The sequence below is a fragment of the Zonotrichia leucophrys genome, chromosome 3 (assembly GCF_028769735.1).
Source record: "Zonotrichia leucophrys gambelii isolate GWCS_2022_RI chromosome 3, RI_Zleu_2.0, whole genome shotgun sequence".
NCBI classification, from domain to species: Eukaryota; Metazoa; Chordata; class Aves; order Passeriformes; family Passerellidae; genus Zonotrichia; species Zonotrichia leucophrys.
In genome coordinates this window covers 64,140,914-64,212,246 of record NC_088172.1, presented here as the reverse complement: position 1 = coordinate 64,212,246, position 71,333 = coordinate 64,140,914, and the positions used below count along the sequence as shown (strand labels likewise).

General features: G+C 44.0%; 2 protein-coding genes across 2 annotated transcripts; one reads left to right on the top strand and one right to left on the bottom strand.

Annotated features, from left to right (window-relative positions):
- The first annotated feature begins 17,331 nt into the window (after positions 1–17,331).
- CCSAP (centriole, cilia and spindle associated protein) lies at positions 17,332–31,065 on the top strand. The gene is made up of 3 exons (XM_064708536.1): positions 17,332–17,682; positions 24,955–25,244; positions 26,995–31,065. Exons 1-3 carry the CDS (start codon positions 17,376–17,378, stop codon positions 27,166–27,168), a joined length of 771 nt encoding a protein of 256 aa, XP_064564606.1. The 5' UTR covers positions 17,332–17,375; the 3' UTR covers positions 27,169–31,065.
- A 762-nt stretch (positions 31,066–31,827) lies between these two features.
- RAB4A (RAB4A, member RAS oncogene family) lies at positions 31,828–49,785 on the bottom strand. Its single transcript, XM_064708538.1, has 8 exons — positions 49,631–49,785; positions 41,874–41,954; positions 40,580–40,694; positions 39,362–39,424; positions 37,981–38,135; positions 36,994–37,089; positions 35,265–35,425; positions 31,828–33,976 (listed from the first exon to the last, which is right to left on the bottom strand). The coding sequence occupies exons 1-7, from the start codon at positions 49,659–49,661 to the stop codon at positions 35,310–35,312; spliced, it is 657 nt and encodes a 218-aa protein (XP_064564608.1). The 5' UTR covers positions 49,662–49,785; the 3' UTR covers positions 31,828–33,976; positions 35,265–35,309.
- Positions 49,786–71,333: the final 21,548 nt, after the last annotated feature.

The following is a 71,333-nucleotide window of genomic DNA, read 5'->3' as shown; positions in this document are numbered from 1 at the left end:
AAGAATTTTACCAAAGGGACAAAATAGAGGCCACTTGAAAATTAGCATCACTTTTCACAGGAAACTCCTAAAGTGAGGCATTAAATGAAGACCTTCAAAAATTCAAACAATTTTATTTTATAGGAAAATTTTGTGCTGTTTCTATTTCATTAATCCACGGGGAAAAATAATTGAATTGAACATTTCTTGTTAGGGTTTACTTGTTTATTTATTTATTTTGAACGAAATAGGCATTTTTTCTTAAAAAAAAAAAGAAAGAGCTATGCAATTGTATGGATTTTCCTGGCTGATCTCCTGGGGCTGGAAAATGGAGTGCACAAGGGTGACTGTAACCTATTGATCAGGCAGTGGATAACTGCAGGCAGCGCTGGTGTGCAGGGCTCCCACGTGGGGCAGATGCCACTCAGTGTGAGCTGCTTTGGCAACAGGACCATTGGAAAGGTCCTCTAGCCTTGAGCGCTTCCCTGGGAATTGCTGGTGGCTTTGGGGATCCTCTTCAGACCCTCATGGCCAGAACATATTTTGGAGGGACCAAAATGTTCTGGCTGCAGGCTTGGGGAAGTATCTGTATTTGCAGCTTGCTAGGACTGTTTTTCATTTGTCCAGGATCTGAAAATTAGGCAGCTGCTGATTGCTCTGTGGCAGGGAGAGCTGGAGCATCGCTGGCTCCCACTCAGGCTGTGGGCTGTGTGTGATGGGGATGAGCAGATGTTGGGGAAATCTTTCATTTCCCCCTCCAGGGCACCCTGTCAGCCCTAAACTACCCTGCCCAGTGTAGATGTGGGGCCAGCAGTGATCAAACCCCCTTGCTGGCTGTGGTGGCTCTGGCAGCTCACCCTGTGTGCTTGCAGGGCCCACAGCCAAGCCCCGTCGTGTCTCGGCTGCTCAAGGCCACGCTCTGAAAATAAAGCTGCAGCTTGAAGGCAGCTCTGGCTGTTGATGTTCAGGGAGTGCCACAGGCAGCCCGGGAATGAGCCTCTCTGTAACCCCACCGCAGGGAGCTGCGTATATATAGATCCCTGGAAGCAGCTTTCTTCCTTGGCACATCACTCCCCCCCATAGCTCGCTCCAAACAAACACTCCCCTGTGCCCTCACTGCTTGGCTTCCAGCAGCTTCTCTCTCCTCCAGGGTAAACAAGGCCTTAAAGCTGAGAAATCTGCTGCTGGAGGGAGGAGGGCGAAGGGGGAAGATGGCCTTGCAGGAAGACTCTCGGGTGCTGAGCAGCCCAGAGGCAGCAGCAGCAGGCACCAATCAGCCCTGGAGCCCGGCTCACAGGCACGGGGAGCTGGGCTTTGCTTGCAGGGAACTCAGGCCCTGTCACCCTCCTGCTGGGCTGTCCCCTCCCCAAAGCAGCCGTAAGGCTTCAGGTGTGTGGGGAGATCCCGGTGTGGGTGTAGCCCTGCTCTTTTCCCAGGGGAAGAGCTGCCCAGGAGCAGGCTGGCAGGGACCGCCAGGGTGTTCCCTTGGGCAGAGAGGTGCTGGTCACAGGAGAGTCACCCTTCCCCTCACACCACTGCCTCTCAAACCCCGGACACAGGCACTATCTCATCTATTTGAGTGCAGAATAAAGGCAGTTTGCTGCCTAAAGGGAGTACTGAATAAAGGGAGTACTGCTGCTTGGGGTGGCCAGCGCTGAGTTGCTGGTGCTGCGTTGGGGAGGGCAGAGCTGGGGAGGGGAAGGGCAATGCAAGAACCACAGCACTGCCAGCCGTGCTGAGAGGGACAGACAGACAGACAGACAATGGCAGAACAGCCCTGCTCTTCCCAAACCTCCCTGTGCCTGCCTGCAGAGGGAAGGAAGGAGATCTGAAGCAGATGTGCTGCAGTGACATTACACAAAAGAAGCCCTCAACTGTACCTGCTTCTGTAAGACTTTTAAATTCCCTTTAGCAGGAATAATCACAACAAAGAGTTACAATAACAGAGGCATAAGAGTCTAAAAGGGTTTGAGTTTGCTGGCATTGAACAATGCTGTCACTGTGCCTGCAGAGCAACACCAAAGGGCACCGTGGGGAGCTCTGCCTGCCCTGCACTACATTCTGTGCTGAAAATTGGGAGGTACAGGTGCTAAAGCTGCCCACTTTCTCACCACAAGTTTTTCAGAGTGGTCTGGAGGGACTGAGGCACTTTTCCAAAGGCAGGGAATTTCCTCTACAGGGATTTCTTGTCCTGGAAGCCCTTATCCTCAACACTAAAAAAATTTTAAAACAACAACAAAAAAAAATCTACTAAGAGCTACCAGAAATTCCTTATCCCAATCATTTTGAAGTAGTGATGGTATTATTCCTACTTAATCCCAGCAGCACTGCAGCAGGTGGCAGGCCATGTTTCTGTGACTGCAGGAACCAAGCAGTTCACACTGGAAAGCCAATTTTCTCCTTCCTTTCTCCTTTCCCATACCAAGCCTCCATCACAGTTTTCCTCTGTGACCATGAGCAAGTCAACATTCACAGCCCTGTTTGTTGCCAGCAAAGTGACTTTCCTATTTTCCATCTCAAAGGAAGATAAAGAAGAATAGCTAATGCCCATAAAGGGATTTGAGATGTTGTCATAGAAGGTGTTTGGGGAACGTGAAATACTTGTGATCCTAAATTTAGCTCTGAAAGTCATACAGACCAGTTTCCTGGCACAAATACCAGAGAAAGTTTTGAAATCTGAACGTTTTCCAATTGCAGCCACAAGCTGGAGGCTGCAGTAGCCACAGGTGGCTCTGATACCTCAGGCTGTGCCTCCTGCAGGTCCCTTGCCTTGCTGAGAGCCCAGACCTCCCTCCCAAGCTGTTCCCATCAGCAACCCAGAATTCCAGCAGTTTCTGTCCTTGTTCTGGGTTTGGTGCCTCTATATTGGGCCTCCAAGAGCCCTTTGTGATAAGATTATTTTTCAAATCTAATAGAAGTGACAAATTTAGGAGAATTACGGTGTTCAAACCAGTCTGCTCGGGGACTATATGCAAAATCTTTCTTGGGATAAATCTTTTAGGAGAAACATGGCGATTGATTTTAGATCTTCTGCTTTGAGATACATTCCTTCTTTCCTTAATTTTTGTTAGGCCACTGAAGACAGCCCATCCTGGCCAAGACTGCATGGCCGAGGTGTTATGATTCCTCTGTTCACATTTGATGGGTTAAATGCCAGACAAGTTAATAAAGAAGATTGGTTCTGCTTAGACAGCAAAATATGGTATTAAGGCGAACTTAGATCTAAATTCCAAAGTCAATTTTAAAAGGGTGTAATTTAATCCTTGAGCTACTTATCTTCTGCTGACATATTGCTTTATCTTTTTTAGTGCCTGCTGCACAAGTGCCTGAGTGGAGAAGCAATTGTTTGACGGAAAGTTGATGCAACCCCTGTCACAAAACCTTGATCAGAATCCAGAAACCAGGTGTGGCTCTGCCCAAACTGGAGGTGCTTGGTTTCTTCCCCAGTTGCAGCTTCCCATGGCAAAGGCTGCAGCAGGGCATGGGCAGCCCGGGGAGTGCACCTGCTGAATGTGCATCACCGTTTAAAAATAAAAAGGGGAGAGAAAAGAATAACATGGAAAATATTGCAAGGTCAGCAGATGGCAGGGGCAGGGCTCATGCCTGGGCAGGGGAGTTTGGGCAAGGACAGGACAATCCTGGGATGGAGGCATAGCCACGTAAAGGGGAGGTGTCTGGGATGTTCTGCAGCACAGAAGTAATGGAGAAGGCTCTGGGTGCTGCAGTGGCATTACACTCAGTATTCATTTCTGTTTGTGTGTCTTGGGTTGGCTCCATTTCAGCATGGCAGCAAAGCTTCAGCCCGTGTACCCAGTCTCAGATACCCTCTGCTGCCATGCAAACTTGCTGGAGTGGATTCAGCCCCACTGAAGCTGAGGGGGACCTGCAGATTTGAGTAATTTTTAAGTGCTTGAATGATCAGGTCCCAGATCAAGTAAAAAAGCCATAGCAATAAAAGCAATCACAAGAGGAAGCAGAAAGGAGAAAGAAGGAATAATTAATTTTGCTGCTGTAGGTCCAGAACCTGACATGGCTTGAGGCATGGAATATATAAGATGTATGCATTGAATCACTTGCCTGTTCTGTAGAGATTTTATTGCTCATTTCATAATTCCCATCTATTTTTCTCCATTTTCTGTGGAAGAATCTGTCTGAATTAAGGATCAGTTGAGCAAATGAGGGTATAGAAGAAAACTGAAGAGCAGCAAGACCCAAGTCAGGACCACCAGGTGTTCTGTAGCAGTTGTAGTTTTGACAAATAAGATACATGGGTGGGGAAAAAAAAGCATTAAGAGAGAGAATGTTTTATGACATAATCGTTGTGCCATTGACTTTGTGCTGGGAAAGATGCTGAGCTGCAGTGCTGGAAGCAATGGCAGGCTCAGACTCCAAGGAGGGGTTTTCCTTTCTGACCCTGGTTTATCTCTGACCAGCACAATGGTGAGTGGCTTTGGAATAGCTTTGGAGAAAGCCACATGAATACACTGAGTGCACATGGGAAGGGGGTTTTTATATGGGAGGTGTAACTGTAAGGAGGGTTTGGTATTGCTAAATGAATATTTAAAGCAAGTGTCTGATAAGTTCTTCACTGGGAGTTTGACTTGTGAGTCATGTTGCACAGTCCCCAGCCATGCCCCTCTCTATTTATAAAGCCATGCCTTGCTATATCTGACTCTCTAAATAAGCCTTCAAGTTGTGGGGGAGATTCTAGTGGCACAGTGTGGGAACCAGGGAACAATTTGGAGGGGTAAGGTAAATTAAGTTGGAAAGGACACCACGAGTCACTGCAAGCTGACTGCCGTCTGAAGGCCAGATCAAATGGGCTGCTGGGCTTTTTCACCATGAAAAAGTCCAGGGGGCAGGGGTGGGTGGCTTCAGTCTGCTGGGCACAAGGGGGAGGAAGAAGAGCAGGGTGAAGGTTTGTCTGAGCCGAGCCCCTGCAGGTGTTGCAGGATGGGTGGAGGTCACTCCAGGGAAGCATGCCAACCATCCCAGCAGGCAGTGCTTCTCTCCCTGTGCACCGCGCCTGGAGGGAGGCTGGGGAGCTGCTGGAGCTGCTCCCTTCCCAGCCATGGAGTGGATGCAGCCTCAGGGGGTCCCTGCTGGCATCTGCCCTGGCCCTGCACACACAGGGAGCCCTTTCCAGGTCACTGCCCCCAGCTGGCTGCCGCTGTGGGGAGCCTCGGTGCTGACAGGGCTGAGATGTGCAGCACAGGAGGGACACATCCCCAGAGCTGCATCCTCCTCCCCAGCTGGCTGGAGTGCAATAAAGCCTGTTTCCAAATGCCGACAACTTAGTGGTTATCAGGTGGGTGGAGGACAGGGGAGATGAGGCAAAAGCACATGAGGAATGCATGGAAATTGTACTGGGAAGCACAGCAGGGGTGCCAATAAAGGTAGAAGGAAGAGTCCTGGTGTGCTTTGTCTATCTCTTCATAGACAACAGGCAAGGAGGGACAAACACATGCAAATTGCTTTTAAAAAGTGGTTTGGATGAATGCATGATCCTATTTTTTCCCTGACAGTCCTCTTTCCATAGTGATCATCTGCAAATGACTGGTAAATGAGAGAAGAGGGCTGAATGTGGGAGACATGTACATCCTGAGCCTGCCTTTGCAGAAGTGGGACCCCATCACATGTAAATGTTACCTGGGGAGACAAACACCATCACTCCAAATGTCCCTCCCTTCCTCCTTCTTCCTCCCACTTTCTATACTGACATGATGCCATATGGTCTGGAATATCCCTTTGGTCAGCTGGGCTCACCTGTCCCAGCTGTGTCCCCTCCCAGACTCCCACTCTCCCCCAGCTTCCTCACCAGTGTGGCAATAGAAACATTAGAAAAGGCCTTGTCTCTGTGTAAGCTTTGCTCAGCAATAACAAAAACATCTCCACATTATCAACCCAGTGTTCTGTACACATCCAAAACACAGCCCCATACCGGCCACTGTGAAGAAAATGACCTCCACCTCAGCCAAAGCAGCACCTTGGGAAGCAGATCAGTGGGGTTACAGCATCCTCTGTTTCTGAGACTTCAGTGGCTGAAGGAACTGCTTTTATTCCTACTCCCACCTTTCTGTGTGCAGGAGTTAACTCCTTTCTGCTGGATGTGGTTTGGCTCTGCAGGACTTCACAGGAAGCCAGTTTCTTTCTGTCCAGCTCAGCAGGGCAGCACTGCCATGGTGTTCATTCTCCTATCCTGAGTGCCCTCCTCCAAAGAGGTTTTGGAGCAGACCATGGGGCTGAGCACCACGGGGACGGCATTTGGAAGCAGTCCCACAGGGCTCTACACCTACAAATGAATGTGTGTTTCATCCATTTGAGCCAGAGGAATGTTTCTCTGGCCTTTCAGGGCATGGGGAGCAGGATTGTGGGGTTGACAAGGGTGCCCACACAGCTGTGGGGGTGCCAGGAGAGCCCCAAACTCCCTTTCTCCTCTCTCAGGGGTAAAGCCAGCCACCTCAGCAGCCACTGCTGGAAAAATGCCCTGCTCAGTAACTTCTCCTATGAGCCTGGCTCAGTGAAGCTTTTCTAGTTCTGTATCCCCCAAGCTTCTCACAGTGTCCATTGTCTCTGACCCAGGGCAGGTGGGGCAGCAGGTGAGTGTTGGTGCTGGGCAGGTTGTGACTGGCTCCACAACCAGCTCCTTTTCTACACTGCCCTTGTCCCCCTTCAGTGGCAAAATCAGCACAGAACTTTCCAGAGGGAGCCTGGCTGGTGCTTACAGTGATGCTCCTGGACGTGGATGGCTCACTTGGTGTGGGGTGGGGGGACAAGGGGCTCAGGGCTCCAGGGTGGATTTTTGCAGGGAGGAGTCTGGATCACAGGAGGCTCAGGCTGGATTCCCACCAGCAGGCTGGGGAGATGAAAGCCAGCCTAACACTGCTCTCCAGATCCAGCAGGTTCCCCGTGCTGAGTGGATAATTCATTATAAACAACACATGCAGATGTCAGCACTCTCTGGAGGAGCAGCTCACAAGTGGTGCACAGGTTCTCCTCAAGAGCATCCATTTGTCAAAACCATTCTCAAGATAATTTCTGGTGCCTCAGAGGGATGCTGGGTTTTAAGTGGGGCTTTTTCCACCGGGCACAGGTTTTGCTTGCTCCCCGTCCTCTGAGAACTGAAATCTAAGTGCCAAGCCATGTGACAGCAGAACTGAGGTACCCTTCTTGCAGGGATCCACAGCTGCTTTTTGATTGCAGCTGGCCTTTTTGGTGACTGCCCTTTTGAGGAGGCTGCTCTGCTGGAGAATGGAGAGCACTAGAGGGGACAAACAGGTGCCTGGAGACAAATGTATTAAAACTCTAATCTGGGGAAATGGCTAGAGTGTTTGCTTTTCTGTAGTTCAATACTGGGTTTGCTGAACAGCTGGATTACCTCCCAGGAAATGATGAGGAAACCCTTAGGACACGATGGGCGATTTTACAGAATGTTGTGCGATGTGAGGGGCTGCAGACACACACACACCCTGCTGCCCACCAAGGGAGGCTTTATCTACACAGCTGGAGGAGGCCTGGGCTGGCGGGTGTCAGGGATGCAGGACAATGCCACACAGGCCAGGATGGCTGGCACGCAGCTCTGGTGGCCTCACAGGAGTGCTGACAGGGCCGAGCCCCCACCGCAGGGCAGACACCGGCGGGTCCCCGGCGTGCTCCTCACCATCCCCGGGTGTCCTGCTGCTCCTGGCCTTGCAGCAGCGTTTCCTGCAGCCGAGGTTATCCAGCCAGGCCCAGAAGGTTCTTTTCCAAAAGGAAAACTGCAAAGCTGGTGAGCAGTCGGCAGTGCTTAGCGGGTATGTGTGTGCTCGGGCTGCTGGCCGGGGCTGCTGCCGAGGCAAAGGAAGGGGCACGATAAGACTTTAATCTCCCTCCTCACTGCGGGATAAACCAACCCTGGCTGCACGGCACTTCCCAGCCCGCTAGCCAAAGGGCTGATCCCTACAGCTCTCGGGGGGTTTGCACATCTGCAGGCTCCAAGGGGTTAAAAATAGATCCCACCCCGCCGATGGCACATTTCATGTCCATTTAAAGGTGTGCCATGCATTTCCATCCTCCCTGAGACCTGAGCAGATGCCTTCATGGTGCTGGCATTTTGTTCAAGGCTCTTTCTCGTTGCTAAACCCGCGGCTGCCCGGGCTGGCTCCCCGCTCTGAGTGCTATTTCGGGGGGCTCCTGTGCCCCCGGCTGCCCTGCTCTGAACAGCAGCTGCACTGTGACCCTGGCATGGCTGTGGTGCTGCTGCCCTGACACACAGCCCTCAGATCATGGGCTTGTGTTTCTGAGAGTCAGGGAGCTGCTCTCTAAAGGAGTAAAATGTTTTAAATTTTTTTTTATAAGCCAGAGAATAGCAGTTAGAAAAGCACCATCATTTCTGCTACTCGTTGGTGCTGGCTGCGTTGGGATGGTTGTGCTGCCTTTCGGGGTGCACACCCCAGCAGCGTTCCTCTGGCAAACGTGGTGCTCCAGGCATCCTCCAGGTGTGCTGTAGGAAACATCTGGGGCTGCACCTCTGTTCTCCAGGCACCACAGCTCCAGTGAGCCCAGCCCTGCCCGGCCCCTTTGGAGCCACAGGGGTGGGTTCTTGCAGTGCCCCCTCCCCACGGGTGGCAGGGTCTGGCCCCAGGTGTGCCGGGCTGCAGGTCAGGGAATTCCCCACACACGGCTCGTGGGGCCAGGGAGGCTGCTGAGAGTGTGGATGGGGTGATTACAGCACACAGCCGGGCACCTGAGCACATTTGGAAGAAGCAAAAGCAAAGAGGAGCTGCTGGCGGTTCTGCTGTGGAGAAGAGCAGTGAGTGGGGCTGGCACTGATGTGGTGGCTCTGGTCTGCACCCTCTGAGGCATGTGCTGCTGCTGCCTTGGCAGGGAGAGGGGAGCAGGGAGCAAGGCAGGGGGTACCAGCAGGTTTCCTTCCCAGAGTGATGCTGGCAGGAGCCGTGTGCTGCTTGAAAAGGGGATTTCTCTGCTGGCATCCGCCAGCTCATGCACAGACCAGGCCACCACCTCATGCCATGTGAAACCCAAGAAAGCTTGGATAATCTCCAAAGGGTGGATGAAATTCCCATATCAAGCAAGCTTCACTGTAGCTCTGCTGAAGTCCAGGGAGGTTTGCCTTTGTGGGAGGACCTGGGTACTTTTATAAGGGGCTCCATTCCTCCCCCAGGAGCCCCCAGCCAGTCAGCGTGGCTGAGACCATATTAGGGAGGCCTCTTCCCAGCCTGAACTCCTTGTTTCCACCAGGTTCCCCCCAGGAAGGCTCCCTGCAAGGTTCCCCCTGCACAGTCCTAAAGAGGCAATGAGGGCAGCATCTTTGGGGTGAGGCAGGGACAAATGGACCCCACTGCTCGTCCTCCAAGCCAGCACTTGTCCCAAATGGGTATAAGTGAGGACAAACCAAGGTGCCAGCAGGGAGAGAAGGGGGAGCTGTCAGCCCAGCCTACTGCTTGTGATTTTCCAGCTCGCCTTTGCCTTCCTCACCCCCATTTCCCGTTTTTTTCTGCTGCCCCTGTGCAATTTTGGAAGCAATTAAGGAACTCAGCTCAGCAGCTGAGCCTTACCCCTGTTCAGAGCTGAACCCTCGATGTGACTGGCTTTATTTGGGATGAAGTTTTGTACCAAGAGGCTGGGACTCCTGCTCACCTGCAGGATGCTGCCGAGGGCAGCTAAACCCCTCTCAGGAGTTCCCTGCACAGTTTTCCTCTTGTCCCCATTGTGGCACCCTCCTCCACCCCATGTGCTCATCAGGAGCTGGGGCATCCTTTGGGATTGCTTCTCTAGGTGATCTGGGAAAGAACTTCAAAAACATTAGTTTTTCTGAACTGGTGCTGGAGGTGCTTCAGCAAAAGTGATGTAGCTGCGGCAATCTTCAGTGACCAATCTCAAAGCTCATGGTCATGGCACTGAGATCCATTAAAGGAGTTTATATCCAAATGAAGGTTTTTTGTGTTGAAGACCCACTTGTTTCCAGGGGGAGGATCAATGAGATTAGGTTGCAGAGATTTCATAAATTACAGTGAAATCAGCCCAGAGCCAGCACTGAGCTGCCCATAATTTCTGGTGTTTGAAAGTAGATTTGGTAATGTGAACTTGAGACAGCCTGGTTCCCAAGCCTTCTCATTGCAAATTCTGTGAAGCTTTTTCAAGCATTTAATTAATCTCTACAGATCATTTGTTATTACCCATCAATTTACTGCTTGGGAAACTGATCCATCACTAACAGCAGGCTGCTGTTGGCTGCAGGACTGGCACTGGGCCACCATATGGGGAATTGTGAGGCATGGGTTCCCATGCTGGAAGAAACATCCCAAAGCCATGGGAACAGCTTCTGTCTCCATCACCCAGAGGCTGCCTCTAGCCCAGCAGAGATGGTCTGAAGGGCTGATCTTTCAGAAATCATCATTTCAGCAGCACTCCCTTGCTGCTGTGAGACTGGGAGCAGGTTGCAGCACAGGTGTCTCTGTTTTGCCCCCAAAATTTATGTTCTCTCAGTGACAGATGGGCTCTCAGACACAGCCTTTAAATGGTGGAGATTTTGAATCCCTTGCTTGTGGCAAATGCTGTACCAGCCTCTTGGGTGTCATCCCGAAAGAAGGAGAGGAAGATGTGCTGGGTTTGAAAAAGGAATATGAGCAGAAACAACAACTAGAGTAATCCTGTCCAATGGCCAGATGGCTGCCCCAGAGCTCCAGAGGGAAGGGAGTGTGAGCCAAGAGCAGCTTTGGGATGAGACTGAAGGAAAGTGTGTGGGCACAGATCCCTCTCCATCACCTGTCTCTGCCTGAGTGGGGGCACTCGGGCTGCCTCCTGCCCTGACTCGTGGAGGTGGCATCCTGCAGGTGCTGCTGACACCACGAACTCTGCAATGTCTCACACACTGCACGTGACTGTGCTGCCACTTGGAGCATGGTGCAGGTCTGCCTTGATGACTTTCTTAGGAGCAAGATCCCACCACAGGGTGAACTGCCTTAATCCCTGTTCACCTTTTCTTTCAGGGGAACTTCATAAATGACATGAGTTATTCTTGACAGACATTCAAAACCCAGGCATTCTCAGACTGGGTTTGTTTTGAACCACCCCTTTAAGCATGGTGAAGAAGAGGTGGATGCAGGTGCCCACAGTGGCCCCAAGCCTTTAGGTTGGAAGGAATACATATGGATTTTTAGACAGCAGCCAAGTCTGGATTTACTCCCCATTCACTAGGGAAAGAGAGATGTGGTGAGCAGTCACCTCCACATGTGCCCACACCCCACTGTTTATAAGGAGCTGTGGGAAACCCTCATGAAGAACACTCAGGCTGTAGCTGAGAGTGGGGTGTCCTGCACTGCCCTGGAGCTGCACACCTGGGAGCCAGCTCCTGCCTTGGCCCTGGGACAGGCTGAGCTGAGCAGGGACCCAGGGGTCAGCAGCGGGCCTGCTGCTCTCTGGGGCTGCTCAGGCAGGACATACAAAGGGACAGGTGGGAAATGTCTCCCAACTCTCCTGCCTCTTACTCAGCTGGCATGTAAACTCGGGTTTTTCTCAGACTGATTGGGCAGCCGGCAAATGTGTGGCTGGGGGCAGCGCACCCCATTAGTGCAGGCTGTGGGATCTGCTCCCTTGCTAGGAACTGCTCACTTGACCAGCCAACAGCGGTGTGCAACCTTGCAAACTTCAGGGGCCAGGAAAAAAAAAAGGAAAAAAAGAGCTAATATCAGTATGGACTTTATTCTTTGCCACTGTGACAATTTACAATGGGGAGCTGAGCCGTGAGCAGCCAGCCTCACTGGGTGCCCAGTCCAAGATTCAGGACTGCAGAAGCCAGAAGGAACTCAGGGGTGGGAAAAGCCTCTCCCTGCTCCTGGCCACATTCCTAGCACACAACCCAAGAAGCTACATCTCTCTTTTCATTTTTTAGCAAGGTGGACCTTTGACAAGGCTCAGAGGGGTTGCTAAGGTTGCTGTGAGCTCTGCTGCTATGGGTGCTTGGAGGCACAGCCACTAAGGTGTAACAGCAAAAAGCATCAAGCTGCTCCAAGAAACAATGTGAGACTTGCACAGATAACAGGATTTGTGATCAGAGCTGCCAGAGAGGGGTTGCAGGGCTTCCCCAGCAGGCTGCAACTCACAACAGCTGTGGTCAAATCTTCCAGAACTCTGGACACCAGGATCAGGCAGCTCTGGGAGACTTCTGCAGCCATGTGCACTACTGCTGACCTGCCTGTCCCTAAGAGCATCTGAACCAACTCTTCTTTTCCTTCTCCCCTGACAGTATTACCCTATGGGCAGCTGGTGTAGGCCTAAAAAGATTAAAAGCCCATGAAACCAAAGCACATGCATCTGCAGGATTAGCCAGGCTACTGTGAGCAATGTGATGGTTTGTTTTGTGAAGTGACTGGGACAGCTACCACCAGTATTTGGCAAAGATTCACTGATCTAGGTGAAAGCAGAGTTTACGTGTCTAAAAAGATTGTGTTTTTCCCTATCTTGCAAAATTTTCTCACTGATTTGGAGTTTATGCTGTTAAATACTGTAAATAAATATTTAAAAATGCATTTCTTTTTAAGAAGCAACTTTTTTGTTTTCCCTGGTTTCCTTCTCCTCCAGACTTTACCCAAGCAAACTCAGCAGCCCAGTTTCAGACTCTGACAGCTGCTGATTTGGCTGGAGGCCAGTCTGTGGATCTGAAAGATGTGTTGACATGTAATTTTCCCACTCCTACTGCATATGAACTGTCCACTATTCCCCTTATTGCCTGGAGCTAGGAGAGGTGACACAGCAAAAGACTGCAAGTCAAAACCATGTGGAAATGATCCCTGTGGTTACCCAGTGTTTTTCTGGACCACACTCCACAAAATAACATCCATGCTCATTTTTCATTACCTGATCCTTTTTGCATAAAGCTCTTTGCTCTTGACTTGTCTGAGCTTATTTCAGACAGAAATAAAGCTGTTTCCCAGCCCTGGCTGCTGCCCTCCCTGGTGGGAATGGTGCCCCCATTCAAATGGGGGTAGTGGAGGAAACTGGGACTCCTGGGGTTTGGCATCAGTCAGTCATGTGTCATGGATCTGGTCAGAAACTCTTGGCCACCTGGTTTGCTACGTGTGGAAAAACAATAATAGGGATTAAGAGGCATGAATAAGATCCTCAGGGAAATAGCGCCTTAAAAGGAAAAAAAGTGAGTTTAGAATTTCAGTGTTATGATTCAAATGGTGCCTCTATTTCATTTTTTAATGAAGGCAAAAATGCAGCAAAGTATGCAAGGGAGGAAATTCTAATGTTAGTATCAGCCTCATAAATGTTGTACTTCCTCATTTAGGAATCATTTAATAACTGGCTTTTCTCAGTACATGGAAGTCTCTGCCATGAGGTATTGAAGCCAAAACTCATTAGGATTAAATTAATAATAATGTTTATACAGCTACACTGAGAATATCCAGAGCTGCAGTGTCGAGCACGGGAAATGATTCTCGTCTGGCACATACTGAGCTGCTTGGCTGCAGCTGGAGGGGTGAGGGAGGAGCTGCTCTTTGCCCAGGATGGCTCAGCATCCTGCCCTGCAGCTGCAGAACGCCTCTGGAGCTGGTTTGGGATGCTGGGCCCGGGGTTGGAGTTCTTTGTTCCATAAAGGCCCACATCCGTATTCCATTCCAGGGCCCAGCCTGGTGGTGCCGCATTGTATGTGTTAAGATTAAATCGTGGCAACAATGGGGAAGGTGCCTGGCAGCCACACCCAGCTTTCGCTTGCATCAGCCTCAGGTAACGCGTGAAGTACAACATCAGCTCTGCTGGGGGTCTCTGCACGCTTCTGTCACAAATCTTCTTACACAAGTGGTTCCCAGTCGGTTTCCAAGCCCTGCAGCTGCCCCTTCCCCAGGCACAGGGGATGTACAGGCAAACTTGGACTGGGAGGGTTGCACTGTGAAAGAGAAACCTGGGCAGGGGTGTGAACGTGCAGCTTACCCCATACCACGGGAGCTGGGTTCTCATTGTCATGTCAGCAAGGGCGCTAACATCGTGCCTGTGCAGCACAATGGAGAGGACGGGTGGAGGCAGCTGCTAACAGCACCCATCCTCACGTGTTAATCGTGAAACATTGACGCCTTGCACGTTCTTCTGAAGATTTGGTGCCTCCTCTGAAGAGTGCAGAGTTTAGGGAAAAATTTGCAGAAAATGGGAACCCACAGACTGTGTGCCAGGATCTGGAAGCCGTCACACCGGCATTTCCTGTGTGATGGATGAGACATGGATTAATGACTGGGCAGTAGGTTTATGAGCAGCCCAGGAGAAGTTTGGTTCTGCAAAGGCAAACCCTTCCTGACAGAGAAGCCATCAAAGAGCATCCATACACCTCTGATATAAATCAGTCTTTTTAAAAGTCTTTTAAAGTCTCTTTAAACTGTGTGTCATGGTTCAACCCCGGCTGGCAACTCAGTACCTTGCAGTCCTTGCTCAATCCTCTCACTCCTTGGGAGGATGGGAGGAGAAACGGGAGAAAAGAACAGGTAAAACTTGTGGGTTGAGATAAGAACAGCTCAATGACTGAAATAAAGTGAAATATAATGATACCAATTATAATAATAACAACAATAACATATAATGATAGCAATAAAAATGAGAGGAAGAGAGAGCTAGAACCCAAGAGAAACCAGTGCTGCACAGTACAATTGCTCACCATCCGTTTATTGATGCTCAGCCTACCCACGAGCAGTGACCAGTGGCTCCTGGGCAGCTCCCCCAGCTCATACACTGGACATAATGTTTGATGGTGTGGAGTATCCCTTTGGCCAGTTTGGGTCTTGGCCAGCTGTCTTGGCCATGCTGCCTCCCAGCTTCTGGTGCTCCTGCTCCCTGGCAGAGCATGGGAAACTGGAAAGTCCTTGATTGAGAGTAATCAGTGATTACCAACATTATTGTCATACTGAATCCAACACACAGCACTGTACCAGATACTAAGAAGAAATTTATCTCAGCTGAAAACAAGACAACAGGGACAGAAGTCCTTTGGGAAAGGAAAGATTGATAATATAAAATATGTGGAAAGAACAGCAGCATTTTTATGCGACCACAAGCGACCAAATGAAACTATGCAGGTTTGTTCAAAATGACATTTTGCACAAAATAACATTTTATAAAAGGAAAGGAAAACCTGCAACCCCCAGACCTTGCCTATGTCCATTTACATCATCTACTTGTAGACTGAGCACAGTATCAGAGTAAGAAACCAGAGTCCAGGTTAACTGGGGAGCAATCTGCTCTCCTCTCTAGACAGCACTGCCACAGCTGCTTTCTCTAGTGCTGTCTCCAGTTACAGGTGTTTACAAACCTGTTGTTCCCTGTTGTTTTCCAATAAATACCCTCTGTTACAGCAGGTGGTGCTGAGGACATGGCTGGATCCCAATGGAACCACTAAGGGCAAAAGGAGAAGGCACCAGGTACAACCCAGATGCCACTGGAGCCCTCAGTGGGGAAAATAAATGAGCGAGGCAGCTCCCAAATATAATCCTCAGGACAACACTGGGTGGGGGGAGAAATCTGCTGCATCTGCCTGGTTTTATTCCAGGGAAGTATGCAGGCAAGGCTCCTGCATGTCTGCCTTGGGCAGGGCACTGTGGGTGTCCCAGCACGGACAGAAGAGCTCTCCGAAGGAGCTCCTCTCTTGTTTTTTTGGCTATTGAGCAGGGGTAGGTGCCCTGCTATTTCTGTGCCTCCATTCCCAGTAAATACAGGGCCCAGACTCTCCTCCCTGGCAGCCCTATCACCACCCACCCCTGAGAGCAGCAGGCAGAGCTGAAGGGAACTGGGGATGTTAGGACAGATTTTAAAAAGGAACTTAACAGGTTTATGGATGCAGATCTGCAATGTGTGTGCCTGCAGCACCAGGCACTGGGTGTCACTGCAATTGCCCTCTCCTGACTGCATTTTCCTGAATTGCAGCTGGACCCACCGGATTTCTCCAACATCCTGCTGTCACGGGGCTGTGAACATAACTGCAAGGGCTGGGGGCTGGAGGGAGATATCCAGGACCTTCTGCAAAGGTCAGGCAACATCTCTCACTCCTGCTTGGTCACCAGGGGTTGGAAAGCCTGAGTCTGCACACGCAAAACCAGAGCTAAATACTCCTCGATCTGAGCATCGATTAAAGCAAGTCAATTTGGTTATGTTAGCTGTATCGATGATTGCATCAGCGCCGCGCAGGCAGAAGTGCTGTGTGTAACACCCGCCCCCTCACCTTAAAGCCACCAACACTTTTGTTTCACTGGAAGAACCTGGGCCATCGTTTCCCATACCAGAAATCCGTGCCAGCTTGTGGTTTGTCTTTTTTTTATTTGTGTCAGTCAAGGGACGCACAGGGCAAGGCAAGGAAAAATACTGTTTGCTTCCTTATTAGTCAAAAAAGGGAAAAAAAAAAAAAAACAGAAGGGAAAAAAAAAAAGGAACAGTTTCCCAGAACTGTTTCTGGAAATCCGTCAGTGCCCCCGTGTGTCGGAGCGGGGCTGGCGAGGAGGGCTCTGTGCAGAGCCCGCGCATGGCAAGGGCAGGCCGGTTTGCAGGTGTCCAAAGCAGGACAGCGGGTGGGGCGGGCCGGGGGATCGCGCTGTCCCCTCCCAGAGGGGGCTGTGAAGCGAGCGAGCCGTGGCAAACGCTCTGCGGCAAAACATTTTCAAGGACAATCGTGTCCCACAGGGGCAGATTCGCCGCGATGCCCCAAATTCGGTGTGTGAGAGAGGGAAATACCCAGAAACCGCTGAAGAGCCGAGGGTCAGTGTGCGGGCCGGCAGGAGGGCGAGGGCGGCTGCAGAGGCAGCCCCGGTTTCTGCATTTGTCTCTAAAGCGTTTCGTATCCCCAGAGACGGCGGCCGCCCAGCGCAGGGCTGGATTAGGCGAATCCTGTTCTGGCGACGGGTTTTTAAAGCAGATTAGGGGGAAATGGAGAGAGCTGCGTGTTGTTGCAGAGGCGTTCGCCTCCCTCCGGCCGGCCCCGGCTCTGCGCATCCTTTTCTCCCGCAGCAGCAGCACCGGGGGCAGCAGCACCCCACGGCCCGGGGCGCCGCACTCACAAGGGGCTGCTGCTGCTGCTGCATCGCTTCTGACGCACTGCACGGACCCGCTGGGTTCCAATGGGCCCCGACAGGCGCCGAGCTGCCCCACAGCCGGGCGGCGGGGGGGCTGTCCGGGAGCCTCACCCGGGCCCCAGGGCTGCAGTGCTTTGGTGTGTTTATGATCTATTTTATATTTGATCTAATTTTCACTCTGTGTCACCCCGTTCTCTACGCCTCACGGCCCCGTCCCCCCCCTGCAGGCATCCCTCCCTACTCGGGGCGGGGCCGGACGCCGCTGTTTGGATTTAAACGTAGCAGCGGGAGGGGGCGGGCTCGGCCGGTGCTTCCCGGCTCCTGGCTCCCGGCTGCGGCTCCGCCATGGTGGTACCGGCGCGGCGCGTTAAGACGGAGTACATGAAGCGCTTCAAGGAGCCCAAGTGGGAATCGTGCGGCGCCTGCTACCTGGAGCTGCTGCACTACCGCCTCAGCCGCCGGCTCCTGGAGCAGGCGCACCGGCCCTGGCTCTGGGACGGCTGGGAGCAGGACAGCGGCAGCGGCGGCGGCAGCACCGCCGGCTCCCCCTCGCCGCCGGGCGCCGGCAGCCCCGCGAACGCAAAGGAGGAGGAGGAGGCGGCAGTGGGAGCGGGAGCGGCGGCGCCGAGCGAGGCGGGACGGGCCAGCCCCGGTAGGGAGCGCGGCGGTGGCGGAAGGGGGGGACCCGTGTGCCCGGGGCGGCCCCAGCCCCCTCCCCGTGCTGCCCTGCCCTTCTCCGGGGGGGTCGGCACTGACGGCTCTGCCCGGGCCGCCCCGCCGCGGCTTGGGGCCGGTCCCCGATGCCGGGGTGACCGTGCGGGGCAGCCGGCCCGTCCTACCCGCCCCCAGGACACGGCCCGGGGGTGGCAGGGCCCAGCAGCCGCCTCCAGCCGGGTCCTGGCTGGGCCTGCGGAGAAGCCGCGGCTGCGGCGTCGGAGGTGTCGCTTTAAAGAGCCGAGTGGTGGCAACTCTCATCCTGAGTCACAGCCACTTATGTAAACTGTTGCCATGGGAGCCGAGCATCTCTGCAATTATATAAGCGGGTTCTCCGGCAAAAGCAGCGGCAGGTTGGACTGTGTGCCAGTGGCTGGCTGTTAATGCAATTGCTTTCCTGGACCTGCACACGCAATCTGTCTCTGCTGAACGCCTGGTTCATAATGCCCCCTGAGGTTTGATCTTGGGTGCGCAGCTGAGTGGGGTCAACTAAGTAGCCTGAGCAGGTGCTGAGCTGGTAACAGTTTGTTCTCTTCTAGCGCAGAGTAATTCCCGTCTGTTGTCTCATGGCCTAAGAGAGTGGTTAGGCAGATATTAACATGGTCAAGCTTCTCAAGCTGGTGGTTTTTTTTAACCATTAGATACAGTTTCTTACCTTTAGTGAAAGAATACTGTATCTGACAGCCAGTGATTGGTGGTTTGAAATGCCTTTTGAATCAGCTGTCTCCCTGTGGTACAGTAGCAGGGAAAATCCTTGAGAACTGTTCAGTTAAGCCTCATGCTCCCTGATTGTTGTTGTTGTGGTGTGTGGGTTTTTTTTTCTTCTCTCCCTGGAGTTAGATGTGCTTGTCTGGAGTGGGGAAACAAATCTGATCCAGTGCCCTTTGGGACCTGAGCTTTCCAGAATGATATGTGTTCTAAGATTCAAGACTAAACTGCATTCATTGACCTTAAGAATTCCACATTATACAAAAGCTTTAGCTTCTGTTCCAAAGGCTTGGTGTTTCAGGGCATACTAGTGATGTGGGTCCTGCAGTCAGCTGGGTGGGCCTGTGCTACCCTGGTCTCACATGGGGGGCACACAGCTGCTGGGGTAACACATTCCACCTCCCAAAGCTGTTGTCCTCATTTCAGTTGGGATAATTTTGTGCCTGGTAGCTGGTACAGTGCTGTGTGTTGGATTCAGTATGAGAATAACACTGATAACACAGCTGATGTTTTTGCTCAGCACTGCTTACCCTAAATCAAGGATTTCTCAGTTTCCCATGCTCTGGCAGCCAGCAGGTGCACCAGAAGCTGTGAGGAAGCACAGCCAGGACAGCTGACCCAAATGGCCAAAGGGGTATTCCATAGCCAGAGCGTCCTGCCCAGTGCATAAACTGGGTGGAGTTGCCCAGGAGCCATTGACTGTGCATCACTGGTTTCTCTTGGGTTTTATTATTCCCTTTTCATTACTATTATTATATTTCACTTAATTTCAATTATTGAGCTGTTCTTATCTCAACCCATGAGTTTTTCTGATTCTTTTTCCATCCCCCTGTAGAAGGAGGGAGTGTGTGGCTATGTGATGCTTCATTGCTGCCTGAGGTTGAACCACAAGAGCTGTGCAGTGATGGAAGCACCCCAGCTCACCAGTATGAAACAGAGTATTAGTGGGCCTAGTTTTGCTTCCCTCAATCAGGCCTTGAGGAAGCTAGACTGGGAGCATGTGTGGAAGAGCTCCACAGTATTTCAGTGAGAAGAACTAAGGAATTGCAAAAGATTAGGGAGTGGTTGCATGGGTGATGCTCTCTAAAGGCTTGGCTTTTAGTGAGAGGAGGTGGAAGCTGTTGAAGCTGCACTCAGAACCTGGCATTGCCAGCTTTTCTGATGCATTTTGAATACGTACAAGCCTGGGGCAGTTGTTGTAGGGACCTGAATTTATTTTCATTCTTGTTGAGCCTATGGCTAGAGTACATAAACCTGCTACAATCTAATGGCACTGGCATTGCCAAGGCTAGAGACTGAAGCCCAGGATGCTCTGCTCACTCATTATCCTGCTGCTTGATTCCTTCCCTGACTCCTCCCTAGGGAAAGGTCCAGCTGGAGTTACTTGGTAGTCTGGTTCTGGTTGGGATTTGGCAGGGAACAGCAGCTGGCTAGCTGTGTTTGTGGTCAGTGATGGTGCAGTGACTCTCCAGTGCATCCAGTTGTGTTCTCAGTCCTGCAGCAGTGGCAAAGGGACTGTGGAGCTCCAGTGGCCTGCCAGGCTGCAGGGTTCTGGCCAACTGTGCTTCTGTAACTGATACACCTTTGCCATGGATGCTGTAAGGGAATGCCTAAGGTTTTGCCAGGTCCTTGCTATTTTATAGTGGGAGAAAAATCTGTAATTCACATTCACTTTTTTGCCAAATGACTTAGAATAAACATTTCTTAACTTCTGTGAGTATTTAAGAGCTTTGCTAAGTCTCTAGCAGAAGGACTGAAAACAACTCTGGTGAGGCAGCTGGATTTAGTGGATATTTATTGTATCCTAATGCACATATAAGGAGGTGACCCATTTAGTATTGGACAATCATAAGGATACATTTTTCTTCTGCTTAGTGGCTGGCTAATTAAGGCTTGTGGAAGAGATCACATAGAAACTACCACTCTGAAGCTTCTACTATTAAACTGCCTTTTTTTTTCCTTTACTCTGAAAGAACTTAATTACACTGAAGTGCTGTGGGGGTAGCTGAGTGTGCTCATGTTGATGACATCTTTTGTCTTCTGAATCTGACATCCACCCACATGCTGGAACATCCTAGCTGTTACCTGGCTACTGCTGCTTCCTGCTGTTTTGTGGGGAATCTGATTTCTGCCTGAGTGCTATTGACAGTTCTTGTTGTCAATACGGCAACAAGCTGGTCAGCACTAATGTTGTTTAATATCCGAGGTAAACACAATTCATAATGGCATGTGCTGCCCTGGTTTCCTCTTTCCTCTCATTGAAATGAGCCTATGCGTGTTTGTAAAGGTTGTGAATGCTGCTGGTGTGTGAAGAGGAGGTGGATGTAGGCAGCCTGGCTTTAATGTTCAGCGGTGTTGGTCTGAAGCACTGCCAGTGTGAACCCCTGGGGCAGCACGTGGCACAAAGGTGCTTTGTCCCTTTTGTGCTGAAGCTAGGGCTGAGTGATGCCAAGGTGTGCTCAGAGGCAACTTTGGGTTAATTCCTTCTGGACCTCCACTTGTGGCAGCTGTTTGTGGGATTGTTCTGTGGAATATGCCCAGGCACAGATGTGCTTTAAACATAATCCCACAAATCTTGACCTAAATGAACTGGTGTAGTTGTGGTGTAGACACATCCTCAAAGCTGTCAACAGAACCCAGTGGGCTGGTAAGTAGAAGACAGAAGCTCTTGGCAGCAGTGCTGCTGTCAGACCTGTTGATTGTGAAATGACACTGCTGCACACACATGCAGGATGAAGGCATCTTTCAATCCTCATTGCCATTTTGCCTTCAGCATTTTTGTGCAGTGGTCTTAAGTGACAGCAGTGACAAGCCGCCATTGAAGGAGTTGCCTCAAAAGTATTTGGAAAGCGACTGATGTGGATTAGTGGAACTAAACAGAAGATCCAGTTTCAAACTTGTTTCCTGATCTTGTCTGTCATCATGTTGCAGGGGCATTTGCTGGCCCATGTATGTGGGAAGAAGCAGTTTGTGGTGGGGGAAGAAGGCAAGGGCATCAATTCAGGGGTTTACAGTACTGTTATTTAAAGTTGCTCCCAATTTTTTTCCTTTGGAAACAAGCTTTGCTATCAAGCCAATCCAGTAATTACTTTCCAAACTGCTGCAAATGAAGCTTGCATGAATCTAATCAGCTCTGAGCTGCTGTGTGGCTGCTAGCTCCATTATTGCCTCACACAAGAGCTGCCTTGAAGAAATTATGTTGCAATCTGTTTGATCTGTAGTTACTTACTTTCTACCCAGCTGTAGTTCGTTGATACCCACAACAAACCCCCAGGGTTATATGGCTCCTTCAAGAGGAGCAGGAGACCTGCCCCATTGGGGAGGTGTCGGTACAAAAGCAGGAGAATTGCAGTTCTGCCTGCAGCAGTGCAAGCACCAAGTGCCTCTCCTGGTGCTGAGGTATTGCTGTAAGGAGCCAGCATCTCAATGCAGAGATAACACTGCTGAGCCTGTGACCTGGCCCGTGGGGCTGATCAGAAGGCTGTTGATATCTGCAGTAAGTCATGAGGGCCTTTGCAATGGGGGTCCCGTGTGGCAGAGCTGTGTGAGACAGCAGCTCCCCTGGGCTCTTCCCGCCTGCGCCAGGAGCGGAGCTGTTACACAAGCGGGGGATGCAGCGGGCTTTAAGTGACCTCTTCTGGGCAGGAGCTTCCAGCTGCCGTGTTGGGTGGGCCGGTTCTGCCTGTTAAGCACTTAATCCCCTCCTGCTGTCCATCCAGTGTGCTCTGCTTAGCATCCATGATGCAGTTTTAAACGTTTCTAGCTTTTCCCCTCTCCTGTCTAATCCCTGTCATGCTGCAAGCAGTTCTGAGTTTCCTGTGTCTGCTGGAGCTGATGCTCTGTATGGGAAGGCGATGGGTAGGAGTTGCTGGTGCCTGGACTTCCTCCTGAACAGCTGGGTCTAAGTCCTGCTTCAACTGCTGCTCTTCTGACTTCATGTGAAAAGTGATGCCCAAGATAATAGCCTGGATATAAACTGTAGTTCAAAATAAAAGGCTAAAATAACTGTTAGACATCTTGTGCCTTCACCTGCTGAGTTCAGTGTAAATGGCACTGTAGCAGTGGGTTCATGGAAAGCCCTGCTCTAATAGCAGGTGCTCATAAGTGCTACAGTGCACTCTGGCATATAGCATTGACTGTAAGGCTGTGCACAGGACTCTGTGTGCCATTTACCCATATGCTTTTATTGCTATTTTGGGACAAGCTGGCTCAATCATTTCTGGACCAGCTGGAGCTGTATCCTGGTGAGTAGCATCCCCAGGCATGGCTGTTGCCTTGTTTTTTTAAAGCTGAACTATCCATGTAATTGCAGTGCCCCCACTTTCCTGTATTTTTAAGTCTCTAAATGCCACTTCTGCTGTTTATGAAGTCAGTGTTGCTCCATCCCCCTTTGCAGAGAAGGAAGATGACATTTTCCCTTGAATGGAGGATGGAACAGCTTTCCAAAAGGAAAAGCAGTCTTGTTGCAGAATTGACAGCAATATGTTCCCTTTCAGAGTTTAATTTTCTCAAAAGAGTGCTTCCTTCTGATAATGGACCTAGGCAGTCCCTCCTTTGGAGTGGCTGTGCAGGGAGCTGCTCAGATAATATTTTGTAAGGGAATCACTCTGTGCTGCCTAGCTCTGTTTGCAGCCATGATCAATGAGCTGCCTTGTTTCAGAGTGAAGCTGTGTGTCCCAGAGCACAGGGAAAACAAGCATAACAAGTCTAATACTGCACTGAGCTCACTGCTGCTGTCTTTTACCAGCCTTGTCTATAGTAAATGAAACTATACCCAGCCAATATCTAGGTATGTAAAATTCATCTAGCCATTACTCTCAATGTGCCACTACTTTGGCCTTGACTAATTTATTTTTGGTTGTTTTGTGATGTCATTCAACTAAGCTCTCAACAAATACAGCTGTAAATAATTTAACAATGCTGGCCACTCTTTACCAAATACTGAGCTGCACTGCAGTATCAGCTGTGGATGAATGCTCACCTGCACATCTTGGAAGATGGTTATAGGCAAGCCTGAACAGGGCCCAGCACCAGGGCCTCTGTGCTGCCAAGCAGCACTGTGCTGGACAGGCTAACAGCTAGCAAGGGAGCATAAGGCTTGCCTTAGGGAAATTCTGGGGCATGGAACAAGCCTTGGTATCTTTACCGTGCAAATGTGAAGTGAGTGCTAGAGTAAATGGATGCTTAATCAGTGTGCCAGGCAGGTAACTTCTATTTCATCAGAACTGGATGGATACAGAACTGACATTAAAGCAGTGTCAGATTGGGCATGCACCTGCTTGAAATCACAGCAATTATCAGGAGTGGTTGCTATTATGTCATAGGATTGGCAAGCCCTCCTGCTTTAAATGATGAAAGCACTTGGGTAAAAACACACTACTTGTCTGTGGTCAACATGTCACTATGTGAGCAAGCCCTAAACCAGAACTCCTCCCTATGACAGTGAAGGAATTCCTTCTGTCCATACCAGAGTATGCTGGTGATGGCTGAATGTGCTGAGACTTGAAACAGAGGTGGTGTGGAGCTGGTCCCCACCAGAAGCAAAAATAAACCAGCAAGTTTGGTGTGTTTGTCAGCAGAGTTTAGTGATCACTGTGTGAGCCTAGCAGAAGACAGCATCTAATGATCAGACTTGAAAGGAATTGGTTACTAGTGGACTCCTATACTCTTAGGTGAATAAAAGGCACGTGTCTTGTAGGTGATCACACACTATGGGACAAGAAGATTGGCTCTTATGGAACAGTTGTTCCTCTGTGATTTTATTAATTAATATTTTATATAATGCTGATTCAGTCTTCAGTGATGATCTAAAACTGCAGTGATTCAGCCTTTAAATTCTTTCTCACAAACCCTACTTTCCATACCAGTGCTTGGAGGACTATTGCTGGCCCCTTGCTATGGAAGGCTTAAATGTGTGGGACAAAGGAGCCTTGGGGAGTAATGTCTGCAAAGTGTGGCACTTTATAAATGTACTACATAATTCACAGATCAGGTAGCAAAGGTGATGTCTACTACTTTGTGGGGTCTTGCTTCATACTCTCCTCTCCTTCCTAAGCAGGAAACCATAACAGAGATAGATGTATAAACAGAGCTTGAAAATGAATCACTTTTTTCAGAGGAAGCTGATAATATGAAGGATTTAATATTGCACACAGTCTTCATCTCTGACTGGCTAGCAGCATCTATGTGGCATTCAGCGCTCCATCTGTTTGCTGTCTGAGAGATGCAAGGATGAAACAGTCTTTAAGTTCCTCCTGGGGCTGTTGGTTTTCTGTAACCTCACCAGTGAAAGGCATTTTTTAAGTATGGGAAAGCTGCATTGTAGTCACTAAAGAAAGAATGAAGACATTTAAGCAAGGTATATGTCTGTTGCTAAGGGAGCAATGACTTCTCGAATTTCTAAAAAAAGCACAGCTTCAGTGATGTATTGAGAGGCTGTGCAAATCAGACATTAATATGTTGTCATTGGGAGCTTAAAGCATAACTTTTTTTTCTTCTCCAGAGAAAGAGAAAGAAAAAGAAGATCAAGAAAAGCAGGAGAAGGAAGAGCAAGAGAAAACTGTAGAACATACTTCTGTAAAGGAAGCAGACAAAACCAGCCGTACAGGACGACGTCCAAGTCGAAGTGCCTTGTCCAGTCGGAACGATCGAAAATCAGCCAAAAGTCCCCAAAGGACAGATGCACCAAAGGAGAATAAACATCCATTTGCTCTGTATGGGTGGGGAGAAAGACAGACAGATACTGGGAGCCAGAAAACTCACAATGTCTGTGCTTCTGCTTCAGTGAATGAAGTAAGTAAGAGTTTCTGTTTCATGAAAAGGCAGTGACTCCTTAGTGCCTACAGATGTCTTAATAGCTGGGTAAAACCTCTCAGGGGTCCCTTTATTTGAATATATGGAGATTCCAGCAGTAGGTTCTAGCAGTCTTGAGATGTCCAAATAAGAGCTCTTTACTGTTGGTTTGGAAGCTTCCCAGGTTTAACTAACACTTGCAATTTCTAATTAACACTGCCTGTCCTGTTTGTGGCTGTTACAGTGTTACCAGCAAAACTGACTGTTCTAGAAGTATTCTGAACTTCACGAGAACGGGAGAAGAGCAGGCAGTTAGCACCAGGCACCCCACAGCAGGCAAGCAGGCAAATAAACACATAAAGTCCTTGAGCTGTGAAAGAGAGACTTTTGCTGGGGCACTTCCTAGACTAGGAGCCTCACTGAGATGGTATGAGTGCTTTTCTGTGAAGATGTCTTGTCTAGCAGCCTGGTTTGGTGGCTTGCCAGTAGGAAATGTTGCTTGCAGCAGAATGGTCTATCAGATGGCTGATGGATTACAGGGCTGGTGTAAATATTACCAAAATAGCACAAATTAAATTCATGTGGCATGGACAGCACCAGGATTCTGCTGTACTGGGGCTCTGTTTCCTAGCTTAGAAACAGCAAGGCAGTGTTTTAACTAATCCATTTCTTTCTTCTCTATAACTCTCCTAGGCTGGTAAAACACAAATCATTAATGTATCCCTGCCAGTGTCTTACCCATATCCAGATGGAGCTGGCCTTTGATGGGTTGTTTTGGAAGGGATTTGAAGCCCAAGCTTTTCCTTCCTGGACAGCTCAAACCTTTGGGCAAAAGGAAGAACTTGGGCCTTACAGCTTTGGAAAGAAGCTGCCTTTCCTGATAATGGACACTAATGCTAAATTGATAGACTTTGGTCAGTGCTCAAAATAGTTGACTGGTGCTTTATGTTGAAACCTAAAAGAGGTGTAAGCCTGACACGAGCAGAATTATTTGTATTTTATCTTAGACATCTAATATTTTTTTATACTAGAAACAGTAATGGAACACCTCAGCTTGGGTCTTGAGCTTGGACTGAACAGGCAGAACATTTCTGAAACACTCTCATTTATGCAGTGTTTTGTCACTGAGGGTGTTTCTTTATGTAGGAACCAACTACTTATTGCCTGCTGAGGTTACTTTTTCGTGCATGTTTGAAAGGTGTTACTTACCCCTTACTGAGATGGGAGATGGATGCACACAAACATAGAAACTGGCTCTTCATATTAAATTTTGGGGGAAATATGATAATTTATTAATATAAAAATGTACATAATTGTGTTCAGCACTTTGTTCAAAATTAAGATCTTTAGTCTCTAAGGGATCCCTAGGGTTTGGTCTTACTTATATGGCTTAGGGATATTAGGTTTAAGAGATGCTTAGGCATATTGAGGACTGTTTTTAAATGATACAAACAGAGAATTGAAGTTTTTAGAATTTATCTGATTAAGACTATGAAACATTCAAGATTTTTACAATCATTTAATAGTTGGAAGCGTGAAAGATAATGCAGAACAGAATTTAAAGCACTTCTCATGGAAAAAAAGGAAATCTATGTTCAGTTAATGGTACAAATTAGAGAAGAAAATATAACCTTGCTCACAATCCCTGTTCCTTCAGGATGGGGTCTGGGACAAATAAAAAGTGATCCTTGTCATTCCTGAGGGCTTCCTAGGCTGTTCCCCTTCCATAATACTAACTCTGGTCTTTTAGATTCACGAGTCTGCCCTGCGAGCAAAGAACAGGAGGCAAGTGGAGAAAAGGAAGCTTTCTCAGAGGCGAGTGCGGTCAGCAGAGGCAGAAAACACCTGGCGAGCAAAGCCCTCCCCAGCAGACAACCCCTGGATGACAGAGTACATGAGATGCTACTCAGCAAGAGCTCTCTGAACCTGGATTCCCTTAGGCATCCTCAGAAGAAGTCACGCATATCAGGACACTGGTGCAAGGAACCAAACCACTTATGCAAGGTTTTTATAGGGAGTTTCCAGCTGTTAAAGTATTTGTTACAATGTTTTTATCTTGGCTACCTACCTCACAGTGGGGTGTATCCTTGGAGCCATAACATTTGAAGAGGCTTTTAGATATAACTACCCAAACTTTTAAACAATTCCCCTTTTGGGAATTTTTCTAATGCTTCAGTCGGTTTGTTTTGAGGGTGGGAGGGGAAACCTTAACATACAGGGAGTCAAAGCAAAGTCACTTTTTTGATGATCATGGTTACAAATAATCTGTTTTCCCTTATTTAAAGTTCAAGTCATGGGGAGATGGTATTGGGGAAAGACTTTAAAGGAGTGATGGAGGTGCCTTTGTATTTATAAAACTATTTAACAGTTTTACGACAATAAGCATATGAAGACAGGCAGCAGGAAGCCAGTGTGTCTGGTAACTAGCACTAATAAATGTAGATGCTTTAGGCAGGCAAATACCAAGTATTGTCTGTACACAGAAACTTTTAAGACAACAACAAAAAACCCCAAACAAAACCAACCTTGTTTGATTAGTGAATCAGCTGATGCTAACTTTTATCACTGTTTCTAAGGTCATTAGAATAAACCACTCATTTTCAGGGCAAGAAACAGCTACAGGATCATTTTGCTGTAGCTGTTCCTGTTGTACCAAATAACTAATGTAGACAATCATTATCTGATAGCTGCCACTCAATAAGCAGTTACTTGTTCTACAAATATAGAGCTGTACCACTGTACTAACCTTGTGGTCACACTTAGTCTGTACTTAATCATGTAAATGCATTTATTGAAGGAGAGGGCTGGCTCCTTTCTGGTGAGGTCTATTTTTAACACTTCAGAGTATCTATTATGCTCAGTGAGGGTCAGAGTGCAATATGCATTCTTCTTGGAGGTATTGTACAGGTATATTGTAAAAGGGTTTAAACTTGAAAATTGTACTGATAAAACTTGTAGATGATGTCCTGAGAAACTTGCTGCCTCTTGAAATTGGTGCAGAACCCCTCACTTATGGGGGGATGGGGAAGGGGGTAAGGGCTAGGGAAAGGAGGGGTGTATCCTTTAGTAAACAAGAACATATAATGAAGTTTGAACTTTTTTTTTTTGTAGGTCCTACTTCTACATAGTAAGACAGTCATTGTGATTTCCTTGGTGGTATTGTTTCCCTCAGGTGGCTGTAAATTATCTTTTTTTCAGTTTGCTAACTATGCTTTAGGCAAATGATTGCTGTAGTTGTGAGCTTTGAAGTTTTGTTCAGATGTTTTGTGTGTTAGTTACTTATGTTGGTTATCTCAGTTTAATTGTTTTGAAGCTTGTGTTTTACAGGCTGGACACATTCCCACAGAAAGCATACTTGCACTTCTAGAGCAGAAACCTGCACTAGTTTTAGCTTCATTCCACAATCTCAGTGATTAAGGAGGACTCTGGAGTTACTATTGCAACAGAGCATGCTTAGTGAAAAGTCTGATTGTGTTCCTGAAGAAAGCAATTGTGCAAAGGGTCCAAGCACTGCTGCCTCCTAGTGTCTTGCATCACTAAAAGTTTCATTACTCACAATTTTGATTTTGTTAAATTAAATCCTAGAATCCATGAAACTATAAACTGTTTTTTGTTTAACCTGCCTTTTAAGCACAAAGCTATAAAAATACAGACCACTCTTGTTGAAGGCTACCTATTTAAGATCTTACAGCTTTTAAGTCTGGGAAAGCACAGCATGATTAAGAATGTTTTATAGGCAGCAAAATCCCTGTAGGGGATTTTGACTGCTAAGTAAACCATAGGCTAGAATTTCCTGAAACTTTAGAACAGTGCCCAAAACTGGGGAAAACTACTCCAGAGAATGCCTTTATTCCATATGAGATCCTTTTAATTTCCTTTCATGCTGTGTTTTCCTCTTTAAGTAACTGCTGTAAATATGCTTAGCTTGTTTCTGATGCTGTTGCAGTTCCAGAAGCCACCCAAGCTTTACACAACAGTGTCAAGGCACCAACTCAGTAGTGTTTAACAGCCTTATTCAATAAAAACTTGCCTGTTCCTGTTGCCCACACACTTTGTAGGCTTTATGTAACCACAGCAGATGGATTGTGCCCTCAGTGCATTTTGTCACATTCAACAGTTTCCTTGACTGTGTAGGGCAGGACTCATCTTGCCATGCTTTTGAAGATAGCTTCTACAGTTCTCTCCTCCCACAGGGAATGGAAGAGCCAGGATGACTCTGTGCCTGCCTTAAGTACTTGTGTTTGGATAAGATGTATCTCCCATTAGGTGTTGGTGTTTTCAATAATTATAGGAGGCCTGAGTGTCTTCTGCCTTGGATACTGAGAACTAAAAGCATCTCCAAAAGGCCTGTTCAGGTCTTCAAATCAGAATTTTCAACAGCATCAGGGCTGCTGTGTACTGAGGAAATTGTCTAGTCCTAAAATCCTTGTCTGGTCAAGAACTGTTCTCCACAAAGATGACTTACTAAAAAACAGCAGATAAGGTCTTGTGAGTTGTTGTTGTGCTTTTTCAAATGGTCTGTAGCCAAAACTATCCTGGGTGCTATGTTAGTACTATCTGGGTTTAAGTAACACAATACCTGAAGTGAGGGGTAAATCATTCTGCAGATCAGGTAGCCTTCCTGCATTTGGGTATTAATTGACTATAAAGCTACCATTTTGCTTAGACTATTTGAAGTAGTGTAGTTCTGATCACTGCAAGCTCTGTGTGAAGTATTTGGTCTGGAAAACTGCTGGTGCTTTGATGTTAACAAATGAAAAGCCAATTGCATTGTCAAGCAGGACTTTCCAGATGTGAAAGCTTTATGTGTATTCCATAGATTCCTACAGGAGGTGGCAATTTGCTTCAAATTGGACTCACTGAAAAGTAGAAAACCTAGTGAATGTCTCCCTATCAATTAAGGAATTTCTAAACATTGTCTTGCATGGACTCTTGAATCTAGCAAAGTGGTGAACACTTCTCACTCCTGTTTTAGAAATAAAACTTTTTGGTAAGAACACAGTAAATACTCAATTGTCCAAAGTTTTCATTAAAATGACTGTTTATTCCTTTGTTTCTGGAAGTACTTAGCTAAAAGTGAAGCAAGAGTTTTACAATGTGTAATGCTGCAGTTTAACTATAGTGTTGTGAAGATAGTGTTTACAGTGTAAAATGTTACCATGAAAACTGCATAAGAATGTCCTGTAAAATACAGTAGCATGCCTGTTCAGTCACTGCTGTCACATCTTTGCAACTATGAAATACAGACTTTTTCACAGGAAGCTGAGATAGTAGTCAAGGTGATAGCTAAACTTAGAGAGCCAACCTTAACAAAACTGAGGAACAGTTTCTGGTATGAATTTTATCCAGGTAGCACATGCAAATTTAAATTGAATTTTTAACACATAGGGAAGTGTATCTGTTCTCATTTTTTATGGTATAATGTAGTGCCACTAAACTATAAAGGCCTCTCTGACTTTTTTTTTTTACTGTGACAGGGACCAAATGCTAGCAATCTGAGGGCCTAATGTATGGTAACCTGGATGTTCCAGTTTCTTTTCCAGCTCAGTTAGTGCACTCAGCAGCAAAGCCATAAATGGAGCCTGACTCAACACCTTGACAAGTAACCCCATGAAATTAGGGGTACAAGTGAATGGGAAGCTGCCTCAGCTATTGTTAGCACTGAATTCACTTTAAAAACAATAGGGAAATACCATCTAAGCTTGAAGCAATATGTGTTTTTTAAAGTTTTTAAACAGTATTTGTTTTTAATGCTTCTGTATTGTCTATTTTAGTAGTGTAGTGTCAACTTGTACATGTGAATAAAATCGGTGACACAAAGTGCCTGGACTGCTTGTACTGTGCTTTTTGGGATCTCAGATTTTTGATTTTTTTTTTCTCCTTACAAGGTACTTTAGTCCCTGCATGCAAACTGTGGCTTCTGCTTGTCCCAGATATTCTCTCCTGGAATGTAAGTGACAGGCTTCTGTAATGAATAAGGTTGGCTATGAAGTTATATTACAGTTACCATTCCAGCCTCTTATGTTCCTCCTGTAACTCTCCCAGAGATTCTTAACATCCTTTCCCAACCTGAATCACTGTTTTCCCCTTACTATGATAAGAAAAAACCCCAGCTGTACTAGCTATCTTAAATGCTATGCCTTTGAGAATATAAATGTAAAGGTTTGGAGGAAAACCACAGCTTCCTGTTTTCTCTCTGTTATCCTATGGACAGGTATACTCATGCCAACAGGAAAAATTAAGCTTTTAAAACCTGGATACACTGAAGTTCTCTATGCCATGGGTTCTTCAAGAAATGAATGAGACTATTTTTACTAAGAATTTACAATGTATTTCTTGAGATTTTTATAGTGTCAATTCTTCCAGCATATAAAAATGAGGTGTACAGACTAATCAGGCTTTTCTATGGCATTGGCTTTTTATAGGTCTTAAGGGAACTCATGAGCCAAACTGCAATACCTATTTGAATACAAAGAAAGGAGAAGATGAAGCAACTGTGACTCTTATGTGAGTTGCACAACAGTCATGTTACTGACTTCACTTAACAGACAAAGCTTGTACAAGTACACAGGATTTGCTGGAAGAAAATCAAGGAAGATTCTTTATTTGGTGCTAGATACAAGCATTAAATGAAATAGTGTAGGCCAACAGACTCATTAAAAGGCAAGACACAGACTTTAATAAGACATTTAAATCTCTTAATGGGCTGAACAGCTAAAGCTCCACATCCAATGAAACCTCAGATACAGGTACCTGGTGGTATTTCATGTAAAACTCCCACCCCTCTTTCTTTGTAAGAATTTTACTGTGAAAACATATGTAGCCTATTTATGACTTACTGTTCAGGTGAGCTAGGTGTCAACTATAATGCTAAAGCTTGAAATGTATTCCAGGGCTGATATTGGCATGATGTTTATTTTTAGAAATAAAAGACTCTCAGAGGAGCAATAGTAAACAATAGAGTTTGCACTGCTGAGAGCTATTGCTTCCAACAGTATTTCTGTAAGGAGTTGCAATTTTAGAAAATTTCTTTTTAGAATGTCAGCAAGATATGCAGCATAAAAGGCTGAGATACTACAAAACATGCACATTAACCAGGTTAATGTGTATACTGTAAGAGTATACATTAAAAATGGTAGAAACATGTCCAAACTCATTATAATGACACTAGTGTTTCCTTCCAGGGAGGAAGGACACAGCTTTAAGACAGTTACTGAAAGAATAAAATTGCTTTTTAAACCAGAGACACTTGACCAAAATGATCCTAAGAACCAAGTATAAAAGAGGCTTTGTATGTAAAAGGGACAGAAAGAAGTAGAAGAAAATCCCTGTGAAACCCCTGAAATTTCTATTTATAAGCAACAGTCCTCTGCTCCTTTCAACTGCTACTGTAGTAAGGGAAAGAGGTTTTGATGAGTAGCCAAGAGCCCTTCTGCCACTCTAACAGCGACAGGAGAGCAACCTCCAGCTCTGCTTGTGCTGTGTCAGTGCCCAGCTTTAGCCAGTGTGCCAGGAAACCTGATTGGGTTGTGGGATGGAGTGTGGTGGCACAGACCACCCAGTACCTCATCTTTTCCCAGTGTTCCAGAACTGTTTGGGGTTTTGGAACCAACACCCTCCTCAACTCTAGTGGACAACACATCCCAGTTAATATTGGCTATTTGGACTGGTGGAGGAGACAGCTCCATCCAACTTCCTGCTCCAGAGGACTTGCTTTTGGTAAGTATTTGCAGTTCTGAAAGCCAAACTAAACTGAGCAAGGATTGAGACAGGTAAGCTTCTTTGGAGTTCTCTGATGTTCTTGAAAATACAATTATGCTGCTTCAAAAAATACTTCACACTCTTATCAGGAAGAGAATATCATCAGGAATAATTATCAGTTCTGTAACAAATCCAATCCTAAATACAACAACATGAAAGTTTTTGTTTGGACCCAACAGCCTTTTTAAACCTAAACCCAGGCTTTTCAAGTACAAAGCATGCTTAATTCCATTTAATTCAGAAACAACTCAAGGTGCATACTTTTCAGATAAGCATCTATTTGAATCAAAAATGTCAGGATAAAGGGAAATAAACAGAACTCTAATTTCATGAAAGATGGTATAGCTCAGTGTAGCATTCTTGCTCTGCTCTTGTGCTTTAACTTGCCTTTTCCAACTTGACTATCAGGATACAGAAGCATGGGTCATAGCCACATGTTAAGAATTGATCCTGTCAACAGCTTGTTAGAATGTGGCAAACTGAGTAGGAAAAAATAAACCAACAACCTCTCACTGACAGTTGCCAGTGGTTTTATAATTCAGGTTGTAAATACAAACTATTGTGCAACAAACAAACGTGACAAAGCCTACCTCCGTTAAATTTGTTTATATGATAAAAAAATAAAATATTAAACTGCTTATAGTGCAACATTCTAATAGCATACATAAGTATACCATGCTTTGTAAATTTACTGTTACATTATTTACAGTACATTGCAATGCTTTAAACTAGAGGTGAAAGAACAAAAACAGGTAATGGAAAACATTTACATACAGGTATGAGCCTTAATATTGTCCACCAAACTATCCAGTTCACTTTGCAGACTTGTGTGTTGTGCACATTCCTGCCCCCTACCACAGGACACCTTTCTGTCAGTGGTCTGCTCTGTTTGTAGATAGTGGAAAGATGTTTTTAAAAACTGCATAGCCTTCAAGCTTTTCTGTTTCTTCAAACACCATTTGCAAGGACAGCTATAAAATACATAAGAACTCTTATTAATTAACCATATCTGATCAATCTGAAAGCTGAGCTCTTGAAATAAGATCAATAAGTTTTCATTTCTGTAGGGCCATACCAAAGCTGAACTTTAAAGCCCTTTTCTAGCAGTCTCTTATTTCAAGAACGGAATTGTATAAGAGGAAAGCAGCTCAAGGATACATTTTTTAAAATTCTGGGTTTAATTGGGAGCTAAGCTCTCAGAACACAAGAAAAAAATATGAGAATGTAGAATTATGTGCTGCCTTATTTAATGTTCCATAAAGCTGCAGTGTGCACTGCTCAAGCTGATGAATGAATACAGTAAAAGTGATGCAGGAACTATGCCTACAGTACTTATTTGATATCACTGTCCTTGTACTAGAGAAATAATTATTAATTATAGGAGAATAATTAACTACACAGGGAGAAAGGACTGTCCTCAGAGCCACTGCATACTGCAAGGAGTTATGTAAAATCCAGTGACTGTTGAGAAGTGTCTCAAGGACAACTGTCTTTCAAACATAAGCAAGACTAACCACAGAGCTGTTCTTAGGAGTTTGTGACTCATGTCTCATTTCTCCTACAACTCCTAAAAGGAAAAATTCTTTCCTCACTTTCTCTGAACAACATCTTTGGAAGAACTTTAGAATACTGCACACCTGTTTCCTAGGCTGCAACAGCCCCAGAAGAACTACTTTAGATGACAACAGTGTTTAAGCAGCAAATAACTATTATTGTCTAATTTACATTTCTGCTTATAGCAGACAGGAGTCATAATAACTTTAGGCTGCTTTTAGGTAGGGGCAGAAAAGTCAGTGGAAGTTTGAAATTCAGTGTTATCTTTAATTTTTGAGTCTCAGTATTTAAGCTTCATTTTCAGAGAAGACTTTATAATACCTTAGGACAAGACACTGTGCCATACATTTTGTAAATGCTTACTTGTTGGTTCCCAACGCAAGAGAATGGAATCACTTTCTCTACAGTGCATTAGGCAGCTATTAGGCCTATAATGCATTTCAGGAATAGAGAATTTTAACATGTTTTCCTCAGCATTACTCAGATTAAGCTAAGATTTATAAACACTTCAGTAAGAGCTCTAGTCTTCCCAGCAGATGAAAGATGAAAAATCAAAGTATAAAAACACCAATCCATTCCACTGTGCATTATTTCAATACATTTTCTGTAACTTACAGGCTAACTGTGAAAAAGACTAGCACCCAATACAGCACATTTATGAAATATACTGATTTGCCCACCACCCCAAGATTTTTGTAGCCTTACCTTCTGTATCTAAAGTAAGTATTTGGGATTTTTTGATTTGTTTCTCTAACATCCACATTCTTGAGCACTTTGTGCTTGTGCTCTGCGTGGTGATCTCAGCTGTCTCAAGGCAGCATCTCCATACTGAATACCTGAGCCCATTCTTTCTGGATCCAATTCTCCTGATGAGAAACAAAATGGTCACAACAATACAGATTATGTGCAAATAGTACATTCTAAATTAACCATTAACATTAAAGAAAAAACATAATTATATTCTGATCTATTTATGGAGAGATTATCTCAATTCTATCTGCTTTTAGGCAATTTCAAACCTGAATCATTTTCTCCTTTAATTTAACCATATGCCCTTGATCATGATGACAAAGCAATCTCAGAGTTAGGCTGCAAACAAGAAATGCATTTGCACTACCTTGAGCAAAAGAAAGGTCTAAAATATTTTCTGTGAATACAGTTAAAAACTTCCTGCTTTCAGAGGCTCACAGGCAAAGAAAATAGTACTGTAGATACCAAGCCAAACAAAAATGGATCAATCTGACAAAAGGATTCCGAAAAGAACTGCTCCCCAGGGAAAATGATCAACCTTTCCAGCTTCTGGTATCCACTTCTGCCAACTTCATACCCTCTGTCTTCAGAACTGTTCTTACGGCTCTATGGTGGTCTGGCCAAGAGAGATCCTTACAGTCTCCATTTTTGCATGTTTCAATGGATGTGTGCTGGCACAAAAGAAGCCAGGAGCAGTTCACAGAAAATAAGATTTAATTCTGTGGTGGCAGTGCCTCTTTAAAGCAGTCATCAAACTACAGTATTGTAAAAAACTAGTTATACTTTCTTTTTTCATTTGGGTCTTGGGTTTGTTTACGTTCTTTTTGTTTGTTTGTTTAAAATGAAAGCTGCTGTCTGGCACTGATTTGATGCAGTAATCAGAAAATTCATTTGAACACATAATATCATATTATTTTAATCTAAAAATTTGCGTTTGGCATTGGAAACATGTAATTAGAATCCAAGACAGACTTTTCAATATGGCCAATACTCAAAACTTTAAAGATATCAAGCAGCTAGAAAAAAGAAAAACTGGAATGCAAATTAGCTGTAATGATCTCTAGCACACAGGAGCCTGTCTCTAGCAGAAACCTGCCCACTTGTGTTGAGAAGCTTCTGGTATATTTCTAGATCTGCAAAAGTAAAAATGATTTCAGCTGAGAGGCAGAGAGGTCACTTCAGAGAAACAGTTGCTAGGAAACATCCCTGAAATTTTTAGTATTACCGTTCATACTCTCTTGACTGTATTTCCTGTTACATATGAGAAGCAGAATTTAAGTTATGACTGCCCTGATATTAGGTTTTTATTCTGGACTACAAAAACTGTCTAATGTCAGGCTTGGTATTTATAGGGATGCATCAACCCACAGAACACTGAACCAACACTCAGAGCTGACTTAAGATAAAGAGGTCTAACCTACACTCAGACCTGATTTTAAGGTAAACATCACCCACAATTCACACCACCACCCCTTTTTGGATATACAGATCTCACTTAGACATCCATTCCTATTAAAGCATATGAGAAGCAGCTAGAAAACAAGTAGGTTATTTTACCAAAATGAAATTTTGGGTTTTTTTGGTTTAATTCTCTTAGAGGACTTCGAATGATGATATTTCCATGTGCACTTTAATTCATTTTCAGATAAAATAAAAGATTTTATAAATATAAAACTTAATTTACCTGATTCAATTTTATTGAGTATTTTCCTTGCACACTGTACAAAGGCCTCTTCAACATTCTCCCCTGTTAGAGCACTTGTTTCCAAGAACATCAGCTCTGCATTTGACAACAAAAAAAATATCCTCAAAACAAGTCTGAAATAGCAGGTATAGTAATTCAAAGCATGAAAACCAGGAGCAATAAAAATATTTTTACAGAGTTCTACAGTCAAAAAGCATGGTGCAGAAAACTAACTTTTGATGGCAAAACCACAAAAAACATCCTCTAAAATTTCAGGCACCCTAGAAAGCTGGAATCCGAAGATAACCTGGGCTGTGCATGCAAAACTGCACTTGAAACCAAACTTCATACAGTTTCTCATAAATGGAGGTTATATGCAAAAGCATAGCCAGTAACCAGAGTTGGTAGAAAAGACTGATTGATAAAAGCAAAACCAGATTTTGCTGTTTTGATGGGAGGACTGCAGCACAGAAGCTCAGACCAAGACTGGCTTTAGCTGACACAGAATCATGTCCTCAGACTGGAAATTCTGAAAACTACAGACCAGGTAGTCATTGTATGGATCCATGCCCTGCACTAAACTCAGTTTTCAATTAATAAAACTCACTGCTTCAAACTGCTGCACACCCCATACAACTTTGTTATCTACAGAGTCTTTAAGATGCTGAAAAATGGGAATTCATGTCCTTCATTTTCTCCTCAGCTATTTGGAGGCAAGGCAACACCTGAAGTTGTATGACATTTCCTACAGAATTTATCTCCACATAGAGGGTATTCTTAAAGGAGCAGCTGTGAGTGAAGAACCACTGCTAATGAGACTTATGTAGTACGTGTAGTTTTCACAGCAGGCACGGCCTCTCTGGGCCTCAGGAACTGACAGAACTCTTTTCTGTAGACAGGGTACAAAGTACAGCCTAACTGCACAAAAATGTAAATGATCTGAAGGATTATGCATCTTTGAATGCTACATGAAGGTTCTGTACTTACCATTTTCCTGTGCAAACCGGGATGCTTCCAAAAAAGTGACTTCACGATCTGCATCAAGATCCTTCTTGTTTCCACACAGTATTATCACAATATTTTGACTTGCTAACATTCTTGCATCCGTCAACCAATTAGTAAGTGCATTGTAGGTTTCCCGGCTGTGCAGGAAATGAAACCCTTTATTAGGACACACTCACTTCTCCTGAACAGATCACCCAACTAAAACTCAGACAGCAAATCTGTGTTTGTGGCAAACAAAATGCTGGTAGTCAGGCGAGGCACCTACACATCTCAGTGTGCCAGTGATGAACTGGGAAGAACATCAAATTCCTTCATGAAACTATTTAAAAGCTTGAGTATTTAGAAATCAAAATAAAATTAATCACAATATATAAACACACAATAATAAAATAATCACAATTATAAACACACAATTATAAATTGTAAAAATGTGTTAATGTGAAAAGCTAAAATTTTAAGCTCTTGTCTAGTTTTAACCTTTTGTGCATGACATTTTGGGATAACAGAATGAGATACTGTTCCACTTGGAATCCAACTGATATTTAAATTACCAGTGGGACTGTAAGAATTTAGGAGGCTTGTGTATGTGCTTGCCTGAACTTTCACACTGGTGTCAGGACCCACACTGCAGGCAGCCACCCTGCACACACCACTTGCCATTGCAGCAGTGGTCAGGGAGAAAGCTTTCAAGCACTAACACTGACAGATGATTCCAGCTGCCCTTATGCACAGAACACAGATTTCAAAGCCTGATGAGAGAACCCTTCACTCACAGAACAACAAGCAACAACCTAGTGAACCACCCAAAACTCATCTGACAAACATCAGCCAATGGTGGCAGGAAGAATGTGAACATGTGCAATGGTAAGGAGTTTTATTGGCTGCCTATAATATAGAAACATTGAAAGATGCAGAGATGAACAGAATTTTGGCCTACAGTTAAAGAAGGTGTAGGCAGAGCTAGATTCTCCAGAGGATGACCACCTATCCCAGCACAGTGATCAGCAGCTTCCACAAGAAAGGGTGAACCACCTTGGTTAAGGGTGGCTGAAGTCTGCTCTTGTTCCTGTGGCAAGGCTTGCTGAGCCAGTGGCTGCACCTGGGTCCACCATTAGATCAGTGACTGGAGGGCCAATCCCCACGAATTTGTGTAACCCTTTAGGATTGTTCACACCTGACATTCACAAGATCTCATGTAAGCAAGTTCCAAAACTGAAATATGCACTGAAACAGAAGTACCTCTTATACTTACTTTCTTTTCTTCCTGCCCAATTTGTTTAGAGCATTAGGTACTTGGGGAGGAACCACTGTACATTAACTGGATCTGGCAGTCTATGAGCAAAGGAGATGCTGGCTTTCTTACCTGGTTATATCATAGACAAGCAAAGCACCTGCAGCCCCTCTGTAGTAACTCCTTGTTACAGACCTGAAATAGAATCACAAATACACATTTTTGTAGTGCCTTCACTGTTTAAAATCTGGGTTAATATAACACAATCTGTATTATGAAACAGAATTCTTATTTACATATTTAAAACAAATCATGTTTTTAGACAACGCTTTCAGCTGTGCAGCAGACTAATTACAACCAGGATTTTGATGAAGCACTTTGATTAAGTATAACTGTATGAGGATTCTCAGAGTCCATTATGATCCATGTGGTGCTGAAAGTATCACAGATCATCATAATACAGAACTGGAGGCTGATATCTGGCCAACACACTGAAGAGACCTCGTTAATGAAGACTATATATCACAGCCCAGCTTTATTTAGTCACAACTATATCCAAAGGACTTGTCTGATAGAAGACATTTACCTGGATTGCTGCCCAAAACTCAGACTTCTACCATCATTCTCATCTTTGTTAATCAACCCCTCTCCCAAAACAGAGACTTCAGACACACACTCCATCCCCCAAAAATATATTTAAAAATTGATGTCCTATTTGATGGTGAATGTACCCAGGAATCCATTAGATTTTTACTGAGTTTTATCTATGCCTCAGATGTAGAACACTTAAAATACAGCATTAAAAGTACACTGATGGTTATAAGCTGATAAATTGATTGTTTTTTTCTCTAAGAAACTTTAGATATCTCAGTCTTTCTAGAAATGTATTTACCCCAATGGATTTGACTGATTTTTTTCTTCTTTAATAAAACTGTATATAATTATACTGTGCACTTGCTTTCATGCAGATTTTGAACAGCTTACAGCTTCCTGACATTTATTTATTCCAACCAATAGAAGGTCTCCTAAACATGGAGTTAAGTGCATACTCTTAGTTAAAACAGTTAATTATGAATTTGGCTGGTGAGCAAGATTTTAGGCACCTATTCCACTCATATACCTCAACAGGAAATACCCAATGAAAGACAGGGCAGAAACTCAGACCCTGCAAGGCCAGCATTGCTCTACCTAAATCCATGGATCTGTGTCCAGGTTGGAAGGTGAATATGAAAGCAGACAAACAACTCCACTGACCAAAAAGCTTTTTCTGCTTACAAGCAGAGATAAATAATATCCACCACTCAGAGCAGCAATTGTAGCAACACTTAATAAAATGGCTGAAAGTCATACCTGAAGCGCTCTTGTCCTGCTGTATCCCAAATCTGCAATTTGACATATTTACCACCAACATTTATGATCTTTGAACCGAATTCCACTCCTATAGTATGATTGGAGTCATCTTTGACTATGAAAAAAGAAAGAAAACAAAAGTTTTTTGAAGAATATTTAGAGTGAATAGTTTTTACAAAAACCAATTTAGATATTATCAAAAACTCCTCAGTGTTCAAATTACAAACTTCCTGAACCATCCAATTCATTGCAGCTCATAAGCTCACTGCCACCACACAGAAATGAATGTTCTTACAATTTTTGACAGTTTAGTCAATTCAAACTTAGTACTAAAAAGGCCTGCTTTAAATAATTTCCAGTTCACTTGAATAGGTAGCAAGATACTTTTTGTACACTTTTTTTCCAACTGTGTTTTCTAATATTTTGATGCCATTTATAAGTACAATTAATGAGAATGCACACAGTCTTGACCACAAATATGCAAGAGTCAATTCTTCTTTAATGCACAAAGTTAAGATACTTGCTCTATGTGTGCTCTTGATATCACAGAATCTCAGCAATTTACAGCTGCCCTTACTAGCAGCAAGGGCTTGTTTCAAGTTCACTCAGAATCAAGCCATGTTCCTTAGTGCTTACACATCATTATCCTTAAGTATTCCTCAAGAGATAAGGTGAATTACTGCTTGTTTCAAAAAGACAGTCACCTTATTTACAAAGGTTTCTAAATGCATATTATTTTTGCTAAATCTTGATGCCAAAGTAACAAAAGGTCTCTTACTTCTGTACAATCCAACAGAAATTTTTCTTTAATGTTCATCTCTGAATAACATTCCCTATTGAATCTCTATCAATATTTATCATAGACCACAGTCCTTAACAAAGAAAACAAAGTTACTATTTATCTCAAAAAGATGCTACAGGCTTTCTAAATCTACTTAAGCAATTCAGCTTTTCTTTCCTTATTTTTTCTAAAAGATCCAAGTCTCTACTATATATCCAGCTGCAAATGATACCTCTCACAGAAACTAAGTCTGTATTTTCACCAACATCTTGTTATATTTATTTGAGAATAACAGAGAGTAATGCTCCACATAAGGCTTTAGATTAAAGAGAAACAGTGAGCAATAAGGATTTACAGCACGGTTCTGAACATAATTCTTTACTAAAATCCTCACCTACACAAATAAGAGAATTAGGGGAGCTTCCCTACCAATGACAGGTACTCAGGTAGCCAGAGCCTTTACCTCTGGTACAAGGCAGTGGAGAACTCTTACTGTCCTTCATATGTACTTACATTTCTTTTCAATAAATTGGTGTAGCAAACAGGATTTTCCAGTTCCAGCATTTCCTATCACCAAGAACTTAAACAGGAAATCTGAAGATAGAAAGAAAAAAAAAATTGCCAAATTTTAGTATGGACTCACATTATTGTTACAAGACCAAACCCACAAGCCAGCTATTCTCTTGTAGCTGTTATTTCAAAGAGAAGGGAATAGATGACAAAATTAGCAAAATTGCAATAAATCTGAAGAATTATCCAGTGTCTTCAGTAGTGATGTTACACAGCAAGAACTAAGAATTCTGCTTTATGGAGAGGCAAGAAAGAGAAAACAAAGCAGAAATAGCTGAATCTGAGTTCAGTTAAAACCTGAGTTCAGGTAAATGCTTGGCTTATGTTCCAGTAATGTGCTTTAAGAGCATGTAAGGTATTAACTATCATCAACACAAATATATAATGATATCATTTCTCAAAATCTAAAACTCCAGAGTGGGGTGGTTGGGGTGTTTTTGTTGTTGTTGTGTTTCTTTGTGGGTTTGTTTTTGAGTGGTTTTCTTTTGTTTTTAATTTACATTAATTTGGAATTCTCTATTAACAGTTTAATACTCATACTTTGATTTTAATCATTGTACAGCTGGGACAACCACAGTATTTCTCTGCAAAATTTAGAGGGAAGAAATAATTTTTATTCTGGGATGCCTAGTTTCACATTTCTTCTACATGTTAAATTAAATACATGTATTTCTGTTACCTATTTATGAGCCATTTATGTCAATGTTCATTGGTAATACACATATTCAAGATTTATGGCCCATTTCTATTGTTTCAACAGTTACATAAAATGCTTTAATGCTACCACCACAAATCTGCTTTCAGTTTTGCTAAAGACTGAAGAAAGCTTCCTTGTATTACAGCTCTCAAAAATGATAAACTGATTAGAAAGCTTACAAATGCTTTCCCTAATATACTGCCACTAAGGCAAGCTTTACAGCTCATGCAAGATTCCCTATTTATTTTTCTACCAGCAGCAGAATTTCTACTCTTTATTGCACTGTTTCTCTCAGAAACAGAATGCAAGGAAAATGACTTCATTTGCATTATCAACAAAAATAAAAACATTGATTTTGTTAACAGTGTTCAAAGCTGTCCAGTGGGCTACATGGGTATTGGCCCAGGGGATGGCTGAATAAAAAGAAAAATTATGCTAAGTAATTCAAAGAACTGATAAAATCCTCTACCAGGACCTTATTTGAGTATTTAGTTTCAAAAATCAAATTTAAGATGCACACAGATCTAGTGCTCATTCCATTTAATGAAGGAGCTACTTGTTATGGTATATCAAACACTCCCTAGCAATGGTAAAAGGAACAAGCAAGTTTCTCAAAGGGTAAGAAGATTCCCACTGTTAAAAAGACAGGGCTGTAAGTCCTGGAAATGTCTGCTGTTCTTTGTCTTCACCTGTCTTCTGAATTTTATTAATATTTAAAATGAGGTAATGTTTTACTAAGGATTTTTGCTTTTTTACATTTTGTCCCTCTCGTTTCAAATGCTGTAACAGGCTCAGAATAGATTCTGAATTTCACCCTTCTCAGAAGATGGCTGTTCCTTGCTCACAAATATGACCATTTACATGCTCAAGACTTTCTGTTCCAAAATCCTTTCATTTGTCACGCCCCCACCCAGCTGCTCATGCTTTCTGGATTAAAAAAAAAAGTTACAAAAAGGATTTTCCTTCAGGTTGTGAAAATTTTGTTAACTCCTCTAAAGAAGGGCCCTTTGTGTCACCTCAACTGCAAAACACGCTGAAGCTGAGAATCCTTCACTCTATCAAGTCTTCACTGTTACCATGAAATTTAAGTATCATAAATAGCCCAATGTGTTAGGCTAAGAAAAAATGCATCTCAAAGAAAGCCAAGTTTCAATTTTTATGGATCAAATATCACTGGTTAGCTGTCTTTTACACCATTTTGTATATTTAAACTACTCTGTGTGTGTGTGTGTGTATAATCTCACTGGTTTTATCACTTTCAGAGTACCTCAAAATGCAAGATATTCTGAGACACAGACATTTAAAATAATTTGTTTCTGATTCTGTCTTCCGTCATTTTTCCAAACATAAATCTGAAATCCAATCAAAACTGGTTCTATTTTGTATCTGGTGAATGATGTTTGTCAGATTTTCTCCTTAAACACAATTATAAAATTTATGTTTACCTTCCTTTTTCTCCAACAGAAGCCTCATGTTATTGACAATAGTACAACAGCTATTGCAAACCTAACCCAGGCCTTGGGACAGCCAGCTCACTGCTCTGGAGGAGCAGCACAACAGCAGAGGATTTTCCCCTCAGGTGTTTCAAGTTGAAGTGCTTTATATTTTGCTCTGAAAGCAACAGTGCTATTTGGGGATTTTATATTAATGCCTTTAAATTGATAATATCTTTTAGCAGCACTTCATAATAGACTCCTAATTTCTATCCAGATTCTACTGTGCCAGAGAAATTTAAGAGACTCTCTCCCACAAATAAACTGCTTAGATGCCAGTTCAATGCCTGCTTACTTAGTAGACAAAAAATAAATTTCCATCTGACAAAATAGCAAATGGGCTTTTTAAGATTAAACTTGAAACTAGTCACAATTAACTTTTTCCATGGGATGAAAATAAGAGAAATGTGTTTTATTCCACCAAACTAAGAGAAATGTGTTTTAGTCCACTTCATAAAATGAAAATGTCAGCTTTCTAACAAAAAATTTAAAACCTTTCTGCAACAAAGGCAGCAATGTTTCCAAACACATGTAGACTTTAAGACACTGCTACCTTCACAAACATAGCCATGCTAGATTCTATCCTTTTAAACTCCAATTTTATGTAGATTATTCAAACTAACAAAAAGCTTTTAGACTTATGTCGTCAGTTTATCTATGAGCACTGGAAAAACCATATTTCTGTGGTTCAGGAAATATGGAATACTCTGCACATTTAATCAACTGCAAAGAAGGACAAGAAAAAGGCTTTGCCAATACCAAATGTTAAAAACACCAAGATTTAACAAACTTTTAAGTTCACAGCCCAGCCTATTAAAAAATAAGGTAATACCATGTAAGAACAGGGAGAACATTTTTCATCTTGTTATTCTGCAACTTCTTTCTTATAATGTCATTCTGTATGACAACTGGTACCACATCAACTATTTTTTATTACTTATTTTAGCACGTGATTTAGGATATTACATGTTTTCTCTTTAAGCTGTACAGATGTATGTAAAATTTAGCACAGTTTGGAAGCAGAGAAATCAAATGAGATTGGGCAGACAGCTTCTTTTAGACCATCACTGTGGACTCAAACTGTATATATTCATTCTTGGCAATTTCAGCAAATGCAACTCACATTCTAGTGTTTGCATTACTGCTTAATTGCTCTGTGTGTTTTCCTTTTTGGTGTCCTCTTCCCAGAGAAGTTAGTTCACTTCATTTCATAACTTTTTTTTATCTCCTTTTTTTACGCCTATTGACAAAGCAGCTCAGAGCTCCAGCATTCCAGTCAGCTGCCAACGCTGTCACCCTAGAGAAACTTTTCTTTTGAGTTCTGTTGTTCCTCCTTCATAGAAAAGCTGAAAAGCAACATCATTCAGATGTTACAAATGCTTGCTGCCATGCTGGCTACTGAAAAGGTCTAGAAAAGTTAAAGCACTTTGCCTTTAAATAAGATTGTCTTTATACAGAATGGATTTAGGATCAAAACTGAACTCTGTGCTAAAGGGAAGGAAGGTTACAAAACATGCACCACAGAAATCATAAGGAGATGAAATGCAGCATAGCATGGCTGTTTAAGGAAATAAAGCATTACAAAGAATCAGCTTATTCCCCTCTGAGAGCTACAGGCATCACCTGATCCCAAACAGGGTAGGGGGTGCAGGAAATAAAACATTTTCTAGCACAGGCAAAAAGGAATAAAATTGTGGCTTCACCCTAAAGATGCACCAGCAGCACAAGATGTTAAACTACATGAATGACATAATATCTTTTGTGTTTGTTTTTTTCTTTTGGGGGTGGTGGTGCAGTGTGAGCTGAGGGGAAAGGAGAAGAGAGACAATTGTGGGCTTTGATTCAAGCACCAGCAAAAACAGATGGTTGATGTGGCAACCACCCCCAGACATCCAACCTCCTCCTTTGACTGAAGCCTGCTCCAGCAGAAGAAACAGTCAAACTGCTTCTGAGATACTGGAGCTCAGTCCTCAACATGCACTGAGAGCTAAACTGTTTCCTTCACACTGCTAATACAGCAGGGAAGGGGGGAGTCCAATATTATATCCCCAATCAGATTGAAATCCTCCCAACTCCTTGCTGTAGAGCAGAATTTCTATTCACTCATGCTGAGCCTTTGGAAACTCTCCCATTGATGGCACAGGGCAGGAGGAAAGAGTGCTCTGGTGCATTCCTACTGGCACAGGCTGCCTCTAAATGAGAGGAGGAGCTCTTCCCACTGCTTACTCCTTTCTCTAGCAGAAAGTTAAGCAGATAAACAGGTAGAACAGATCAACCTGCCTCTATTTCAATCTGCAAAAAGAATGCTGCAGAGAGGGAAGCTCTGCTTTCTTACAAGTGAGAGCTATGGTCTCTAAGGAATAAAATCAGATTTGAAACAAACTGAAGACCAGGGTGATAAATGCAAATACCATGGGATGGGATGGCAAGAAAAGAACAAATCAAATTGTCCAGACCAAACAATTATTTTCAAATGGATGTAAAAACTGTACACTGTCTGCCAATGACAGAGATTGGTAAACTTATGTGGCCAGACTGGGATTTGCAGATGCTGGTGGAAAAAACTGAAGGAACTAAGGAATTAAGAGTTTTGACTCGAATCTTACACATTGCATTTATTCAATGCTAGTACCACTTCCATCCTTCTACTATTTAAAATCCAAAAGTGGTTTTGCATTTATTTATTAAGAATAAGTGACTTTTTGTCAGGCTGTCTTTACCACAAAAACATGTATATTTTGCATTGGGAAGTGTGCTAAAACATGCATGTGTTGTTATATGGCAATTATCTACAGAAAGGCCATTACATCTCAGAAAACTTGAGTTAAAAGAGTTTTCCTATGAATAAGAGATCTGTTTCCAGTGTTAAATGTCAAACTTCTAAAAGAATGACCCTTTTCTCCCAAAAGCAGCAGGAAAATGTTCTTTCTAAACCCAATCTCAAAATTCATGGAGTTATCTCGTATTCAAGCTTGGTTTGGTTTTGGGAATAAATTGAACATGTAAGAATTGAATAGATACTGAATTGAACACATAAATAATTGAACAGATAAGAAAGCTAAGAACAGAAGATACACAAGCGATGTAATAGATCTGCAGGAATGAAAATATGAATTGTAAGCAAAATTTAGTGTCAAGACTGAGAAGCTGCAGAACTTTGTTTGAAAAGAAGGAAGAGACAAGAAACTCAATAATTGACAGAATGAGTTGTGAAAAGTGAGTGAACAGAAAACCTTCAAAGAAGACAGAATTTGACATGGAGGAAGAAACTAAGGGAGGAAAAAACCCAGCAGACATGAAATTAACAGCGGCTGCCAGTGGAAAGGCTCTTTATTCCCTATGGATTGAGAAAAATATTTAAAAAATAATGCCCCTTTCAAACCTCACAGCAAAATTAAAGTCATATAAAAGACAGCAAAATGACATTGGGAAGAAAAACCCAACCACCAACCAGTTTCCTGAGCCTCTCTGTATGGGATAAAAAGCTTGAGGTTCCATAAGTAAAATGATAATAATTCAGGTGACAAGAAAAAATCTAATGAATGGCTAAGGACTTACAAGCTACAGGGATTCCAGGAGGGGGATACAGTGACCCCCAGTCTCAGGCACCAGGAGGAAACTGACCTAGTACTGCTCCCATCCTCCACAGCCATTGGAACAGCTGGGCAGCAACAAACCACTCTTTGTTAGGAGAGAGCACATGAAATCCAGAGAGATCATCAAGCACAGAAGATCCATAATTTAATCACATGGTACTGCTGACTTTGATTTGTCAATGGGGCTGCTACATATGTGGACAGGACACTGCAGAATTAGTTACTGACTACTCTTATGGTCAGAGATTGTAGAGCCAAGAGTTAAACTTCATGCTATAGCTTAGCTTCTATTCTTCTGTGTTCTCTAGAGCCTGATGCTCTCAAGCCCTCTAGCTCTGAATTTTTTGCAGCCTGTGAGTGCACAGGGCAAACACAGAAACTCCAAAAGGTAATACATCAAACAAGAATTAAACAAATAAGAGGAACAACCCACAACTACAAAGCTTCCATTTCAAGGGCTTGCTTTCTTAGATACCAAAATAATATTAAAGTATCCGCAGCTCCAGTGGGGTTACTATCTCTATTCTGCATCACTGGAATAATGCAAAAAATGTTTCAATGTTCTGGTTTAAGATACCAATCATCTATGTGGCTTACCTAGTATTATTATTACAGCATGAAAGGAGGAGCACCACTGAAATGCTGTCATCTCTGGTTTTCTACCAACTCTTTTGGTAGAGACCACCATAAGCATGGCCAAATTGATCTGAGTTCCAGATCATAGGAGTACAGAGTATGAAGAACTTGTTTAAACTCAAAACTAGGCGGACAAAGCACAGCCCTCTGGCTGCTACATGTAACTTTGACCTGTTTCTAGAACAGGTGGACAAAAGAAGCAGGGTTTGAGTATCCTAATGTTGGCACTTCAAGGGCTGCCCCACACTCTTGCCTCTTTCTGCCCCTTAGTTCTGTGCATTTGCTGTACACTGAAGCATTGACCAGTAGGACAGAAGATCAAGCACTGATGACTACAGTATTGAAAATAAAATGACAATCAGGTCACTTGGCCTACTCCTGATGGACACCCCAACCTCCAAAACGGTTTCCAGAGTTATTGTGTCCAATTTTGCTTTGATTATTCAATTATTTCTGATTCAATTCTGATCCTACGCTCATGGACTAGGAATATGAACCTACCACATGGCTTTAAAATATGTTTATTTGTACAGCAGCATCTTTATACTGGAAAATATCACAGAACTGTATGGTATGGAAAGGGTAGAAAAGAAATCTATTCAAAGCAGAGATTCAAGTAAAATTATAAAGAAAAGAAATTAATACTATTCAGTTGCTTCTCATCTCCTCCACCTAGCCAGCAATACCAGCTCTGCTTGCCTCTTCGACTCCCCACTTCTCTTTGATGCTTCCTAGCGACGCACTGGACACACCCTGTCAGTGCCTGCACTCTGGACTTACTCCGTCGGATGTTTCCTACCAGCAGCAGTCAGACACCCATTCCAGCACAGGGACAGACGAACATACCCACTGATCTTCTTCTCCCAACACACTCCCACAATCAACTCTTTCTGACGCCTGCATGTCTACGACAACAGGACCGAATCCTTAACTTGACGGCAGAGGCACCCCGGTCTCCAGGAGAAGCAGGGGCAGCTTTTCCCAGCGGACAGGCACCGCAAGTGTCCCGCTGCACTCCCGGACCACAACAAGCAGCGCCCAAGCCGCTCCCTGCAGGAAAACTCCGAGCGCTCCTGCCGGGCCGGCCACGGGCGGGGCAGGCGCTGGGGGCTCAGGGCAGCGGCGGGCACAGGGGCCCGCCCGAGCCCGGGGAGCCCTCACGCCACACCGGCTCCTTCCCCGCTCCTCAGGGGGCCCTGCCCGGCCCCGGGCCCGCTCCCCCGCAGCGGAGGAGGGAGACAGAGAAGGGGATCCCCTCACCCCGCCCCCGGCTCCTACCGTAGGTCTCGGACATGGCACTCTGCGACATCCCGGGAGGGGTGACCCCCACCCCCGCCGCCGCTGCTGCTCGCTGCCCGCCCCGCCCGGGGTCGGCGCTGCCGGCGGAGGGAACCGAACAGGCCCCGCCGCCCGGGCCCGGCTCAGCCCCGCCCCGCTCGCGCCGCTGCCGCCGCCGCGCAGGCGCGACCGTGCCCGGCGCGCGCCCCGCCTCCCCGCGCAGGCGCGGCAGCGGCCCCGCCCCCAAACACGGCGCACGTGCCCGGGGCGCTCCCGCCCGCTCCCCTCCCTGGGACGGCGGCGTCGGGAACGCGCTCCCTCAGCGCCGGGGGTATGGCGGCGTCGGAAGTGAGCTCCCTGAGCGCCTTGGGGATGGCGGCGTTGGGAATGCCCTCCCTCAGTGCCCTGGGGATAGGGGCGGCCCCCAGCGCGGGCTCCTTACCCGTGCGCAGCACCGAGTCACACACCGAGGCGCTGCTCCCGCCGTTCTCCAGCTTTTATTCCAGTTGGCGCCAAGCAGGGAATCCGGGCGGTGACCCTCGAAAGGCTGGCTCCCCCGTCACCGAAACGGCACGCTATTTATACATTTTAAGAAACAAAGGCGATGGCGTTCCTTGGTTACAAGTTACATAGCTTTTTTTAAAATTAGCTCTCAAACCCCTATTTGCTCGTCATTCCTGTCCTTTCTCACTGTAATTATTCCTCAGGCGCAGTTCTGCTCTCCTTCCGAGCCTGGGGTCGGTTTTGGGTAGGTGGTCAGTGAGTCGCGATCTCCCACTGCCGGAATTGCCTTTCCCCCAGGCACTGCTCAGTCCTGACTTCGCTCCTGGCTGGAGTACAGACAGCCCATTCATCCTGGGATTGTCTTCCCTTTTCCTCGTAACAAAAGATTGGCCGAGGATACAATGTTCCTAGTGCAATTGCTTAATTGTAACTGCGCATTAGCTACTGATAACAGCAACAAAAAGTTGCAAAGTTTGGTTCAAATCTTCAGGGGCTAGACACCAGCAGTGCCTGGCCTGCGTTACTCTTTGCTGGCTTTCTTAACTCCCCGGCCAGCCCTGGTTAGCCTAGCAGCAAAGGGCAACACAGATCCCATCACAACAGCCTTTCCATCTATGCCATTCCTAAATGATACTTCCTGTGTATCCTCCACATTTTCCTTTCTTTCAGTCCTTAAAAAAATTCCACTTCTCTTATTTCCTCTTCTGTTACTTCTGGCTATCTTTATCTTCTTGCTCACAGCTTCCCATCCTTTCCACTTCTCCTTCATCTCCCAAGCTGTAGGAAAAACTGCCTCTGCCTATCCCAGCCACCTCCTTGCCAAGTCCTCATCTAGTCAGAGGTCAGCTTTGAAGTTTCCGTCTCCAATCACTGGAACAACATGTGCTGAGCCAGCACCAAGAGCCCCTCAGAGAATCTGCTGATTGTTCTTCTTGTTGTGGGTACATACAGACAAAGAAACTAGCCACAGTTTTTGAAGAATCAACTCCTTAATGAGTTCAAACTATTAACAGTAATTGGAGGTTGTGTAAACAGGTCCCCAAAGTCAGCACAGCCCCGGTGCACAGACCATATTGAGGCCTAAGATGTCACATGTGAACGTTTCTCTGGGGCATCTGCTCTCCAAAATGCCCTGGAAAGCTGAAGAGCCTTCACATGAGCTGCACAGACCTCAGTATGTCACAGATGTGAGCTTTGTGTCTGAAAGCTGTCCCCCAAAATGGTACATTCTGAGGCTCAGGTTGGACTTTAAAGAAGTTTGGTCTAATATCACCAAATCCCTCACAGATGTTGGTTAGTTTTGCTCAACCCCCCTGTCCCCACCCCCAGAAAACAAACCCAATGAATCTAAAAAATCCCCCACCAAACCCAAAAAACAAACTGAATGTCTTAACCAAAAAAATCCCCAAAGATACTGAAGTAAAGAGATTTTACTAGATTACCAAAAATATGTCATGTTAAATCCAAGAACAAGGAGATTTAGACCTCTTGCACTGTACAAACTTTAGGTTAAGGGGTAAATTAGTCTTGTTTTTTTTATTCTTTGTATCTTGCAAGGTGACTGTTTTATGGAGTTTATATTTGATAAATGTGTCGTTGTGTTAACACCACATTCCTTTGCTTCCAATCACTCCTGATAAGTTTACACTCATCTATCAATAAAATACTTCAAAATTGTAAAGGTTTCCATAAAAGCTATTAGTTAAATATTGAAGAGGAAAGTGAGGGTTGGGAGAATGTTAAAGCAAAGATAGGAGAACATGAGAGATGAATAGGATTTGATGGTTTAGAAATTTTGCCTTGAAGAATAAATTAGAACAAATAGTAAAATTCAGAAATAATAAAGACTGCACTAGGCTAGAAAATATATAGCTGATACCTCAGTAATTCGAGAATGTCGGGCCTGTATGTTATATAATAAAACCATTCTTTCTGAGTAATAAACAATAAGTAGCTAGAATTGGCCTTGTTAGTATCTATCTTAAGTACAAAGGTGAGAAAAAAAAAACCTAAAGCCAAATGTTTAATTCACATGATTTCTGTTGACGACATCTGCTAGAAAATTTTGGCTTATGTAAAAAGAGATCTATTATATCAAATTGGATCTGCACATCACATGCTTCCTCAAATTACATTCACCACAGTTACTGTGCCTAAAACTGGTTGTGGTAGTAAAATTGCTGCTCAGGAGGTCATGTAAGGTTTCCCCAGAAGTCCTAATCTCATTTTTTTACTGGTTTTTACTGACCAGTGTACCATAAATAGGAATGGAAGAGGACCCACAAGATCTCACGGGAGCCAGATTCAGGGTGGGGTATTCTGTGAAGTCTCTGCCAAAATAAAATAATATGACTCAAGGATTTGCAGGTTTGGACACAGCTTTTGATGACCTAGCACTGCAAGGGGCCAGATCCTTTTGTTTTCTTTTGCCTTTCCTTTCCTTTTTTGTGTGAGGGAGCAAAGTTCAGTTTGTAACTGAAGTTGGGCTGTGCTTTTGGCTCAGCGTCACCACAGGCTGCAGTCTGGGAGCACAGCTGCAGATGGGATGGGCTTTTCCTTGAGGGAGTGGCAGAGATGGCTCGCTCTGGTCTGAAGGTGGCACTGCAAGGCTGTGTGGAAGGCAGTTGTGTGGGCTGCGGCTCGCAGTCCGGCCTGGCAAGCTCAGGTAAAATGGGAATGATGTATTCTGCTGCTCTTCCCTGTTCCTTGCATGCTGAATACGGAAAGCAACCCAGTGTATGTGGAAGCTGCTGGATCTCTGGATCTGAAGCAGCAATGAATGTGACTCCAGCAGCCCAAATGCAATCTGAAGTCGAGTGATTGACACTCTGAGGAGCCTCTGAGATTGCCATGACCTCCTTGCACGCAGTGCTCTTGGCCAGCTGACTTCATCTGAAAACAACTGGGGTCATCTGAACATCGTCGTCTTCAGCTCCCACGGGAACTGCCCTTGATCTTTGAACACTTTTGTCAATGTGAGCACGTGCAGCTCACACATAACAACTACTAGCACTGAAATCAGCACTAGGCAGATATTGCATCACTCTCTTTCAAGTACAAAGTGACATCTGTGTATTTCAAATGACAAGAAATGCAGCAGTCTTTCTCATTGGATTAGAACCTTGCTTTTAGAAGGACCTCAACCCACTTCACATGGTGTGTAGGTAGTCTGAAGTCCTGATCCTCAGGGGTCCAAGGAGAATCTGAGGATCCTCAAGGGACTGAGCACCTAGGAGGGGTAAACTGGTTCAGTCCCACTTACCTCAGGAGTGCAGAGGGCATTTATGGTGGCACCTCACCAGGGAGAGGGTGACCTCCCGTTGTACCAAGGCTGTCACCTGCTCATGGCCATCCCAAGGCACAACAAGGGAAGGATCAAACCAGTCTGATACCAGGGAATCACCTAGCTGGAGTTACCAGGGCAGCCTATAAAGACTTATATGCATTCTGTGTTACACCACTAGAAATATCACAGCCAGAGAAATATGATATATAATTGTAGTTATGTATGGAAATTTATGGGTTGGATGCTTCTAAAATCATGGGCTCATCCCTCCACTGCTAGGCCAGAGTGATGAGAGCTGATGAAGGAGACTGCAAAGGTACACTGGAGCTGTAATTGAACTCCTTTATCTTGCCCCATGGTGAACTTTTCCAAGAATAAATAAGAAGACCACTAGCTATGCTACTGAGAGCGGGTGACAGCTCTAGAATGCCATGATGTGTGCAAAACATCTGCTTTATTCTTTCACCACGCTCTCTCCACCAGTAGGTGTAGGTAGTAGGAGACACACTGTGCAGCCTGATATTGTGAAAAGTTACCACAAGATGGGGTAAGATCATTTTAGGATAGCTTTATGCTATAGCTCAGAGATACAAATTTCCCCTATGTTGGAATGAATACTATGTCTTTTCTTTTCATGCAGAGCCCTGCTTTAAGTGTTGTGTTCAGGGAGGCACTTTTACAAACATAAAGCTGTATAGATATGGTATATTTAGAAAAGAAATGCACAGAATAGAAAGAAAATAAATAAAGCAAATCAAAGCATAGGCCACAGCTTTTAAAAACAGTTAGTGATTTAATTTTTCAGGATTCACAGAAATGGAGTGAAGGGGCCCAAATACTTATTTCAGCATGTCAAGGGGATGCACAGGAAAATTAAGACAACAGAAAATGAAGACATGTTATTAGCGTACATACGTTGTTGCCAGTGTCTGGATACAGGCAGGATACAGGCAGATTGATTTGACACCCTTATTTTGTGAAGTTAGCCTCATGGTGTCACCAATTAACTTCTCTGTTGGTGAAATGATAATAATGGGATGTCATTGGCTGCATATTTTAACTTTTAACAATAGGAAATGGCTGAGAGGTTTGATATTTTTAATATCATACACTTGAACTAGAAGATTTGTTAACAAATTTCTCAGGAACACATGAGGTCATGTTCATGTTCTCCCTTTTATGCTCCAATTGTCTCTCCCTGTTCAGAAGAACTCATATGCAAGGAAAAGGTCTCTCATTTTGGTCCTTTTTCTCAAGTGAATATCCTTGAAGACATAATGTAGCAGTCTGGATTCAATTTTGACTCTTTGGTTTCATGGGATGCAGTACCAGGAAGCAGTCAAGGGTTTCTGAGCACTGTCTGTATCAGTGTAGAATGGGAGGCACCTCTGGAGAGCTCTTCAGCCCATGGATCACCATTGTCTGTCTGAGGACAGAGTGGATCACCTTCTCTCCACTGGCTCCTTTTTAAGTGGGAGCCCAATGCAAGCTTTGAAAAATTAACAGACACCTAAAAGTAGGACTGTCAAACCCTACCCCAGGGAGTTTGGTTTCCTCTTCCTTTCTTGAGGCCTTGCTTGTGCTGATGGAGAAAGTCCAAAATGGTGGAGAAAACCCATGGAATTCCCTGAGCCTGTGCCCTTTGTCTGTCCCCTGCCTTTCTGCTTTCCCAGTGGCCCATTGCTGCCAGCATGCTCTCAGCATCTTCTTCTCGCACCTGGTTTTGGAAGCAGTCAGGAAATGTGGTCTTTTGGGTGATGTTACATGATTTTGCAGCTTTTAGGCTTGCTACTGGCAGTTCATTGCTCCATTGGAATTAAAATGGACAACCTTTTGTTCAGGTTTGGTGAGTAAAGCCAAATTTCAATATGCTTGTCTTCCTCTCTTATCTGTTGATATTCCATGATACATGCACCCTGTAGCGGCATCCTTCCCTATGAAAACTGTTTTCATTAAACAACCTAAACAGACTGAAACTCTTGGAGTACATTTTTTTTTGTTCTGTGCACAGATGTGATTAAAAGGAAACCTGGCGGGACACACACAGGCAGTACTAAGCTGTGCTCAGTGGAGAGAGCTCTCTGACCAGCAAAAGAGTTTTCTGGTTACAAGTTTCTGTGCTTTTCAGCTTCAGTGTTGTTAAAATAAGTTGCAACTGCATATAACGCTTTCCTGATGCTGCTCTCCCTCTGGAAGGGAGTGATGTGCAGCCATGAAAACGGACATGCATCCTGGGAAAGGCCAGCTCCCATGTAAGAGGCCAAAGCATGACACACTGCACATCTGTCATGGATGTAAGGAGAGCTCAGCTGCTGGAAAAGGGATGGGAGAAGAGAAGAGAAGAGAAGAGAAGAGAAGAGAAGAGAAGAGAAGAGAAGAGAAAGGAGAGAGAGAGAGAGGAAGAGAAGAGAAGAGAGGAGGAGAGGAAGGAGGGAAGGAAGAAGGAAGGAAGGGAAGGAGAAGGAGGAAGGAAGAAGGAGAGGAAGGAGGAAGGGAAGGAAGGAAGGAAGGAAGGGAAGGAAGGGAAGGGAAGGGAAGGGAAGGGAAGGGAAGGGAAGAAGGGAAGGGAAGAGGAAGGAGGAAGGGAAGGGAAAGAGGAAGAGAAGAAGGGAAGAGAAGGAGAAGAGGAGAGAGGGAAGGAAGGAAGAGGAAGGGAAGGAAGGGAAGGAGGGAAGGGAAGGGAAGGGAAGGGAAGGGAAGGGAAGGAGAAGGGAAGGGAAGGGAAGGGGGAAGGGAAGGGAAGGGGAAGGGAAGGGAAGGGAAGGAGGGAGGAAGGAAGGAAGGGAAGGAGGGAAGGGAAGGGAAGGGAAGGGAAGGGAAGGAAGGGAAGGGAAGGGAAGGGAAGGGGAAGGGAAGGGAAGGGAAGGGAAGGGAAGGGAAGGGAAGGGAAGGGAAGGGAAGGGAAGGGAAGGGAAGGGAAGGGAAGGGAAGGGAAGGAGGAAGGGAAGAGGGAAGGGAAGGAAGAGAAGAGAAGAGAAGAGAAGAGAAGAGAAGAGAAGAGAAGAGAAGAGAAGAGAAGAGAAGAGAAGAGAAGAGAAGAGAAGAGAAGAGAAGAGAAGAGAAGAGAAGAGAAGAGAAGAGAAGAGAAGAGAAGAGAAGGCAGTCATGTGTGAGGGAATGTCCCTATGGCTAAAATCTTGCTGTGGTTTTCCTGAGGCTGGAGATGTGATCTGTGCCAAGATGGTTTGAGAAGACTAGTCTGCAGTGCAGTGTTAAGGCTTTCATTGCTTAATATGTGATAAATTTCTCCAAAGCCACAGAGTGTTTCTGTTCTAAAAGCTGCAAGATCAGAATTTTCTAAGTTGATATTATATCCTTATAAAGCATTCCACAAAAAAAATCTCTTAGTAACTGATACATTTTATTGGATCAGACTTTGGGTTATTTCTTTTTTAGGCACACATGAAATTCAGAATACCAGAGGTCTAGAGTGGAATTTTATACACAAGAATTTTTGCATAAAAATAAATGCATTTGCTAGGACAGAGGTAATTGAGCTGCTCCATGTGCATGAGGTGTGCAAACTCCCTTGGGCTGCAAAAAGACCACCACACACGTTCACAAGTGTCTTGAGGAAGAGTTTGTGCCTAAATATAATGATATCTCTGTAGGAAGAGAGTCTCAATTCCCAAAACACAATTCTGTCTCTGGTAATGAATGCCATTTTTCATAACTCTGCTTCTGCCTGGCTCACTTTAACTTGTAGATAACCTTGTAGCTAGTTTTCCCTTGTAGCTATTCTTTTCCATAGCATTTTTATGAAAAGAAACACTTGAAAATACTTGCGGCTTATGAAGAAACTTCCTTGATTTCTTGTTTTTTTTTAAAAAAGAAATTCTGCCATGTTGATTGAAATGAATGGGCATGGATTTCCACCAGCCAACAGTGCTGAATATTGCTATTGATGGCTTATATAAATTGTGTTTTCTGATCTTAGCTTCCAGGTTGTCACTGCCACACAAAACCCACACAGATCTGCTATCACCAGTTAGAGCAGGGTTTGAAGACAAATGAGGCAGATACATTTTTCAGCAGATGTTACAGAATTTGTAAGTCTGTCTTGAGACTTGACCCTCACTGTGTTTCTCTCTCAAAGTCAGCTCAATGTTTTTGTTCCCTGTAGTCTTTCAAGGGCATTTTATCTACAGCAACGCCTACAAATGGGTACATCAGAGGCACCAGCTCCTCACAAATGACTCTCACTGTTACAAGTGCCCCAGAAGGGCTGTACTAGTTTTTGCTGGGGTAGAGTTAATTCTTTTCACAGTGGCTGGTATGGGGCCGTGTTTTGTATTTGTGCTGAACACAGGGCTGATAATATTGAGATGTTTTTGTTATTGCTGAGCAGGGCCAAGTTTTCTACTTTTTGTACTGCATTGCTGGTGAGGGAGTTGGGGGGTGCCTGAGAGGCTGGGAGGATTCATGTCCAGGGTAGGTGACCCCAAATAATCAAAGTGATATTCCAGACCATATGACATCCTGCTCAGTATATAAAGTGGGGGGAAGAAGAGGAAGGTGGGAGGATGTTTGGATTGATGGCATTTGCGTCCCCACATAACTGTTATGTGTGCTGGGGCCCTGGTCCCCTGGGTATGGCTGAACACCTGCCTGCCCATGAGAAACAGGGACTTAATTTGTTGCTTTGTTTAGCTTGTGTGCTTTTGTGCTTTTTGTTTTCCCTATCAAACCTTTGTCTCAGCCCATGAGTCTTCCAGCTTTTCCCCTTCCTGTTCTCTCCCCAGTCTGGTTGGGGAATGAATGAGTGGCTGTGTGGTGCTTGGTGTTTGGCTGGGACCAAACCACAACAAAGCAAATGCCTTTCTCAGCCATGAGGGCAGGTATATTCTGCAGTCCCTCCTTCTGCTTAGAATCATGTGTTTAAGACTGATTCTTTTGTATTAAGGTCCCTTTGGATCACTCTGGAAATATAATTATCCTGGAAGCAGGTATAAATGGAAGACTCAGAGTCCAGAATGGAGCTTGTAGCTTTCCTGCAGCTGTACACCATGTGGGATCAGGGATAGTGCTTTTGTTCAGTCAAGGGCAAGGAAATTCAGAGCAAATTCCCATTAAGGCATCCCAAAACAGACATCTGCCTACTTCTACTTGGATACTTGTACATGTGTCCATCTGTCAGGAGAGCAGTGAGCCCAGAACAGTTGGATCCTCTTAGTAGGCACTGCTGCTGTGCCATATGTGATATTTGGTACCTGACCTCTGTAACCAGAGGTGACCAGGTGACTCCTCAAAGAGCTACCATACACCTATCTGAACAATGCATTCCATTCCTAACCACACTTTTCCCTGATACATGGATTGCCCTGCAGGAAGCAGCTTGAAAACTCTCACAGGCCTTCCCCTTTTAAGGGCCAGGTAGCATTTGCAGTAAAGCTCTTGGGCCTTTCCAAGGAAGGTCATGCCGCTGTCAGTCCATAACAACAGGAAAACAATGACTTTAAAACATAAAAGGAGAAAGTCTTGTGGAGTTTAAAGCACAAATGGAACTCTTTGATTGCTGTGTGGATGAATTTTTGCCCGAGAATATAGATGTTTCTGTATATAAGCAAATGAACAGAAGAGGTTTTCTGCACTGGAAAGTAAAGCAAAAAAGAAATGGAATGGAGCAAAACTTTAGTCACACCTGAAAATACCAATTGTAATTGATTGTCTACAGGAACACCATCATCCTTTAAAGCTATACAAATACCTATTTGCAGGCTTCTGTCTATTAGGCCATGAAAGCTCCGTGTGTTGATTTCAACAGTGTCTAGATGGACAAACTCCATTAAAACAATTCAATGTAACAGAAGCAAGGTAGGTCAGCTTCCTCTGGGAGACCAAAGAGGATAATTTTCTGACATCACTTTGCTGATGGGGGGGTGCCCATGCTCTGCATATCACTGACTTTGCATTACGTTTTAGCTCAGGATTAAATTTTACTGCTGCTGAGACTTACAATCCCTCTCTCAGTTCCAGAAATCAGATTTAGGTCTGTATAAGGTCCTTAAATATAAAGCTAATGTAAACAGTATAGAACTTAATGGAAATCCTATAAATGTACCAGTGGATTTATTTCCTGAAGCAGTAACAAGGGTTAGTTGTGCAAAAGCTACAATTCATCCAGCATACCTGACTCTATATTTTGCAATGTGTCTTTTACATCAGTCTTTAAACATCTTGTCATCAAGGAGGTTCACAGTGATTAAGACAGAAAACTGGTTTCAATCCCTCTTTTAAAGACCAATGCAAAGTTATTTAGGATGATCTCCTAGGTGGTTTCTGCTGCATACATATAGGAAGATAGTCTGCATGATGGGATAGGTGTATACATAGTACAAGCCTGAATTATTTCTCACAGGGGAAAACTTCACAGCTAGGACGATTTATACTATGTTCTTTCATCTTCTGCATCTTGTGCACCATTGGGTACCTTTCCTCTGCAGAAGGGCTCAGAATATTTTCATTAGTAGTAGTTAAAATGTCACTACATCTGATATTGTAAAAGGAGATTTTGAGAGATTTGCCTATAGCCTGTCAATGCTAAAAATATATTGAAAGGCTTCTAACAAGATTTAAGTTCTTAGTCTGGACTTCCAGTTGTGATCTAATAGGATAACTCAAAGGATGCTTGTGGTTCATAGTGATAGGAAAGATCCTGCATCTGAATAAACAATTTGTTGATACTTTAAAAATTCCAGACACAAATCAGACAAAAGTCCACAGCCAGGATACTGAAACGTTCTCTGTTGGAGACATTAGCCAAAATTGCACTGGATCTTCCTCAGATTAAAATCCCAACCAATTAACACCTCTTCCCTCTGCCAGCTTCATTTTTGATTAATCATTGGAAAATTATTAGAGAAATCTTGAGGATTCATTAAAATGTAAATATAGAGTTCTTTACACTCTTTATTGCTATCAGCAAAGTGGTGTTTGCCTGGGCTATTCCAACACAGCCAGGCAGTGCTGAGCAGTTCAGAAGTGTCATCATTGAGGAGAGTGTACTGCTGCTAAATATGCTGTTTAGGCCCTGCTTTCTAGATTTTACACTGCCCCTTTCAAATTAACATCAGTCAAGGTGATTAATGTCTTGTTGCTCTACAAATAGTTTCCACAAAATATAAATCATGACCACATTTTCACATTATCTTGTCTTTGTGACTAACCAAAAGGAATTCTAGTAAACTTACAAGACCAACACATATTTATTTTCCTTCTTAGCCAGGAAAATGGCTCATTTTGACTTTTCTGAGTAATATATCTGCACACTTTCCATTAAAATTCACTGAGATTAGATGAAAACTCAATTCTAAATATTACCAACCTGCATTTCTGAAAAATTAGAATATTCCTTCAGGGTTGGAAGAATCATGGCAGGGCTAATACTAGAATTAAACACTGATAGGCAGCCTTTCTTTGGAACTAAATTTTAGTACATCTTCAGTGTTTGATACTGTTGGTAACAACTTTGGTCCTGTAATAGTAATCAGATTTTCTAGTGGCATGTCACTAATTATTTCTGTTATTAAAGTATTTCTATTCAACCTGTGGTTAATATTCCAGTTTAAATCATAACTTTTGCAGCCACAATATCCTTAGAGGTTACAAAAAAATTTGGTGAAAACTTATAGTACTTGTTGAACCTTTCTGTTGGGGTTTGTTGTATTTCAAACAAGTATGTCAATGGTGTCTTTACTTGGGTCTTCTTCTTTGCTAGTTTTTTTGGGGGAGGGTTATCACACACTATTGACCAGAACTTTTCTGATTATATTTTCTTATTATTGGTTTGCATAGCTTGTCTTTCTGTTGCCCCTCTAAACCCAGTACATTCATTTAAAATTCAAGCTGGAGTGCAATGCTTGTATCTTCCTGTTATTCACTTAAAAGAGAGGCATTGAATTAGTCCTTGTTCTTAAATATGCTGGTTTCAAAATGACCATAAATGGATGATTATGCAAAAGTATTAGCGTCTCATGAACAGATAGAAGCTCCAGAATGTCACAGACAGGGTCTTCTTGTCCCAACAGCAAGAATCATGTTTGTATAAAGTAAAGGGGCTGCCAAAATGCAAATAATTCTTAAATTATGAACTGCAACAACATGGTAGATAATAAAACAGTGTGAATGCAATTATATTTTATATTATTTAAGTAAGTAATAAAATTAGAAAGGAATCTTTCATCCTTAAGTTGTAAAACTTTATTATATTATCTTAGCTATTATCAACTAAGTAAGTGATTTATTTCCCTGTCCATTTATATTTGCCTGAATAATTATTCTAATCCCCTTTCATTATTCAGATGGTGCATTATAAACTGAATCCATTACAACTTTGTCTTTTGTGGCTGAAGTATTTTACACATAAAACTTTGCTGAATAATTTTCAGGAAAGGTTCTTCTTAAACAGAAATTTATACAAATTTAGATAGGTTCTCCTATCTAAAAATATTTTAAAATAGTTGGATTGTAAAACTCAAAACAAATCTAAAATGAGAGTTTTGTTGGAAGAGCACCTACTGGATGTCTTGGTGGTTTTGCCTCAAACCTTTTGTAAGGTTAAAAGAAAACCTGCCCCTCAGGTTTTCCAATAATGAGGATCTTTTTCCTGTTTCAGGCTCTTTCAAGTATTTCACAATGTGTAGGCTCTTAATACATGTTCTTTGTATTTGGCAAAATGTAGGAAGCCCCTCCCTTGCCCCAGCTCATGCTGAACATGTACATTCCAAAGTCTAGATTCTTTTTTTTTTCCCTTGGTGACTTTGATCTTCACACCAACCACTGAACAAGGCAGTTGGACTAGATGATATTCAACAGTCCCTTCCAACCCAAGCTATTCTACGATTCAATGAAATTAAATAAACTTAGGCTACCCACTGATTGCATCAAGTAATCATCACAGAAATCCTTTGGGCTTCAATTTGCAACTCCTTACAACATTCTAAACCCACATCATTAAAAGAATATTATTTCTTTATTTCATTCCTAACAAATTGTAAAAAATTATAATCTAATTTCACTGCTGAAGAATAAGTTTGCAGCAGTAATTCACTCTTCAGAATTTCCACACCTCCAGGCCAAGTGGTTATAAATCACAGTGTGTAGGGGCTAGGCTGGCTGAGGCAGCTTCTGAGAGGGGCATTCCCCAAATGATAATATTTCAATTAATTAATGCTCGAAACTGCATCCATAATGCTTGCTTTTAATAGCCTTAATTGGATACATGTACATCTCACATATTAACAACTCAGTGAAATTCAATCATTTGTGAACATTTCGTACTTCAAACTTCATAAACTGGTAATGTTACAAAGCCTTAGCTTTCCAAGCATTCTCCCACAAAAATGTGTCAAAATAAATATTGCTTTGGCTTCTCGGGTTTAGCAGGTGTGCTCAAGTCAGATTATAGCAACTGCAATTAATTATCTCACTCTCCCTGGACCAATACCCTGTGCTTGCAGTCATTGGTTTCCTCACTGCTGTTTGAGTAGTATGATTAATTTGATTCATCCTTCTGAAAAATAAGGTTAATAGAAAACAAGTAATTTGCGCTGGTCTTCCAGGCATCTGGCTCCTATAGTTGGAATCAGGAAACATTATTGTTATTGTTATTACCTCTAAAGAAAAGTTTCTCAAATACCCCTAAAAATTCTCCCAAACTTTTGTTCCAACAATGCCTCAGCTATGGCCAGAAGCTGCTTTTAAAGGTCAGGCTTGCCTTGTCTATTTACAAACCATACAGACCTCCCTGTGTGGATGCATATAATTATATATCTCTTCTAACAGCACTTCATTTTCAAGTAGAAAAATTGTAAGTATATTATCAACTTAGTAATCCCTCGTTAGCATCCTAATGAACTGAAAATTGTGTAATGACATTGCATTTATTAAGGACAAAAAGGCTGTTACCTCAATCCCTTGTTAAATATAAGTGTCCTAAACAGAATGTCCTTCACAATTCTGCTGGGTCTTGCTTTGGGAAAGGTTTATGGGAACTTAGGAAGTGTAAAGATAATTTTTGATTGTACATAATGAATAACTTCTTCATGTGCAAATGGAGAATAACTTTGAACTACAATCTATCTCTTCTTTCATGCAATTTTAGTAATTAAGAGAAAGTTGTGAAAATCCTAGTAGTAAATTTTTCTAGGCTTTGTGAAAGCATATACAGCACATGTATCTGTGAAATCCACAAAGTGGTTGTATTTAGTCAATGTTAGTAATTCCTCAGAAGTGAGGCTGTGGGAAAGCACACAAAACCTGCTCCTCCAGGGTCTCCCACTCCTTGGCTGGCCAGCTGATCAATGGTGACCAGAAATCAGACTTGGAAAAAGAAAAAGGGCAGCTGCCGCAGTGTAGGACATAAAAAACACCTTCCACAAATAACTCAGCAATTGTCTTGAATCAGCTGTTGTGGGAAGTGTTACTTGGTAAAACAAAAGGCTGTGATTTTCTAGTGGGTTATTTTCTACTCCACTGTATGAGAGATGTGTTCTTGACAGCCCAGGAGCACAGCTTTCCTCTTTGGGGACTGAGTGGTGAATTGCTCTCACATGAGCCTTGCAAGAGGTATTGCAGGGGGCCAGCTTCGAGGTACTGAGCACTCTGGGGCACTGTGAGGGATCTGAAAAATCCAAGCAGATACTTGGGGCAAAGGATGGGTCATTTACAGCAAGTAGAGGAGAAGTGCTGTGACTTTTGACAGATAACTGTTTCAAAGTCTGGGTCTGGGTCAGGTGGGCAGAAAGGGCAAGCTTCTCACTTTACAAAGTTGTTTTCTGGTGGAAGCTGTATTTTCTTGACCACGGCACATGCTGAGCATCCCACCTGCTGGAAGAACACAGCACCTTAGTGCCTCCACCACAGACATCACCTGACACCTGCAGATCCTGCTGGCTTTAGGCCACCAGCACACCTCTGGAATGTGGGTGTTTCTGTAGCAGGACCTTTTACAGAAAAAAGTAGCAAGTGATTTCTTCTCTTCTTTCTTAGGAGTGAAGAAGGTTGGTTGTTAGAAGGTGTTATTGTAACAGCTCTGGTGTGTCTTGCAGATTTTGATTCTTAGAACAACTACATCTGTTCAGCTGGCACTGTGTAACTGCTTTACCATTTTTCACCCTAGCTGAAGTTACTGGTCTGTGATAACATCTTGCTGTGAGTACATAATCATTTTTAATGAAGTCTACTTTTGTTTCTATTCACTCCTATCTTAAATTTCTGTTGTTGTGTGTATTCTTATTTCTCATGCAAAGAAACAAGAATACACACAAGGAAAAATAAGTTACTTACAAGTAAGGTAGTAACTTACCTTGAGTAAGGTCCACAACAAATGTAAATGACAGGTATCTGCTCGTGGAGGATGTGGACATGTTAGGAATGCCATAAATTCTCCATTTCTTCTATTTTGACCCAGGATCTCCTGTGAGGTTTCAGTTATACCAGAGCACAAATGCTTGAAGAATTGAGCCTCAGTATTCAGCTTTCTTTCATTCATTGTAATAAGAGTCCTGATTCTTTCCCACACTGATTTTAATTCACTGCACCAGCCTTGTGCCTGAATTATGCACCTGAGCATCTGGCTTTCCAAGGCTTGGAGTTCCTAAAGATGAGTGGAGGATGTTTGGAAAAGCCTACTGCTCCAGTTGTCTTTGCACCTGTCTTTGTATTATCCCACCTTCTAGTGATGTAATACAAGGAATGGAGCCATGGAGCCAGCTGCAGGTGGAAATTCAGTGTGTAAAGTCAGAGAGGCAAGAAGAAGCTACTTTTTTTTTAATTATTTTTTTTTATTCTAATGAGGGTCTGGGAAGTCATAGATACTGAAGAGAGAAGAGGCAAAGCCAGAATATGGGGTCACAAACACATGTCCTGGAGCAGAGCTTGTGCTGGAGTCCTAAGCCTTCCTGAAGACTCTCATCTTGAGCAGGGGGAGCATGAGTGTCTGGGAGTGACTCTTCCTCAGAGGTAGAGAGTGATACCAAAAGCCGGAATGGGTATTTGTTCCACATGTGTGATGCTTTGAATGGCAGAGCTCCAGCTGCAAGTCAGGCCTCAGGGCACAGTGGCATTTTTCAGATAAAAGCTAAGAATAATTTTTTCCATGTCCTGTTCAAGGTAGAGATTTCCATGGAAAAATTCCCTGTGGTGTAAGGAAGAAACAGAACAATGCCCTGTGGTAGCCCAGGAGGGCTCTCAAAGAGGTGTGAGGGACATATTGGCATTTGTGTCCAGCCGCATTTGCCAATGCAGAGCCAGTGGACCACATCCACACACACATTCACTAGAGTGCACCCTGTATTTGGATTTGTGTCCAAGGAAACCATGACCACTAACTGCTCCAAAGGGATTTCTTCATATTCTCCCATGCCTCTTACTCATGCCTTTTCTATTTAGTATGGCCATACACTAAAGAAAAATCTTTTTCAGTCACATAAATCTCCTCCCTCTCAGTCCTCTTCCTCCTCCTGGAGTATGCCGAGCCACATATTTGGGTGAACTCTGTGGAAGGGTTTTCTGTGTTTGCTTTCTGACATTCTCGAAATATAAATCCATGGATTTGTAAAATGTACTTTTTGAATATGCACACATGCTCCTGACACCATTGTTTTGGCCAGCAGCCCTTTTCCCATGACAACATTAGGGAGCTCTCCCTCTGTGCTCAAGCTCCACTTGAACTTTGTTCACTACCCTATGTGTCAAAAGCAGGAATGTTCACTTCTGAGATGAAAGGAATTAGCTAAGACACAAGCCAAGGTAAGTACGATCATCTGCATGAGGACACACTCTTGTGTAATTTAGGGAGAGGACAAATACTTCATTGACCTTTACTCTGATATCTGCTTATTTATCTGGATTAGATAAACAGCCAATGGCTATACCTGAGCCTTGGCAAACAGCAAGTTCTGTCAGCACTGCAGATACCATTTGTTGCTTTATTTTATGGGAAGGAAGAAAGGAAGGAAGGAAGGAAGATTACCTTTTTATTGTTGCTTTCAGGGATGCCTCACCGCAAAGACTGCTTTCCTCTGCCCTGGATGTTTGGAGCTCTTATACTCAGATTTTACCCTATGGCAACATTCTGCTCTGGACAAGTTGTTGATCATGTTGCACATTTAATGAGACTGACAGCAGTCAGCTCTAGGCTTAAAGACAGAAATAGGAAATCCTTATCTGGACTCCTATGAACCGGGTGGGGGAAAAGCATTTTGGTCTGGGTTGTAGATGGAGCCTCCAACAAGTTCCAGCTTGGTTTCTATAAGGCTAACTTAGTCCTAGCATAAAAAGATAAAGACATTCTTCAACTACAGCTTTGGGACCTTTACCTCTGTCATTACCTCAAATGCTGCTATGCCTAGGCCTTTATTCTATTAGTTAGTGAGAGTACAAAGCAAACCCATCCTATGCAGCCAGTTTCTCCTATCATCAGCACCAGCCTGGCATGAGAAGGGTGTCTTTCTTGTCTCAGTTAATGTAGTTTATTTTACATTTGGAAGACCTGGATGCTAAAACTTAGCATGGGAGAAATTTAATTTCAAGCTTGAACACAAAATGTGTATCTGGTTCAAATTTGCAGTTTGCTTTAACTTGTGCTCAGCACCACGGACTAGACTACTGAAAGGACCCTTTCTCTCAGTACTCCCCTTACTTCTGCTTAGGATGAATGTGAGACAGAGTCCTAAATGCAAATGTCTCGCAAATGTTGAGGCAAGTTGGACCTGGCCCCAAAGTTTTCAAAGTCTTTTTCTCAAAGAATAAAAAACTTCCCTTCAACCTACATTTTGGAGAACTTTGCACCCAATTTAGCTTGATTGACCTATTATCCTGCCCTGGTGGGGTTTCATTTCTCTACTGAGTTCTGAACAGTCTTTTTTCCAATCAGTACTTTGTATGGGTTTTGTGTCCAAGCCAAAGACCACAAACACCTTACTAGGATGTCTTCATGGACTTCAGGGACAGCTCACATTAAGGTACAACATGTGTTTCCATGGACCTTCAATCAGGGGTTTTGGCAAAGTTGTGAAGAAATTTGGTTCTCTCTTACTAAAGCCAAGAAATCCTGGATTGGATTTGAGTCACTCTTTGCTTCCTTCTTCCTGTGCTGAAATGTTTGATAACTTATAGATGTCCTCCCAAGCAGCAGTAACATTTCATTCAGAAACCTTTGGTAACCTGCTGATTGATATACAGACACTGGCTAAAAAAAAAAGCCACACTTTTCCTGGGCTCAATCCAATAGCTTTGATCTAGAAACTTAAGAAATTCACAAATGTTTTGTAATAGGAAGGAAAAAGATATTTCACAGGATGTTTAGGAAATGTTGCTCAAAATGAACTGCTACACACTAAGGTGAAAAGGATTTATGCAATAGTAGATACACAGCAAAGGTGAGCAGAATTGCAATTCAAGAGGTCAATATACAGCATCTCTGCTTGGTATGCAGTGGCAAGGGCTGGTGGCTACCAAGTGACTGCTGGGTATAGATTTTCAATACCAGTGCAGGCTGCACAGGTTTATTTTCATGGTCAAATCTGTAATCCCTTGATTCCTTGAGGTGCTGGATGTAATTCGGAACATTTTCCCATCACAGGGTGTGCCTGAGTGTGCTTGTTGTGTCCTTGTGTGTGCATGGTGCACATGCATGTGTGTGCACAGCCTACAGAGCACCAGGGCTTGCCTTGAAGCTGGGATTGTCACTCTTCTCCTGTCTTTGGAAATAGGATGGCACCACAATGAACTAATAGAGAAGTCATGGTCTGATGAGAGCTTTTTCCATCTCAAAACTGGTACACACAATACTTGAACTCATCTGTATGTATTGTCCCCCCCGCTCTGCCATGGCTTTTATTTTCTCTTCTTTGTGACAATCCAAACAAACAGTTTCATCCCCTCTCCTCCCACTTCAGCTTGCACAGTAACAGCTCTTCGGTTCTAATTGCTGGCTTTACTTCCTTCCTCTCCTTGTCTCCTTCCTCCCCCACAGCTCAGTTTCTTCTTTAATTAATACACCTACTACCAGATGTTTCCACTGTGCAAAAGGAACTTATACACACCTGCACAGGAGGCCTGTCTCCTTGCAGCAGGGAAACCTGTTTGTCCAGGCAAGGTATTAACTACACTTAAATATTTATGCAGCCACAGGATTTCAAATACAAGTATCTGCAAGCCACCATTCTGGAAATTAGATTTTTGTTCTTGTTCTGCTTTTTCTGACAATCTACTGTCAAAAAGACAGCAGAGAATCACCTTCAACTACACTTACTGTTCCATCAGGGGTGTTCATTCGACAGAGAGTGAGCTAGTTCTGTCCATGGGGACCCTCTGAAAAGTGTGTGGTGACTGGAAAATGCAACCTTCCAGGAAATGAGGCTGTCCAACACCTGATCCGAGAATTGTATAATCATCTCCCTAATTTAAGGCAGATTTTAAACACCTCTATTCATCATTAAGGTGCTGCTTTCTCCTTAATGTCCACCATCAGGCTGTTGACAAAATTTCCAAGGCTGTTTATGTACACTTTTATTCTGGATTTGTTGCCTAGCTGGAGATGTTAGGTCTGGGACAGAGCCTGAGGTTGTTTTTTTTTAATTACATCCTAATCTGCCAACTTTTCTGCTTGCTGTGCAGCTCCTCAGAGCTGTCTCATGGCTCCTGCAGGTTTTATTTACCTACACTCAGCCCATTTCTCTTTGGATGGATTTCTCTGTTCCTGTATCCCACAAGCCACTTGCTGGTTATGCACAACCAGCTGGCACTTGGGTATGGCGGCAATCCCCAGGGCAGGGAATGAGCCAGCCACTGTGGGATCTCAGCACCTCAGGACTGAGGTGCCGAGCCACCGAGACCACCCTTGGGGGGCTCGGGAGTCCTGGAATGTTGCCAGAAGTGCCTGGTGGCTGGACTTTGATCCTACACAGGAGACGACACCTGTATGAGGATAGGAGGATTTCACCGGGGTGAATGGTGAAGGGATTAGTTAATTAGAGGGTGAGACACAGGGTTTAGGATTTCTGTACAGGGGGGTTTAGAGAAGTAAGATGGAGGAATTGGGGCGTGTCCTGTCCTTCTTCTTCTTCTTCTTCTCCTCCATCTTCTGTGGTGATGGTGGCACTTTGGGATTGGTCATTACTAAAAGTGCACCGGACAATAAGGAGGAAAGGTATTGGGGAAAAATGATAAATATTGTACACGTAACTTTGGGTATAAAGATAGGTGACTGTCCGGAGGGCGAGACAGTGTGCTCATGGCTGGCTGCTGAGCAGACCTCTGTCGGGCCGAAAGAAAATCTTTTAGATAAACAATTAATAAACACAGAGACCGAAAGAAGAACTGAAGCCTCTTCTCGTCCTTTGATACGCGGGCTGCCCCAAGGCCACTCTGGGCCTTTCCAGGCCCTCCAAACAGCCGAAAACCGGACAAGCCACCAAAAAGAGTTGTCCCCACTGACTACCCACAGGAGCCACAGGAGCACTTCAAGGCTCACTGTGCTCCTTGCACATCACATTTGCAGGATTGCAGGTGCCAGGCTGTCTCAGGGAGCCTGAAGAGTGGCCTAAGCAGGTGACTACACAAGGTGAAGAGAGAATTATACCTCCTAAAGTCAGCATATGCTGACGTTGCCCCTAGTGTTAAGAACATAAAGTGAATTTTCAATTAAAAAATAACAGCAATAATGTGGACAACAGTGCCCCTGGGAGTGAGGCTGCTCTGCTGTGTGCTGCCAGGCGAACAGCAGGGGGAAAGAACTGCTGGGAAGCTGGCCTAGGTTGTAGCATCTTGCTAAACTGACGTGAGGTGGCACTGTTTCAAAATTCAACTGCAGCACCAGCACTGCTCAAGCTCTCCACTTGTATCCTCCTACCCGGTAGAGATCATCAGTAACAATCTTCTGTAAAGGGTCATCTGCCTTCTGGTTTTCTTTAGGGTTTATTTAATAAGCCTCTTTGTGGGAATATAAATAAAATCTAAAAATATTTGATTTTGGAGTCTTCCTTTAATGTAAATACATTTGCTATAATTTCAGGTGTAAGTTTATGGCAGTCTAGTAATATAAGCTATTTTAATATGAGAAGGCCTATGCTGGTTTTTCTCATGTCAAATTTAGAGGGACTTAAGCTAAGATAAATAAAGCCACTCCTACAGCACGACGATTGCTCAGTTGGAAGGCTCCAGTACAGTAAAACATTGATATAATTGGCAACTTGTCTTGTGATGACAATTTTCTCATATCTGCACACTAGCACATTCTCAGAGAGCTGCTGTAACACATTTGCCTTGAGCATCCCCCTCGGTGCTGTGAGATAGCAGGGCGTGGGGCATCACAGTGCGGGACACATCAGACAGCTCCGGTTCAAAGGGCCAATAGCTCCAGGTGGCCCCTTGGGGGCAGGCTGGCTTGTAGGGTGATTTTCAGGATGACTCGTAGGGTAATTTATGGGGCAGTTCTCTCAATTGCAAGGCAGCATCCCAGTCAGTGTCTCCCTTTGTGGCTGTACAGGAGGGACACCGGGGGCTGGCAGACCCCGTCAGCACAGTGTGACAGCAGAGCCCTGCGGCAGGGGACAGGCTGTGTCACAGGATGCTGAGTGTACAAGCTGTGCTCCCAGCCCCAGGGAGCTGTGAGCTGGATGCTCCCAGGGAAGTCTGAGGCTGGAGTCCGCAGCACAAACTTCAACTGCTGGAACTCAAGCCTGCATGTGCTCAGGGTTCAGTATTTGCCACCATGTGTTACAGGGTCATGCTAGAGTCCTATGTATGGCACAGCTTGCAATGAGCAGGAGGAGCCTTAGGTGCTGAAGGACTGGCTCCCACCTTGTGAGCCTTAATTTTAAAGACCCCAGCATCAGGCACATTTTCTTGCGTAACTTATTTTAGAGCAGAAATCTCCTGGTGAGAAGGACATATATGCTGACTCTGCAG

Excerpts from the sequence above, each read along its gene's own strand:
- RAB4A (XM_064708538.1), bottom strand. The coding sequence starts at position 49,661 with ATGTCGCAGAGTGCCATGTCCGAGACCTACG. Across the intron at positions 40,695-41,873 it reads CCAATTTATTGAAAAGAAAT|TCAAAGATGACTCCAATCAT; the intron begins GTAAGTACATAT and ends CTTTTTTCATAG. Across the intron at positions 39,425-40,579 it reads GCAGGACAAGAGCGCTTCAG|GTCTGTAACAAGGAGTTACT; the intron begins GTATGACTTTCA and ends ATTCTATTTCAG.
- CCSAP (XM_064708536.1), top strand. The coding sequence starts at position 17,376 with ATGGTGGTACCGGCGCGGCGCGTTAAGACGGAGTACATGAAGCGCTTC. Across the intron at positions 17,683-24,954 it reads GGCGGGACGGGCCAGCCCCG|AGAAAGAGAAAGAAAAAGAA; the intron begins GTAGGGAGCGCG and ends TTTCTTCTCCAG. Across the intron at positions 25,245-26,994 it reads CTTCTGCTTCAGTGAATGAA|ATTCACGAGTCTGCCCTGCG; the intron begins GTAAGTAAGAGT and ends CTGGTCTTTTAG.